The 72,089-nt window shown below is 37.4% G+C and overlaps 1 pseudogene; it reads right to left on the reverse strand.

Moving 5' to 3' along the window:
- Positions 1–12,373: 12,373 nt before the first annotated feature.
- LOC114229144 (40S ribosomal protein S3a-like) lies at positions 12,374–16,768 on the reverse strand (annotated as a pseudogene).
- Positions 16,769–72,089: the final 55,321 nt, after the last annotated feature.

The following is a 72,089-nucleotide window of genomic DNA, read 5'->3' on the forward strand; positions in this document are numbered from 1 at the left end:
TTCCCCCTTTTCCCTGCATTGAATCAGTTTCAAAGCTCCCCCGGTGCCCCCCACCCCCCACCCCCTTTTTTCCCTTATCTTGTGACATTCTTCTGTCCTCTGTATGTAGGGTAAACATTATGGGAGCTTGGAGCTCTCTCTGTCCCTCATGTAAGCATTCCTCTCCCATGGGCCCTTCCCTAACTGCCTTTTCCTGTCTCTAAATCCTTTCGGTTTGAGCTTTAATGATGGTTTTTCCATTGCATGGAGCCTTATTCTGTTCTTTACGTTTGGAGATTGGAATGTAGAGAGTAGTCATTGAATTCTCCAATGAATTTCAGAAAAAACCCCAAGTTATGTTTGCACCAAGCTGCCTTCTCTTGTTCTGCCTTTCCTAACATCTTACTTATTGGTTTATCTTTCTGGTTATCATTTCTATTGTTTTCTTTCCCCCTTTTTTTTTTTTTCTTTCCCCTTTTACTGTCATCACAGTGTTCCCAGTAATTCCTCCTGCTATGGGTTTCATTCTGGCCTTCTTATGGAAGAACTTTACTATTTGTTATTCTTTACTAATACCCAACGCACACTTAGTTTAAAGCATAATGTTTAACACTTAATTGTTTTATATAAAGGCTAATATTGATCCATTTTTGTGTGGCATTTAGGTTTTATTCTCTTCATGGAAAACAGGTATTTTATGATCACAAATTTTATTTTCCCAAGATTTTATCTCATTATCTCTGTTCCCATTAATATAACAGTAATAATTAAAGAAGCCTTTTGACTTTAAGTAGAATGTATTCAGTTTCAGTGTTCCCTCACCTTAGAGGTGATGCTAGGTGGACCCTTTATACATGATATCTAAAGATGAGTTCCAGCTGGATACACCATCAGTGGGCCATTTAAAAACTATAAGCTCTGAAATATGTTAATTTCAGGATTTTTTAATCAATTATAGTGACATCTTTTAAATTTTTTATGTAACAATTTTATGTACATTTAATACATTTCTATAATGTATTTATGAACTTCTGTATTGATTGGCTCATTTTGGAGACTTACTAAATTTATCAGCTGCATTTCTTTTCATATTTCTTAACAATAACAGCCTATTGTTTGAGTCAAATTTGTAAAAATTCACCTTAATATGTAAATCCATTTTTTCATTACTGATGCAGAGCAAAGAAAGCCAACAGGATAAGAAACACTAACATTTTGCCTCTAAGTGCTCATGGACATAAAATAAATGAGGCATAGCTATTGATTGTCTTTGGCCTACATTGTCTGCACAGGAACTATTAAGGAGGCTTTTCCATCGTCCGTTCATGCCTCATTTTCTCATACTCTCTAATGAAGAGCTTCACTTAAACAATAATGTGCTACTCTCCCCAAAGTGCATTTTAATAGCACTGAAAAGCAATACTTGTGGATCAAGGACTGTTTTTATAGCTACATGTATTGACTTGCTGTATTGTATAAAATTATAAACGATTCAAGAACTAGGTAGCATTTTTAGTTCTTTTAATTAATTTCTCGCTTTAAAGTATATTTTGTCCATCTGAACATGCTGAATAACAGGTATAATTTGTGTGAGATAATCTTTTAAACCCTCTAAAATAAATATTTTATACCTTTAAGAAGGGTTTGTTTTGGGGCTTAAGTGGTAAATATGTATAAAATATATTTTCAAATTTCCACATACTGAGTTTAGTTAGGGACAGTCTCAGATTTTAGTGAATGAGTATTTGGATGAAAAACCTTAAATTTCATTAGCGAGATCTAGGTTGGAAGTAATAGTGTTTTAGTCTTCAGTTGTTGAAACTAGAGGAATGAATGAGGTCATTTGAAGATAATATAACGAGAGGGAAGGCAAATGTTGAATAAGGATTGTACTAGTATTAACATTTTTCTTTCTTCCTTCCTCCCTCCCTTCCTTCCTTTCTTCTTATTGCATCTCACTTTAATTATATTCTTACAGGGTTATATATTGTTGGCAATTTGCTTTTCTTCTATGAATTTTCATGCATTCAAAATCCATTACTTTCTATATCCATAGGGAAATGGACAAACAATATGGATTGTAAAACAGGATGTATACATGTGGAGTAAATAAATTATCAAGGGTTATCTAGTATGAGTACCAACTGTATGCATGATGTGTGTATGTGTGTTCCTTAGGTATGCCTCTTGCAAACAGAACATAGGTAGACAGTTAGATTTTATTTTTCTGCCTTTCCTTCCCAAAATTGATGTCTTTGGCCTTTAATAGGAAAACTTAACAAATTCACATTACCATGTTCATTGATATCTTTTGACTTATTTTGGTACCTTAGCTTAGATTATTTTTTTTTTTAGTTGTTATGCTCCTACTTAATTTCTCTTTCCTCTCCTTAGCATTGTTGGTTTAACAGAGTGTATGGAGTGTTCTTTGCTCTGTTTTTTGTTGTTGTTGTTTTTGTTTTGCAATTTATTCATCCTGTTTCTATTCTTTAATGGTGGCAATTCTTAGACTTTTCTAAACTTTGAAAAGTTTTGTTTTTCTACCAAAATCTAGAATTAATTAGTATTTGTACCCACCTTAAAACAAATCAAGAAACTCAGTCTGTTTTCTCTTTTCTCTCTAACCTGACCAGGTTAGCCAGAATATCTATTAAAATTCATTCTAAATTGACTAGACCATGAATTCAAAATTCTAGCATATAAGAGATTTTTGTTACATATTTGTTGGTTGAGTGATTTTTCAAATAAGTCACATGAAGACTATATTATTAAATTTATTTAATCTGAAATGGCTAGTGAAGTCTCAAGAAGGGGTTGAGAGGAGGTAATACATTTCCCATATACCTCCAAAAATTTATTATCAGACCTACATTAGATTGCTGGGGTATGCTCAGCTGAATGCCAAGCCAATATCCATTCTCACTTGTCATCTTTACTAGCAGATGTCCAATATTGATTTTGAATGCAAGTGTCAGCCGTAAATACTTCCTTCCCTGGGTCCCCTTGCAAAGAAAGATGACCATGTGTTATATTCTGGTGAAAAAAAAAATATATATATAGGTGGAAATACTAACAAACTCAAAATCACCTAAAGAGAAGCCCCTTGCCTTTTTCCTTTTGATAATTCTTGTTCTGGCTGCCTGGAAATGCAGATCATTGCTTGAAAAGATAGCAGGACAAGAACAACTTAGGAACTATGGATAAGGAGGACAGGGGCTGCTTATGTCCTTTAAAGACATCTATCTTGGAGCAATTTCAACCAGCCAAGGGGGTTGAGAAAAAGAAGTCCCTATCTGTCAGAGTTGCTTGGATTTTTCATTACTTGTAGTTAACCATTGCAGTGGGTTAACACTTATGTGAATTTATAAAACCAGGGAAGCCACAATGATTTTTAGGATGATTGCTCAATGTTGAGGTAGTTCGCTGCTTGTTTCGTTTAGGGGTTCTTTGCGGTTCAGCATTTCCTTTCTCTCCGTCCAGGAAAGGTGGAGGAGCTCTCCAGGCATTCTGTGTGGCCGCAGTGTTTACCAGGCCCCGAAGTGCTGATTGGGATTCAGATTCACTGATGGCTATGGGTCTTTCAGTGGAAGCCATCCACACATCTCCACCGGAGGGGATAAGGAACAGCTGTCGGTATTCCAGGAATTAGGAACATGTTGGAGAACGCCCACAGTGATTTTTAAAACAACAGAATTAGGCTTGGCAGGACTGTGAGGTATTTTATTATAACCCAAAGCTACATCATGCCGCTCCAGATCGCCAAAAGCATATTCTTTATCACAATGGTGACAGTATTTATATTATACCCCTAATTTACAGTAATTTTGGATTTTTTTTTTTAATGTGCCACAGGCCAGCACAAACCTTTTAAGTTCTCAGCATACAAGTCAATGCTCTGTGTTGCTATTATTGGTTTGGAATATGAGTTTTCCTCCCGAGACACTAGAACTGAGAGGCTGGGTAGTTCATGAAGATTGATCAGACATGGTCCCCTATCCCACCTATCCTCACTGGCACATGTGAGGCACCAGCACCTAATGGAATGCAGCTCTGTGCAGGAAATTTCTGCCTGGCCAGAACGGCTCAGTTGGTTGAGTTTCATCCCATGCACTGAAAGGTCGCCAGTTCAATTTCTGGCTGGGGCACACAGGGAAGGCAACTGATAGATGTTTCTCTCTCACATCGATGCCTCTCTCTCTCTCTCCTCTCTCTCTCTCTCTCTCTCTCTCTCTAGCCAATATCCATTCTCACTTGTCATCTTTACTAGCAGATGTCCAATATTGATTTTAAACGCAATGTGTCAGCCATAAATACTTCCTTCCCTAGGTCCCCTTGCAAAGAAAGATGACCATGTGTTACATTCTGGTGAAAAAAAAAACAAACAATGTAGGTGAAAATACCAACAATCATAAAACCTCATAGAGAGAAGACCCTTTTCTTTTACCTTTTGATACTTCTTGTTCTGGCTGTCTGGAAATGCAAATTATTGCTTGAAAATATAACAGGACAAGACCACAACGTAGGAACTATGGATCAGGAGGACAGGGGCTGCTTATCTTTAAAGACATCCATCTTTGAGCATTTCAACCAGCCAAGAAATTTGAGAAAAATAAGTCCCTATCTGTCAGAGTTGTTTGGGTTTTTCATTATTTGTAGCTAGACCAATGCAGTAGGTTAATCTCTCTCTCTCTCTCTCTCTCTCTCTCTCTCTCTCTCTCTCTCTCTCTCTCTCTCTCTCTCCTTTCCTCTAAGTATGTCCTTGGGTAAGGATTTTTAAAATAAATCTGTGTTTGTTTGTTTGTTTGTTTTATATGTAAGGCTTTTTTTCTTTTTTAAAACTTTTATTGGGGTGACATTACTCACCATGAACATATAGGTTTCATGTGTGGGTTACTAATTTACAAAATCTGTATATAGGACCATGTGCCCACCACCCAAAGTCAAATCTTCTCCTGTCACCTCACATTAGGACCCCCTTCTTCCCCCATCCCCCTCCCTCTGACAACCACCACACTGCTGTTTGTGTACATACGTTTCAATTTTATATCCCACATATAAGTGAAATCATATAGTTATTAGCTTTTTCTCTTTGACTTATTTTACTTCTCATAATGTTCTTTAGGTCCATCCATGTTGTTGTGAATTATGCTATTTCATCCTTTCTTATGGCCATATAGTACTCCATTGTGTATACAGTATATACCACATCGTCTTTATCCAGTCCTCTATGGTAGGGCCCTTGGGCTGTTTCCAACTCTTGGCCACTGTGAATAATGCTGCAATGAACATAGGGGTGCATGTATCTTTGTGTATAAATGATTTCGAGTTTTTTGGGTATATACCCAGGAGTGGAGTTATTAAGTTGCATGGTAGCTCTATTTTTAATTTTTTGAGGAATCGCCAGACTGTTTTCCATAGTGGTTGTGCCAGCCTACATTCCCACCAGCAGTGAATGAGGGTTCCCTTTTCTCTACAACCTCTCCAACACTTGTTGTTGCTTGTCTTGTTGATGATGGCCACAATAACAGGGGTAAGGTGGCATCTCATTGTAGTTTTAATTTGCATTTCCCTGATTGCCAGTGAGGTTGAACAACTTTTCATATATCTATTGGCTGTATGTCTTCTTGGAAGAGGTGTATTTTCAGGTCCTCTGCCCACTTTTTGATTGGATTGTTTATTTGTTTGGTGTTGAGTTTTACGAGTTCTTTATATATTCTGGAAATTAAATCTCTGTCAGAGCTACTGTTTACAAATATCATCTTCCATCTGGTTGGCTGCTGTTTGTTTTGTTTACCATTTATTTTACTGTGCAGAAGCTCTTCAGTTAGATTTAGTCCCATTCATTAATTTTTGGCTTTACTTCCCTTGACTTTGGGGTAAGTTCATAAAATGTTCTCTACCACCCAGCCCATAAGTTTGGTACCTATAAACTAGACATTTTTTAATATACATGAGAGGCATATCTATAGAATGATTTTCTTGAAGTAGAATTATTAGACTGTAGATTATGAGCAATAACCTGGTAGCTTTGGTAGATCCTAGAATATTGTCCTTCAAGAAAGTTGAACTAATTTATACAAACCAAGGTCGTTTGATAATTCAATTTCTCTCCACCCTTGTGAAAATCATCAAGGCGTGAATCTTTAAGATACAGATTTTATATTGGCCATTGATCAGAATTCTTAGTCTAAAGATATTTCTTTATGTGTATGGTATTATTTGTTAAGTTTTAAAAGCACAAAAACCTCAAGAGTTCTTACTGATATTTCAGCATCTATAGTTCTCACCCTCATGTCTCATATAGCTTTACACTACTCAAAAACTACCTTCCCCTAGGCAAAGGTAGAAGGAAGTTTTACCTGAACAAAAGGATGTTGTTTGACTTGGTGAAGAGAATGTATAGGTATGCAAAAGAGATGTTGCGGAGCCATGCTTAAAGAGCATAAATTTCAGACCATGTGTTTGAGTATACTTTGGAAATTTAGGAGTAAAAGCCAATTTTTCTTTGTTTTGTTTATTTTTAAAATATATTTTTTATTGATTTTAAAGAGAGAGGAAAGAAGATGGGGAGAGAGAGAAACGTCAATCAGTTGCCTCCTGTACACTCCCTGACCAAGGACCCAGCGACTTTTCAGTTCACTTGACCACACTCAATCAACTGAGCCACGCTAGCCAGGACTCTTTTGTTTAGTTTTTTCGTTTTTACACTTTGGGTTATTTTAACAGCTGAGAAACCACATCAAATAGCTAACCTGTATTGACTGAGAACATCTCGGTAAATTAAGCAGAAAAAAATTGTACATCATTTCTCTCCCTAATTAATGAGTTTGAGTTAATGGCTGCAGCAGCAGTATTTAACATGTATGCCACATCAGCAATACTAGTAAATCTGAGCACAGCTAACTAACTGCATCCCCAGACCTGAGTTTTCACAGTACAGAAAAGATTAAGATTTATGCTGCTGCTTATATTTATCTTTCTTGTAGGTATCCTATCTAATAAAGAGGGAATAAGCAAATTGACCATCATGCTGTAACAAGATGGCTGTGCCCACAGTGGAGGCTGAGTTCCTGTAAGGAGCCTTAACGAGCAAACAGCAGGGACCTGAGGCTGCATGGCACTGGGCCAGGGCAGGGGACCTGAGGCTGAGCCCCTCCCTGCCGCCTGGTGGGGCTTGGCAGGGGACTTCAAGGCCACACCCCACGCCCCAGCGCTGGGCCTGGGACCTCAGGCCACACCCCCTGCCCTGCAGGGCTTAATGGGGGACCTCAGGCCATGCCCCTCACCCAGCAGGGCTTTATGGGGGAAATCAGGGCACACCCCCAACCTGGCGGGGCTTGACGGGGGACCTCAGGCCGCGACCCCTGCCCCAGCACCAGGGGACCTGAGGCTGCGTCCCCCGCCCAGTGCAGCATGATGGAGACCTCAAGGCATGCCCTCTGCCCCAGCCCAGGCCAGGGGACCTCAGGCTGTGCACCCCGCCCTGGCACTGGGCCAGGGGACCTGAGGCTGTGCCCCCCCACCCGGCGGGGCTTGACGGAGGTGGGACAGGCCGGGTCTGGGTCTCACACGATTTTGAGGTGCACGTGAGTGAGCAGGGACTTGACTCTGGTTCCCGTGGCGCACCGCAGACTCTGACAGGAGGAAGATTTTCATATACATTTTACTAATGTTCTTTCATCTCTGACACTTCTATTATAAAGGGCAAATAGCAATATTAAAATATTTCCTCTGATTTAGTCCCTTTTAATGTGCATGAATTTCGTGCACCGGGTCACTAGTATCATGGATATTTGTATACACTTTACTTGAACTTTTGCTGGGCAATTTGATATTTTCTGCAAATTTTAAGGGAGTTGAGAAGGAGCAGGGGTGCTTCATGGGAGAATTGATTATATTGAATTAGCTCTCATAAGTTTGTTTTTCAAATATTTTAGACAAATTTCCTTAAAATTTTCTGTATAATAATTATCATACATATGACCCAAACTTTAATCAGTGGCTTCTAAAATAATAATATCAGCCATCTTCAAATAGGACTGACTTATGCCAAACCACGTTACCTATATTCCAGGAATACCTGATGGTAATTAGTTGGTGCCAATAATTCTATACTGCATTCCCTAAATGCATAGCTGTGGTGGGAGAAGCAGAACAAAAGAACATTTATCAAAAGATTCCAGTGTTCTGTGTGCTCTTAGAAGACAGCCTGCTAGTTGGAAAGGCAGGGAGGAGGAAACAAAGCTCATTCCCAAGGCAGAACTCCACTTTCTGTAGCTCCCCGAACATTCTGCTGACATGTCCACCCTGTACCTTCTTATTACGTGGACTGATGCCACCCTCCTCTGGAACTGCTCCTGCCACTGCTTGGCCCTGAGCATGTGTGGAATGGATTCCCTCTTTGTCTCAGCTCAGTTGGTACCCTTCATGCAGGGAATACTAGCACCTCACAAGATGGAGTCTGGCTCTATGCTCCAACTCCTCGTGGAATAACGATAGGCACAGTCTCCTGCCCACAGATTATTTTTTTTTTTTACATTATTCTTTAAAAAAATTATATTTAGCATTTTATTCCTTGGAACTTGGGGTTTTGTTAAACAAGTTAAAGGAGAATCAGCCAAAGTTGCTTTTGTGACATTATAAATATATTAGAGGCTTGGCGCGCATGAAATCGTGCAGGAATAACTCCCTTCCGCTAGCCTCAGCTGGCCGCCCGCCCATCGCCGCCCATAGCTTGAGCCCCGCCCTCCGCTGCTCATAGCTCTCCTCCAGGAGCAATTCGCCCCCTGCCCCGCCTGCCAGGAGAGTCGCTGCTGGTTTGATGGTGACGCCATAACGGCGTCACAACCACAGGCCTTTTATGATATGGATTTGTTTGCAGACCTGATATGGCCAGCGAAGAGTTGAGAATAAAGGAAGAAAAATTTCCCTTTGCATGAGGGAATACTAAGGAATGGTGTTAGTCTCTCTCTCTCTGACACACACGCACACACACACACACACACACACACACACTCACACACGAGCAGACATACACATCATACACATGCCTATGTATGTATATGTGTTTTCTTTTGGGCGATAAGGGCTTAGAGGAAATTTCCAGGGATAATTTCTTGATTGTAATATATATAGCTCTTCTCCAAAGGATACAAAACAAACAATTCTACCTTTGTATCAAAGTCAACTACTCAATAAATATTTACTGAGCACCTATTACTTTGCATCAGCCATTCATGACGCACAAATTTCCAGACTCTCTTTCTCATAACAGGTCTATAGTTACATCACTTGAGTGTAAGAAATTGGTTCACGGAATATTTTATTTGTCACCACTGTGCCTGTTTTCTTAAAAAGATTGTTTGGCTGAAAAACGACTAGAGCTGCCCTCAAGCAGATAGTTGGAAATGGTTCAATTGGGCTGGATTCCTAATCAGCATCAGAAGCATATCCTCAGCTCTCCTCATCCATATTAACTTCATGTCTTTCCAGACCAACTAGAATTGATTGATTCTGAAGGCTCCTGACTTTGCTCCTGTCACAAAAAGTAGTCAAAAAAGAATATTGTCACTTGGCCCCATAATTACTGTCATGAAACCTCTGTCATACCACTTGGTGAGAACAATGATTTGGCAACAAACTTATTTTAAATCCTGACTATGTATTTTATACCACAAAAGTAGATATCAGGGTTTCTCCTATTCTCAAATCTCCTGACATTCATACTTACAATGTTGGACAGGACCCATAGAGGTGGTAAATATATCCTGTTAACTAAACAGGGTGGGATGTGTGTACAAGGGGTTGCTGAAATCCTGTTTATGTTTTGATGCTTATCCACGGATTATATGCTTCAGAGTTGTATATGCAGTAGCTGCATTGTTTCTAGAACAATAGAGGGCTCTTTATCTAAAAGTTGATCACTTTGGTAAGTATACAAATACTCCCTCATCCCAGATATCAAAACCCTACCTCATCCACTGCCCTATCTCCTTCCATCTCCTTCATGAAGTATTTCCCATCTCCCTAGGCCAGTGATGGGCAACCTTTTGAGCTTGGTGTGTCAAACTTCGCCAAAAAACTGAGCATAACTCGGGTAGTGTGTCACTTTGAGGAAAAAAACATTATTTCGAAAATGTTTCATCCTCAAGAGCAGCAAATGTTTTATCCTCGGCATGTGGCCGCCTCAGCGGCCGCGTGTCATCAGAAATGGCTACGCGTGTCAGTGCTGACACGCATGTCATAGGTTCTCCATCACTGCCCTAGGCTATGATGATCTTTCACTTTCCTGAATTCCATTACCATTTGTAATTGACATGTGACCCTCATATTTTACTGCTTTGAAATGTAGTATCTTATTTACCTAACTAGACTGTAAGTTCTCCAAGGGAAAGATCTATAATTATATCCCTTTGTTTCACTCACATCACCAAACACTATGCCATGCTCATATTTTGCACAAAGCTAAGTCGCTGGGTAAACCAAGTGAATGCAAAGACTTGGGAATTGGCATAGCATATTCTCAGATTTTATTGAAGGTAAAACTATTTAAATCTGAGCTAAAGTATAATAAAAGATGGAAGTCCTGACAAGCATCTAGTTTTAAAATATTAAAATCTCTTACATGGGCAAATGATAGTTCACATGAGCACATGATCTACTCAAGTCTGCATGTAAAATCACCATCGCAATAAGGAGAAAACTGAAAGCAGCCACAGGTATTAGTGACTTGTTTAAGGTTACTCAGCTGGCTGAGGGGAGAGTCATGACCCAGGTTTCTTCTCTGACAGATGTTCTTTTCATCCCTCTTAGAGTGTCCAATGTTTTTTAGCTTTAACAGACAATGCAGCCAGCTGATTTAAGTGTTGTCTCTGTGTTGCAGACAACACACTCTAGACAACACACTCTAGATGCTTTCTCAGATACCACTTTGTAATGCCACTAAATTTAGAGTTGAATTTTTAATCCATTAATATTCTAATGGTTAGTTCTTCCTTTGTCCAATTTTTAGAAGTGGACTTATTATTATTTTTTTTTACATTTAAGTCTCATCACTTTTCACAAACAAGAAAAATGTATGCTTATTATCAGGGTTTTCCATTTATTCTAGAAGCTGTAGCAATATTATTAGATAGTCAATATATTTTTAAAGGAGATATTGACAAATTAAAGTGTATCCAAAATAAGATGACCAGAATAGTGAAAGGTTTGGAAACATGCCATGAGAGGAAAGCATCTGTCATTTTATGTTCAAGAAAGTAGGATGTTGAGTCTGAAAGATGTCCCACATCCCTGGAGGGGGTTGATAGCTCCCTCTGATTGTTTGAAGACCTGCCATGTGAAAGTAGGATCCCATATTTTCTGAGTAGTTCCAGAGGGCAAACTTGGACAGATGTGTGACAAGTACAGGAATTGGTTTCCACTGTATATAAACAAACTTCTCCAGCAGCTGGAGTTGTTGTGTCAGCTCTCTTGTTGATGCCAAGGGAGCTGTAGTGTTAGCCCCTGGTCAACAAAAGCCACCATATTGAGTGAGAGATAGCTTGAATGGCCTGAGTCACCTGTGACTTAAAAATTTGCATGATTATCTGTCACTGAGCCCTACCCAAATGGACGACAACCAAATCTCGTTCAGCAATTCTTTCACCTCGCTCAGGTAAAGAGCATTTTAGGAAAGAACGTGCTATTAGAAGTCACCGCTAACACTGGATCCCTGGATTAATCGCCACCCTGTGGATGGAGCGTAGCCCATCATCATGAGGTGGCCCTCTTCCTTTCTGCCTAAGTCAACAGATCAGAAGCTTTCCTTGAAGCAGTGAAACAATATAGTTCTTTAGGATGCTGTCTGCATTGGTCTACATGAGGGGAGTGGAATATATTTAAAATAAAGCCTTGTCTCCCAATCTTTTTAGGTTAACAGTAGATATTCAAGTTGGCTTATATGAAACAAGTGTAATTCAATGCACTACAGCTTTGAAAGTGTTAGAAAATAAATCAAACCATAAAATGTGCCAGAGGTTTTAGAATAAAGCCATGTTTCAAAGTATTGAATATAATGTTCACAGCAGGGCAACGTATATAATATGAATATTCTTTCAATCCTCACCTTGATTAGAATAGAAAGTACATATTTAACAGTTATTTTGAGGTCTCCATGTGAGTCAAACTACCATTCTAGTTATAGTTTGTCTTCCTTTTTTTTTATTTCACGAAAGCAGATGTCAAAGCTCATATTGATGTTTAATGCAGATTTCATTGAATACACAAGTTCCATGATGGAACTCATTTTATTAGACCTGTCAATACGAAACAGCAATTGCAGAGGGTCATGCTGCATCCTTCTAGCTGTCACACCAATATCTTGCTAAGTGCCACCTGCAGTGTCTCAGCTTCTTTATTTATCCTGGAACTCATTTAGTTTGATCCAAGAGCTATTTCCAGAATTCCCATAGCACATTAAAAAGCACTTTATCAAGATAGTCGTTGCTTTGGAGAAAGAAATATCAGCAAGTTCTCTGTGGTAATGGAGATCTAGACAAATGCAGGTAAAAGGTTTAAGGAGAAATAGTCTTATTTCTAAGAAAAGTTGTTTTTTATTAAACGAATCTATCTGTCCTAAACTTATATCACTAACATAAGATTTGGATGCTTTGCAGCTCTGTAGTTTTGAATCACAAAGTCAATATTTGAAGCTCTCTAATTCTTCTTACATAATATATCTATAAGGTAGCTACCACCAGATGATAGAATTATCTTGACATGAGCAAATCTTTCTCAAACTATGATGAACTGATCTTCAAAACCTCTACTGGGCCTGATACTCTCAGTCCAACACTTTACTACCTTTTCTTTTCTTTTTTTATCCTTATCCAAGGACAAGTTTATCGATTTTGTTTTATTTTATTGATTTTTAGATAGAGAGGAAGGGAGAGAGAGATAGAAACATCAATGATGAGAGAGAAACATCAATTACTTGCCTCCAGTACCCACCCCCAACAGGGGATTAAATCTGCAACCCAGGTATGTGCCTGGCCAGAATGAAACGAGCCACCCTTTGATATATGGCTTGATGCTCCAAACAACTGAGTCACCTGGCCAGGCTTGTGTCTTTCACCAGAAATTTCCTGAACATTTCCCCATATGCTTTTGAAAAGAATAAACTTTTCTGAATAATTGATTTGGAAATATATTCAGGGTTAATATACCTTATTCTGTGGAGTCACTTAAGTTTTTCTTTTCAAAAAAAAAAAAAAAAGTGGTCAAACATGAATTTGAAATTCCAGCAAAGAAAACGATAGGTTGGCTCTCAGAAATAATGAAATAAGAAAGAACACTGCCCCGTTTTTGTTAAACTTGTTTTGATATGAATCTATGGAAAGAGACTAAAACTTGTCTGTGTTCTTAAAAGTTCTTGATTTCTTACTGAATCAATTGAAACCATTATTAATCTACAATGATTATAGTTTCAACTCTTTGGAAATTTAAGTGAACCTCATATGAAATCATAACAGTACATAATCTATCAAACTAGACAAAAGTAATTTAGTTGGGGCAGTTTGTTTTGGAAGTGCCTCTGCTAAGAATTTCCCAAAGTGTATTAGAGTCATAATTTCAAAAAGATTCCCTTATGTGTGTGCGTGTGTCTGATATTTTCAGTAGTTAAGACATGCTACAGTAATGATACTCATTATGGGAGAAATGGCAATATTATTTATGACCAATAGGTGACCATGCCATTAGTGTAATTAGTAGAGAAGTTAATGTAATATATTGCTATTTGGAAATTTGGCTGAAAATGTCAGAAATAAACATATCCTTGTTAAAGGGTACATCATTTTAAAAACTATATTTCTTTCAATATCTAGTCATATTTTCTCTATCCTTCTAAAGGTGATAAAACTTATGCTTACAGATTTCCATCAGTAGTAAATCCAAGAGACATTTAGCAATGAAATAACTCATTGCTGAATTTTGGAAACAAGGACTAGAATCGGTATACTATACAATTTACATTTTTCCTATGCTTTTGAAAATAATACTTTTGTAATTATAGTAATTTAGTAATTTTGTAATAATCTATATTTTGATGTAGATATTTTCCTTTAAAAATATATAACATAGATGTTGTCTTATGTTATCTTTTGTAATATCACCGACTGCCTAAACTGTCTTCCATCAGGGAAGATATTTACTTGAATCATAAAAAAATATTAATTTTTCTTGATTACAAAAATAATAGCATAACTGAATTTAAATCTCAGTTTTGCCATGTTTAACATAGTAATGCAGTTCCTGGACATTAGTAAGTGCCACAAAATTATTACTATAATTATTAACATTAATGTTATTAATTTATTAATTTAATGAGATAATATACCATTTATTAAATTATATAAACACACATCCCTAGGATGGTGTGAATTTAATAAATGGTAGTTAAAATTTGTAAAGTAAAAGATATTGGAAATAGAGGGAGAAAGTGAAGAAGCATTTACCTCAAATCTTATTAATCATTGACAAAAAGCCAATATTTCATTTATTTTGTTATGTGTTATTAAATTAAAAGGAGACTGTACTGGGTGACATCAAGATTCACACTTATTTTCAAAGCAAGTAAAATATTTATTTATTCTGAATTATTGATAATTTATACAATAAATAAAAGCAGAAGTGTGTAAGATTTGCTAAACTGCTTATTTAGTATTGTTGATCTCAAAGTAATGGCACCTTTATGAAAAAGAAAACTGTAAGTTTAAAAACCCTTTATTAGTAATAGTTAAAAAAATTTGCAAATGGAAAATGCACATAAACACACATACCATAAATTATTCAAATGTAATTTTTAAATCACTTGGAACTGCTATCTATCATCTTAATTCTTGTTACCCAAGTGTGGTCAGTGGATCAGCACCATCATCATAACCTAAGCTTGTGATAAGTACACTCTTGAGCCTCATCCTAGACCCACTGAGTCAAACATCCACAGTTCGATTAATGTGCACATAAATATCACCTAACTCATACACACTTAATCTTTTTTCAGCGTGCCTTTGTATTTTGTCATTGTTGTTCTAGTATTTTTTCTTCACTATTTATCCCCTCTATAACTTCTATCCCCTCCGCAATCACCAAGTTGTTGTCTGTGTCAATGTTTTAAATCATATCAAACTAAATGGGAAAACAAAAAAACAAAACAGAAACAAAGCTGAGTAGGATTGCTCATATTGTAGCAGAATGATTCCAGTAAGAAAAACAACATGCTGTTATATGTCTGTTAGAGTCTTTATATGTTGTTCTTTTGTGTGAACAAAACCAAAGTGTATGCCCTGAATATAATACTAGTGCCTCAATTATTCAAGCTACTTCAGTGCTGTTTACCTTTTGGTCTATTCGTCAGAGCTACAGATAGGACACTTGTGATTTAAAAACCTCTAAATATTTGAGTCTGGCCTATGCAAACTCACAAAAATTCATGGACAAGTCCAAAATTAATTGTATATGTTTAGCATCGATTTACCACCGAATGCCATACTGAGAATGTTACAGCTAGGACACCTTCAAAATTTTTATTGCCCTAGCCAGTTAGGCTCAGTGAATAGAGCATTGCCCTGTGTACCAAAGGGTCCCAGGTTCCATTCTGGTCATGGTCACATGCCTGGGATGTGGGTTCGGTCCAATGTTCAGGAGGCAGCCAATCAATGATTCCCTCTCATCATTGAAGTTTCTGTCTCCCTCCTCCTCTCCCTTCCTCTCTGAAATAAATAAAAATATATTTTTTAAAAAATTATTGATTGATTTAAGAGAGAGAGAGACATCTATTTATTGTTCCACTTATTTATGCACTTATTGGTTGCTTTCTGATCAAGGATCAAACCCACAACCTTAACATATCAGGAGGATGCTCCAACCAACTGAGCTATTTGGCCAGAACCTATAGTTGTGACACTTTCAAAATATAATGTAAATGAATACATACAGTTAGGGTCTTTTTTTTCTCTTTAACAAATAAGATTTTTTATTTGTTAGAAGTATGAATTTTAAACAAATTATTGGACTGGGGCTCCTATCAGCACATTCAACTTTAGCACTTGTCTCATCCTCAGTAGCTTTTCCACAACTGTGACCTTCACCATGCAGTTCCATGAGTTTTCCCAATTCAAAAGTGGGCTTCTTCAGCATTTTGACTTACTTAACAAGGACATTATGGAGTGAGTAAATAGATTGGAAAGCCTTTTCTATGTCTTTTCCAGTGCTATCTGGAGTCAATTTATTGACTACATCTTTCAAGTCATTTGTCTGTATCTCTCAGGTTACGATTTCCATCATCTTCCAGATTCGGTGGGCATGTTGATGCTGAGCACAAGAGGTCTTCTGAAAATGATTGTTGTATTTTTTAGTAAAACCAACACATAATAGATGAAACAAATAAGCATCGGTAGCCTTGACATCAACATAAGCTGCAATCATGGTTGCCATTTCTTGACCATGGACATTAGGCAGTTTTGCTCTAAATATCCTAAGGAGTTAGCTTGAATTTTCTAAATGTAGTTTCCTCAGTCTGCAGACCAGCTAGGCTCACTTAAAAATCATGACCTTTGATTTTTAAGACCATCAGATGCAATTTTGTTACCTTGAGTTCTGGTGACTAGTGTTTTTCCAATATCCCTTATATTGAACATAGCTAGTGCCTTCATATCACACTAATATTCCCTAAACTCTGGGTCAACCACTTTCTTTTGGCTCCCTTTTTGTCATTTTTCATAAGATGCTTATTCTTGTGGACTTCCATGGTGCTCCTCAGAGAGCCAAAAGGGTACCGTTACAGTCTTTACTGTACTTCTTAAGAAAAAATATAAATAAAGAAAATATTTATTTTCCTAATGAAAATTATTGTAATATCTCAAAAGAGCTGGTTGGTATTCTAATTGCTGATTCTTTAAATCCAAGATTCTCTTGTCTTTCTTTTGGGAATGAATATAAACAAAGAAGAATAATTAGTTAGTATATACTTTAATATATATTAATTTATTCATATATTCATAAAACAGAAAACCTTAAGTGCTACTTATTAGTAGCTTGGTCCCTATCCATGGATCCCACATTCCAGGAAGAGAGATAATTGACAAATACGTTTTAAGTATTTTAGGGGACACCTTGAGGATTAGGGAAAAACCTCTTTGAAAAAGTGACGTTTGAACTGAGACCTAAGGCATGAAAAGGATGCAATGCAGAGCATTCCAGGTTTTGATTTTCTAAAAAACAAAGTCCTTAGATGCTGAAGACCATGGTTTATTAGAGAAAGAATATGTAGAAGTCAATAAAAATGAGAGAAAACTGTGTAAGATAGCATTTCATAGGTAGGTTGTAGCCAGCTCATGTCATAGTGTATAGGGCTTGGTAAGAAAATTAGATAGTTCTAAGTGCAATAGAAAGCCATTGTAAAATGTTAATTAGGAGAGTAAAATGATCTATGCTATAAAAAGTCTACCCTGGCTAGAATGTGAGCAATGGATTGTAGAAGAGGTCCTGAGTGGGACCAGTGAGAATAGGCAGAACAAGGCTTTTGCTGTATTCTCCAAGGCAGATGATGAACTGGTGAAAGGAGAGAGCTGCATGGATTCTAGCTAATTGGCCACATAATTATGGAAAAGGAAGAGCCTCGCATTTCTGGCTTTGAGTACAAAGCCAATGGATCAATTCCCTAGGAAGTGAAAGACCTAGAAAGGTATATGGGGACAATCAAGAGTTCCAGTTTGGATTAAGTTTGAAAGGTAGTAGATACCTTGGAGATGAACAGAATGGGTTCAGGGAAAGTTTCAGATCTTATTCTTTTGACTAGTTAGTAGCACTGAATCTTGAATCATTTACTTAAATTGTTTTCTCATCTTTAAAAATAGAGAGGTTAGTAATACCTACCTTACAGGGATTGATATAAATATTAATTTAGGTAATGTCTATAAGATGATAAGAACAGTTTCTGATACTGTTGGCAACAAAATAATAATTATTAGTATTATCATTGGTCACAGAAATAGCAATGTCAGGGAGGTAATCTGGTATATAAATTTGAGGTTCGAAGGAATGTGGTTGACATTATCGTTATTTGAAGAATGCATTAGTGTCAAATTAACATGTTGTGCATCTTAAATTTGCACAATGTTAAAATATATATCTCAATAAAAAAAGAAAAACAAGAAAGTATTTCACTGTATTACACTTATTCTGAGTTAATGAAAACAATCCTAGAATAGCTTTTACTGTTTTTGTGTTAACTTATTTTTCTCTCTCTTTTATCCTTCTCTTCTTTGGGGGCATTGCAGTGGATGGCTGGGGTTGAGTTGGGAATTAACATTAGAAGGAAAAGGATCCTCATGACAATGGAAAAGTCATATTGTAATTCTAAAAAGAATGTTTCATTTCCAATTTTCAACATTAAAATTACTTCAACAGTAATTCAAGCTTTTAATTGATTGTATTTAAATTTTCCTGTATAGATAGACCATAACTATTTTTGATAAACACATTTTCAGATTCATGTAATTATGAAATACTGAGACTACAAGGACTAATCTGTGGCCTGTCTGTTGACATCATTGTGGAATTTTAACCTTTGAAAAGGCAGGTTTAGACAGAGCAAAAATATTTCCTCTTTCCAGCCTGTTTTCTCCTTCTCTGCAAACAATATTATAATGTTAACATAAAAAAATGTGACACCTTAATCAATAAAGAAATTTAAAAAAAAGAAAAAGAAAAAGAAAAATATCCTCGGGTGAGGATTAACAAAAATAATAATAATGGAATAAATGTTACAAAATGAAAAAAATAATAATAATAATTTTTGTGACTTTATTTGAGCCAAACTGTAGACAATTGCCAGGAAGCAGAATCTCAACATATTGGGATAATGCTCCGGAGTCTTTCACCCTCTTTTTATACATTACAATCAAACGAGGAGAAGTAAGTGGGTTACATAAAATCTGTTGGTGATAGATTAGGGAGGCAGAGAAAGCAAAGGTGGGGGGAACCTCTGGGATTGGATAAAAAGTAAAATGATAGACACACACTTCTTTTGCCCAGGTGGGTATAGGATAGTTAACAGTCAACAATTAACATGATAACAATAACAATGAAGGGATTTAAGGTCTCTGTACTGGTGCCCAGGCACATTTGGTTTTGCCGTAAGGGGTCCAGAAAAAGAGAAGTTACAAGTTACTCTGACATTTCACAGGCAAGTTATCTTAGATGCAAAAAGACTATAGGGAAGATGCTGGCCTAGGACATGACTACCCACTATAAACAGCTTTTCATTAAAGTTTCAATTTCAGACCATCCTTTGTGGTTGCTTTAGGTCTTTGAGTTTGCTAGTCAGGTTAGCATGTGGCCTTTTTTTCCTCCACAATAAATAATAAAAAAAAAAAATACCATTTTGCCTTCTGGATTCGAGGGTTGAACACTTTTAAATATATGGATATATTTGAACATGAGTTCATTCATTCACTTATTTAATGAAAAAGAATGTAATTTAGTAAATGCTTGGGTGATAGTTACCTTGTCATGTTCTAAGAATTTTAAGATAAACATGACAATGTACTTCCTTTCAAGATGCAAAAACCCAAATATGTGAAGTTGTTTAATCCAGATTGGTTTTTCAAAGAGCTTTATAAAGCTGGTGCTATGTAAATTTGAATTATTATTGTTGTGGTCATTAATATAGAGATCCTTCTGAAACGTGGGGTTTGGGGTGCAGGCATTTCTTCTTGTGGGTTTTTGTCCTCATGAAATTTGAGGAATAGATTCATGGACTAACAGATTTCTTTAATAAAAATGTAGAAGTTTATTGGAAGCATATACAAACTACATCTGGGCATGTGTGTCCCAAAAAGGGACCCTCTGAGAGGGGCCCCCCAATGGGAAAAGCCTGCTTTCTCTTACTCTAATGGGGGAAAAAAAAAACTAAATCCAAAAAAATCTAAAATCTAAAAATCTGTGTTGTGTCCCTTTGTCTCAGGTTTATATAAGCTGTAGCTCTTTGTCTCTTCATGCTCCCTTCTAATTGGACCCCTTTCCCATTCGATGACCCTGTGCTCTCCTAATTGGTCACACTTTTGTAGAATATCAGTTTCAAATTCCAAAACTCATGGGACACCCCCTTCTTTTTTCTCCCTCTTATCTTGGAACATTCCTCTATCTCTGGTGAAAATATGTTTTCCTCTTTCCGGCATCTATCATTAGTTCTCTATCCTCTGTGAAAGTGTGTTTCCTTCTTCCCGGTTCTCTGTGACTTTTCTTTATCCTCTTTGACTGTATGCCTTCTGGTGCGACCAAGCCTCACCTATGTATTCTTCCCCTATTTAGTCCCTAAACTGGCCTATTTTGTCCCTAGAATTCCTTTTCCTTCTAGAAGCAAGCATCATTTTTCTTTTTTTATATATTTTTGCAGCTTCGAAACAGGGTGATGCGAAGAGGCCCAGAGTGAAACACTGAAAGTGGCCACCATCAGCATGAGGACCCCAACAAGTCAAACTGGTAAGTGGAAAAAGCAATGCATCGGTATCTTTTTCTATGACATTAAATCTGTTGTTATCTTTTTCCATGTGACAATTCTCAGAATTTACAAACAAAAATGGGAGTGCTTCTCAAAGGACAGTGCCTATGAAATTCATGGTCATTACTTGGAAGACCTTGGGGAGTTGGTACTCTTTGGGAAAAGCCACCAATCTGTTCTAGACAGTCATGGGTTTAAAGTAGCTATTTGACCTTGTGAAAGTTGCTTAATTCTTTGAGTCTTACTTTATTTTAAAATGGAGGTTATAATAATTATCTTGTTAGGTTTTCCTAAGAACTAAAATATTGCATATAAAGAATCGAGTAGTTTCCTTGGCATAGAAAAAGAGTTAAAATACATTTTTCTACTGTTCACTGAATACTTTCTAAAAGCCAAGTATTAAATGCTAAACTCTTTAATGCATTATTTTATGGAATACAACCCTTAGAGGTAGAAGCTATTTTTACTCTCATTTTACAGATGAAAAAACTGCTATTGACAGATTATTGGACTTGCTTTAAATCACACACTGCTCCCTGAGACAGGTGTGTCTGGTGGCAGAGTTTCTGTTCTTATATTTATTCATAAAGTCAGCAAACATTTATTGGATATCTGAAAATGACAAACTTTTTTTCTTTTTAGCTGAGATGCCATGCTATTTTCCAAATGATTGCTACTTAGAGTATAATTATATTTTATATGAGGTGTTATAGTTTGCAAATAAGTTATGAATAATTGCTTTTATTTAGGATTCACATATTTGTTGTGGAAAACAAAGTAGGGAACATTACTTCTATTTTACAGATGGAGAAATTAAGGTCCCAGAGGTTAATTAGATCACTGAATGTCTTCGAGCTCAGTGCTTCTCAGACTGTGGTTAAGTGTCAGTGTATTTTTAATCCATTGCAGACAATGTTTTTGTAGAATGACTAAAAATTACTTACTAGAGAAATAAAATTATTAAAAAGCAGACACAATGGCACAATTCTACATTTTTATTATTTTTTATTATTCTACAGGTATAGAATTACTCTATGAAATGGGTCTGAAAGTTTCTAATGCTTTCTCTGAGTTCCTATACCCCTCCCAGTTAGCATCTGCACAGTGACACCAGCCTATAGACTAGACCAGTGGTTGGCAAACTCATTAGTCAACAGAGCCTAATATCAACAGTACAATGATTGAAATTTATTTTTTTTTAATCACTTTATTGATTAAGGTATCACATATTTGTCATCAACCTCCCCCCCCCATTCCCATCCCAAACCCCCACACACGCATGCTCCCATCCCCCTGGTGACTGTGACCACTGGTTAGGCTCATATGCAAGAACACAAGTCCTTTGGTTGATCTATCTCCCTTGTCCCCCCCCTCCCCTACCTTCCCTCTGAGGTCTGACAGTCTGATCAATGCTGTTCTTGTTCTTCAGTCTATGTTGTTCATCGTTTCCCCTAGATGAGTGAGCTCATGTGATACTAGGAATACACTTATAGGTACCGAAAATGAGACAAGCAATAATGGTTATGCTGAGAGGCAAATGAATCAGTCTATAGTGAGTTTCTTTCTGGGCCAACAGTTCTTTTGAGTCCCGATTTCTATGTCCAACAGTTGTTTATGTGTACATAACAGCAATGATATTTCAGTTCTAGATGGTGGACAAATGGTGGTAATGCAGGTCCGACCCTCTCTGGTTTGGTCCTGGGAAATCTGCAGTGACGCACATCTGCTGACTGCTAGTATGGCAAGGCATGGTCAACGTCTTCCATCTCTGGACTGTTTCTCTTCTGACTTCATGGCTGGAGCACTCCTGTCAATTCCTCTCTGTTGCAGGAATCCACATGGTCTTGGAGTTGTCTTCTGAAAGTATACAAACATATTCTCTTGAGAGCCAAATTTTTTAAACTTAAACTTCTTCAAAATAGACTCGCCCAGGCCGTGGTATTTTGTGGAAGAGCCACACTCAAGGGGCCAAAGAGCTGCATGTGGCTCACAAGCCGTGGTTTGCCAAATACTTGACTAGATAGTAAACTGCATAGCATTGATAGAGCTAATACAGGGTGAGATAAAATTAGGTTTACAATTATTCATATGGAAAATAGTACAATCCTATCTAATAAAAGAGTAATATGCAAATTGACCATACCTCTGGCACATCCACAAGCCACGCCCACCAGCCAATCAGGAGCGAGTATGCAAATTAACCCAACCAAGATGGCTGCGGCCATGGACCAAGCAGGAGGCTTGGGTTTCCCCAGTGATGGAGGAAGCCAAGCTTCCTGGCCTGCCCTGGCCTTCCTCAGGCTACAAAGTTTCAATTATAGAAGATAAATAAATCCCAGATACCAGGGCCTCTGCTTAGGCCTCCAGGGGTGTGTGGCCAGCCTGAAAACCACCACAGGCCTCTCGCCCAGGCCACCCCATGCCCCAAGGCAACCCCTACCCTGATCCGGGACACCCTTCAAGGCAAACCAGCCAGCCCCCACCCGTGCACCAGGCCTCTATCCAATCCAATAAAAGAGTAATATGCAAATTGACTATCACTCCAACACACAAGATGGCTCACCCCATGTAGACACAAGATGGCTGCCACAAGATGGCCAGTAGGGGAGGGACCAAGTCCGCAAGGGAAGGTAATTGTGGGTGATCAGGCCAGCAGGGGAGGGCAGTTGGGAGGGACCAGGCCTGCAAGGGAGGGCAGTTGGGGGTGACCAAGCCTGCAGGGGAAGGCAGTTAGTGGCACACAGGCTGGCAGGGGAACAGTTAGGCCTCAATCAGGCTGGCAGGGGAGTGGTTAGGGGGTGATCAGGCTGGCAGGCAGAAGCGGTTAGGGGCAATCAGGAAGGAAGGCAGGTGAGCAGTTGGGAGCCAGAAGTCCTGGATTGTGAGAGGGATGTCCGACTGCCCGTTTAGGCCCAATCCGGGCCTAAATGGGCAGTCGGACATCCCTCGAGGAGTCCCAAATTGGAGAGGGTGCAGGCTGGGCTGAGGGACACACACCCCCATGCACGAATTTTGTGCACCGAGCCTCTAGTAGTAAATAAATAAAAATACACTAATAAACTCTCTATTTCCCCTACTCATAACTGTAAACCTACTTTTGCATACCCTGTATGACGCAGATCCAGCACGTAAGCCCAGACCTTTGATCTCTAGTCCAGATGGTTTCAATTTACTCCATACCACCTCAACATACAGCCAGAAATCTGGTTTATGGTCCAAGGGACAGGAAGATCGAATTCCAAATTGTTCACATGGAACAAGTGCAAGAAAATTGGCAATGGCCAGACATTTTCAAAGAGTTATATGAAACCAATGGCATGAAAAAAGTGAAAAAACAGTGGGAAGCTTTTGGAAATGATTTCTTTTAAAGTTATGTGTAAGAAATCAATAATTAAGTTCTGTGATATGTGATGTAGTATTGAAAGACTTTCTCAAGATATGTTTTTCTTCTTTCCTCTTTTTATTTTGTTTATTTTTTAAAAAGAGTAGTTAGGTTATATTTTGGAGTCTGAGCCTTGTCAGTTCCCCAGAACAGAATATGGGCCTCACATTATTCTAAGCAATAAAATTGGATTTTGGCCAGTTATGAAATGAAAATGAACTCATCGAACCACCTCACTGAAGGGACCTGAAAATAATGTAACTTATTCATTTCAAAAACTACCAAAGAAAATTGCAGTGCTTTTGGTGCAAAGTAAAATGCACATTTAGTCAGCAATGAAAATTTACACTGTGAGATAGTTTTGTGGGTTTCTAAGATCTACTGATGAAATGGATCCAAATATTTACAAGTGCTATTTTATTAATAGCTTCTTTACCATCTCTTTCAAAGTAATATTGCACCAATGTTCAGGAATAATTTTTGGTTGTGAGTAAATATTATTGGAAGGTTCATTTTTTCTACAAATGATGCTTATAGGATTTTTAAAAATTAGAGTATAATATGTCAGGAATTGTTCTTGTTGTTTTAAAGTTCTACTCTCTTAGTGCTTGAAGCAGCTTAAAGTGGCTGTAAGGGCACAGAGAAAGATGAAAATTTATGACAACATTCAAAACTGAGTCTTTCAGCCAATCTATTATTAGCTTCTGTGAAGACTCCACATTGCTAAATTGAAATTCACAGTCTGAAGTAGGGCAAATCCATGGCCTTAAATAATATAGAGAATTTCTGTGTTCCTCACTTACTTTCTGCCCCTTGACTCACAGATCCAAGATTTGTAGGACTCAGAAAGTTAGGAAGTCATATATGGGCAACCCTCTTTAGTCAGTACCTTCATATTTCTCTTCCCACTGAAAAGAGCAGAGAGGAAGGAAGAACTTAGGGAAATGCATTGCACTAAGGAGAGAGAAAGTCCCAATAATCATTGTTGGGAAGGGGATAATAGGAACTGGGAATTATTCTCTCTCTCTCTCTCTCTCTCTCTCTCTCTCTCTCTCTCTCTCTCTCTGTAACAATACTCTATCACAGCTATTTTCAGGTTGTGTTATGCAAGAATTTTTAAAACATGCAAAACCTACCTGTTTAGTCAGGGTCACAGACCTCTTTTCCTTTATATTGTCAAATTAAAAAATTACAACAAGCTACACAACAATAGCCATCTGGTGTGACTAAATAAAAAAATGTCAGATCGATAGAAAATATATTTTTAGTGTGCCACAAAATTTTAGTAATTAAATTGTGTTGCCATGAGATGAAAAAGGTTGACAATTGCTGCTCTGTCAGATCAGGGTCAGAAGACCAGAAATGGGGAAAAAAGATGGTCTATCGACATTATAGCAGACATGCTTTATTTGAATGCCTGTTACTCATTGGAATTAGTGCCCAAGGTTTACACAACCCACTCTTTAACTGTGAAGCTTAGATGATCTTTGCTAACAACCAAGTTATCAGTATGACCAAGGGCTAAGGGTCAGTCTCCTGACATGTCTTTTTTATCTTTACCCTCTCCCCCCGATTGCTCTCCTCTACCAGGTTCCCCCTTCCCCCAGGCCTTCACCATCCTATTGTCTATGTTCATGGTCAGTGCATATCTACATACTAGAGGCATGATGCACGAAAATTCGTGCAAGAGTAGGCCTTCCTTCCCCCAGCTGCCGGCACCAGCTTCCCCCTGGCATCTGGGACCTGGGCTTTGTTCCAGCCACCAGCAGGCACCCAGGACCTGGGCGGCTTCCCTCCAGCCATTGGCAAGCGCCTGGGTCCCGCGCTCCAGCCATTGTGGCTTCGTCTGTAATGACGTCTGGAAGGACTTTCAGTCTAATTAGCATATTACCCTTTTATTATTATAGATATAAAAGGCTAATATGCAAAGTGTCCCCTTGGGAGTTCTACCGGGAGACTGGGAATTCGATTGCTCGCTATGATGTGTGCTGACCACTAGGGGGTGACAAGGAATGAAGGAAGGCCCTGGCCAGCAGCTGGCAGCTGGGGTAGGGAGGCCCCAGCCAGCAGCCAGAAGGCCTCAATCGGCCCTGATTGCTCGCCAGGCCTAGGGACCCTACCCGTGCATGAACTTCATGCACCGGGACTCTAGTTTGCATATAAGTTCTTTCGTTAATCTCTTCCTGCCTCCTCTTCTTCTCCCTCCTTTTCTCTGAGATTCATCAGAATGTTCCATGTTTCCATGTCTCTGATTCTATTTTATTCATCAGTTTATTTTGTTAATTAGATTCCACATATAAGTGAGATCATGTGCACATGATCCCACTTCTAGGAATATATCCTAAGAATCCTGAAACCCCAACCAGAAAGAATACATGCCCCCCCCTTCCCCTTGTTCATAGCAGCAGCATTTAAAATAGCTAAGATCTGGAAACAGCCTAATTGCCCATCAGTAGATGAGTGGAAAAAATGCTGTGGTACATTTACACAATGGAATACTATGCGGCTGACTTATCTTTTGAAATACACTACCCTTCAATAGATTTTATCATGTTTTCAGATCAGTAAACAAACAATAGCAACCACACCATCAAAGCCAAACATGATTTGGATAATGATTACTTGACATGGGAAATTAAAGCCTCAAAGGTAAAATGTATATAGAACAATGAGTTAATACAGAAACCAGAAAAAAATATCTTTAAAAAAATTTGTTATCTTTACATATACATTGTTTGACTTAGAAATAAAAGCCCTAGAGGTTGAAAAAATTTAAATGTAAAAGACTGAAAGGAAACAGAAAAAGTAACAGAAGAATAAAACTGCCTTTGAAGGTAACAGATAATGCAATCAGATTGGTAGAAAACAAACTGAAGACACTCCTAGAATGGAGAGGTCACCGACAATCAGTGAAAATGATGAGTGGGAGAAAATGACCAATGGAAAACAAGAATCAAACATGTGGATAATTGTTCATGAAAATAAAAGGATAAATAAAAGACAAGCACTAATTAAAGAATCATGAAGGGGAGGGGATCTTGCTCAAAAAGGAAATGAAAAGGGCTTTATGACTCTAGAATTTATTTTCTAAAATCTGAGATTTTTTATATTGCTTGGAAATTTCCTATTCATTAATTCGTTAAAAGTTAGGAAAGTCTAATGGTAAACTGAGACAAAATATTATTATTTTCTGATATTTTTTTATTATAATGCTTCATGTTTCTAGACTATAGAAAGTTGGTCTATTCTGTTTTTTTTTTTTGTTTGTTTTTCTTTCCTTAAATGATTTTGGTAATTTGTGTTAACCTAGAAAAACTGTCAATGCTGAGTGATTGTCCATGTTTAGATATACACAGAAAAAAAATAATTGAAAGTAATGCACTAGTACAATAATTGAGATTTTATTTTTTCAATTTTAATCTCATTTATGTGTTCTGACATATAAAATAATGACATATTATTGGTTAATTAAAGACTGTTATTGAAATATAATTAAGAACAGTACACACACAAAAATAAAACCACACAAATGAACAACTCAATGAATTTTCACAAGTCAACAAAACATGGCCACCTATGTTTAGAAAATAAACATAACCAACAAAATTGAAAATGCTTTTTTACCTTTTGAAGTTCTAAATCCCAATCTTTTTACCTATGCTAAACAATTTTCTAAAGTCTTATACTATGCATTGTTTCACTTTTTTTTGTTTTATTTGAGTGGAGTAATAGAGAATGTACTTGTTTTGTTATGTGGCCTATTCTCAATATTATTTATGTGATATTTCTATGTATAGCAGTAATTTAATTTTCATTGCTTTATACTATTCCATCATGGCCAGTTTGTCACTCATACATTATCATACATATCTTTTGGGGCAGGTATGTCCATATTTCTGTGGGATATACAATTACTTATATGTGACATTTATGTTCATTTTTAGTAGGTACTGCTGATTTCCCAAACTAGTGTAATAATTGATATTCCCACTGGCAGAGTATATGGGTTTTAGTTATTCCACATCTTCAGCAGCACTTGGTGATGATCAGAGATTTATTTTAGTCATTCTGATGGGTGTGTTGTGGTATCCCATTGTGGTTTTAATCAACATTTCCATAATGACTAATAAAGGTGGTATTACTGCCTCTGATCAACAGTTTCCTAGGAAACCCCAAAGTAAAAGTGAAGGGAAATTCAGAGAATGTATTCTAAAAAGCTGGTAGCTTTATTTACCTCCACTGAATGAACATTCAGTCAAAAGAGACCTAAATTTCCCCTTTACATAGGAACATTTTTAAAAGCATATACCAACATATGTAATTAAATGTGTGCAAGCCTGGCCATCTCACTCAACTTAAATTCAACTTATCAATTTTGCTCAACTTTCACTCTCCAGTTAGCTAATTAATGTATCGCAATCTATCACTTTTGTCTTGTTTCATTGGGTGTAAACCAATCTTCTGACAGCAGACTCACAGTTGAATGGTGGTGATGAGAGTTTATTGCAGGAGAGTGATTGTGCACTCCATTTCTGTGTTGGAAAAACTAATTATTTGTCCAGCCATTGGGAACCAGGGATGGCCCATGGGCTATAGGCATGAAAAGGATCCGGAGAGCAGCATGATGTTGACAGAGGCAAGTGTGACAGCTCCATTACTTCCCCAGGCATTTCTTCTTGTGGGCTGTGTAGTGGTTCACTGGCTTCCAGTACTATTAGTTTCTAAATAGTGTGAGAGTGTGGCTGATATGTTATTGAGACAATGTTGATGTGAATACTTTAATACTGTATTGTCAAGTGGCACTTTTTAAAATGAAACCATGTTATCAGAAATTAGCTAGATCCGATTTGTGGTTGACAGAGGCAGAGAGTGGGGGTGGAGAATATAACAAAAGTGGTCAGAAGGCACACATTTCCAGTTGTAACATAAATAAACTGAGGAGATAATGTACAACATGATGACTATAGTTAGCACTGCTGTATGATATATTTGAAAGTTAAGAGGGTTCTCATGAGAAGGAAAAATGTATTTTTGTATCTATATGTGATGATGGATATTAATTAAACTGATTAGAGTAATCATTTCACAGTATATGTAAGTTGAGTCATTATACTGTCCACCTGAAGCTCATTCAAGGCTGTTTGTCAGTTATATTTCAATAAAACTGGAAAAAATAGCCAAATTCAAATGCATTTTATTGAAATATAATATACATAATATACAATTTATCATTGTAACCATTTCTGAGTGTACAGTTCTATGGTAATAAACACATTCACATCATTGTGCCAATGCTACCACCATCCAGCTGTATAACTTTTTAATATAGCAACTTCAATCACATGCAAGCATTCCTCTCCTAACAGCTTCCTCCTCCCTTTATATCTAGGGTTTACCCATTAGCATAGATGTATACCTATTTTTATAAATGTGCCTTTTAAATTTTGTAGAAAATAAAAAGTGAAATTTCAAATCAAAATTACAATAATGCTGTTATTTATACTTTTATATTTACTTTTACCAGGTAACTTTATATTTTCATATGATTTTGAATTACTGTCTAGCATCTTATCATATCAATACAAAAAAAAACTCCCTTGAACATTGCTTGTAGGGAAGATCTAGTGGTAAAGAACTCTCACAGCTTTTGTTTGTCTGAGAATATCTTAATTTTTCCTCATTTCTAAATAAAGTTTTGCCAAACATAGAACTTAGATTGATAGTTTTTTTTTCTTTTATTTAGGACTTTAAATACCTCATCCTACTGCCTTCTGCCACACAAGGCTACTGTTGAGAAATACTGTGTACTGATCTAATGGACTCCCTTGTATGCGATGAGTTATTTTTCTCTTGCTTTTAAGAATCTCTGTTTTTGTCTTTCAGCAATTTGATTATAATGTTTCTCAGTGTGGGTTTCTTTCGATTAACTGTCTTGGGATTTGTTGAGCTTGTTGCATTTGTAGATTTGTGTTATTTCCTCAAAATTGGGAAGTTTTCTGCCATTATTTCTTAATACAACCTCTTCCTCTTTTGAGACTTCCATAAAGTACATATTGGTCTAAGCACATACATCTGTGTCCCCAAGTACCTTATGCTCTGTACTCTTTTCTTCAGTATTTTTTTTTCTTCCTCAGACTCAATACTTTCAAATAACCTGCCCTCCATTTAACTGATTCTGTTTACTTCCTATTTGAGGCTGCTGTTGAACCCCAAAAGTGAATATTTCAACTTATATTTTTTAAATTTTCTACTTGGTTCTTTTTAAAAATGCTCTATCACTTTTTTGTTTCCATTCTGTTCAGATATATCTAGGGTTTTTTATGATTTTCTTGAATGCTTTATCCATGCTTTTTTTTTTTTTTAACTCCTATAGCGTATTTAAGATACTTGTTTTTAACATCTGGAACTATGATATATGTATGTCTTCAGGGACCATTTTTGGATTTATTTTGTTTCTTTTAATGGGCCACATTTATGTTTCTTTAAATGGCTTATCTTTTGTTTAAAATTGGGTATTTAAAAAATGAGTCACTTTTCCCACTCTTTATAGACTGGCTTTGTCAGGGGAAGACCTTAATTAATAAGCCCAGCTTCGGGCTCTTCTGGGTGTGTGTCCTGTCTGGGCATTTGAGTCCACATCCTTCCTCTATCCCAGAAACACTGTAGATCTTTGATTTGTTTTCAGAGCTCCCACAAGGCTCTTTGTCAATCTATAGTTGTTCACTTAATATTTCTGTGGGGTACGAGAGCCTGGAGCTTCCTAGTCCAACTTAATGCTGATGTCACTCATCGCTGCTTTAAAGTCTTAATTTCCCAAAGACCCAACTTCTTCTTGGTGCCTCGGATGTTCTATTGTATTCTTTTGCCCATTATATCTTACCCCCAGGTGTCCACAGAGCTGCACTGCCCCTGCAGTTCCTACACGCCTGCCACTGCTTTACATGGCTTCCCTTGTAAGCTAAGCTGTGCTGCTCTTTCCCGGTAAGATTTTCCTTGTAAGTCAGCACATAGACAGGGCATTGCAACTATGTTCTACTTGGTTCTTTCTGGCCTGAGAGAGGGAACTACAAATCAGGCCACTTCCTCCCTACTGTACAACACTGCACAGGGGAAGGATGGTGTAGGTGTGAGTAAACTACCACAAGATTTTCTGCCATTTTGAACATGCCTTTCCTTGATTGTGCATCGGCTTGTTTTTTGTAAGCCATTGACTAGTTTCCCGAACTCCTACAAAGTTATTTTAATCAATGTATAGTTCCCTACCTCCCCTGTGGGAAAATAATTGCTTAGAGCTTCCTAGTCCACAATTTAAAAAAAAATTATTGACTTTATTGAGGTAATATTGGTTAATAAAATTATATAGGTTTCAGGGGCACAATCCTATACTATATCATCTATATATTATATCATGTGTTCACCACCCAAAGGCAAGTCTTACTTAACCATTTATCCCCCACTTACCCTCTTTTGATTATATTTTTCTAAAGTTTTTATTTAAATACTTTGTAAATGTAATACTATGTTGTCATTTCAAAGGGGAAGACTAATTTGGTATATATTTCATTTGTATTATATGATGCCAGTAAGTACTTTATTGAATTAATCTTTTTCTTTTTCAAAAAGTTCTAGCGGAGTAAAAATATAAAGTAACAATATTATTTATCTAAATTCTATTCTAGTTTTAATCAGTTCTTTGTTCAAATATGAAACAGTCTTATATGATCTCACTTTTGAAGGGGAGAGTGCACATTATGATGTTTAAGGAATTACGGTTTATTTCGGGCATGATTTCAGCTTTGACATAGAATAACTCCAGTGACTCTAAAGATGTTATAAAACTGTCATCATAGGAAAGGTTAGAATCATGAAGGCCTTCATGTCAATGTTGTTCCTACTATATTGCTTGCTACTCTAATATATGATTGAAGTGGGAAAGAGCTGAGGTTAAGGGTCAACTAAGTTAGAGTTATTTTTGTTGGTATATCAAATTCACCATTTTGTCCCTGTGTTTTAGCATCATAGTTAGTTTGAAATTAATTCTGTATAACCAATAATTTAACTAATTTTAAATCAATGTGTAGCACCATTCCCATAGTTAAGCAATATGTGTGTGATATATAGGTGTTTCGGTAATTTTATGTCCTCAGTTAGATTTAATAAAAGAAAGAAAACCTGGAATTTAAGTAATCATGATAGTAGAATCAATGCTCTACTGTAAATCCTAAGGCTGGGAGCTAAAATTAATTTTGTATCACCACATCCTTCACTTTAAAAAGCCAATGATGGCCTTTTCAAAAGGAGTTTGTTTATTTAACAAAAGAGTACACATAATTGAGAGATAACATGGAGATTATGATCCATTCATTGAGGCATGTTTATTTTTTCCAAGATTATGCTCCCAATGTCATTTACAGATTTCTCCCACAAACATGGCTTTCACAATAGGAACATTTGTAATTAGCTACCCATGAAGTGAGCTGTATATTACCATGTGCTTCAGCAACAAATATCACCGGGCACAATTGTCATGTAAAGCAAATGGAAGTCTTCCTTAATGGGAGTTATTAAAGCAGAATTTGCATTCATTCAAACAACTATAACATAAAACTTACATTTATTTTATATTAATGCATGTTTATTCTTCAAGAAATCTGAACGTGGAAAGCCCTTCTGGTTTTATTTGTGAGAGTAGTTATATCACAGCATTGGAATTGAATTTATGCCAATCACTCTAAAGCTTGGATTCTGTGGTACATAGAAATGGCTTTGTATATTTAATTACAAAGAGCAATATCTAAACATTGTGCTAAGAAATAAGAGTTCATGGCATAAACTATTAGGATGGTAAGGTGAAATAAGCTTCTCTGGATAAAATTACACATTTTTCTGAACCTTAAGTGTTAGGGAAATTTTTGGTCTTGATGAATTCCGTAGAAACCTGAATAAGATACTACTCTGGAAAATTCATAGCAACATTCTTGATACCATATCACTGATGGATTCTTTCCTTCTAGAAGCATAATGTGAAATACATAAAGATAAAAATGAAATCATTTCCTAAAACTTAAAATAAAAATAATAATCTTTATTATGATAGGAAGGAATGAATATAAGGTGTTTAAATTTGTAAGTTCTATTGAGTTGTTTTCCTGTCAAGTGTATTCAATTAAAACAGCTAACAGAGGCTTAACCCAGTTTCTTTAAATATCTATGTATTTTATTTGTTTCATTTTTATCGCTGAATAATAAAACTCCCTGGAAACTACTCTTGGCTTCCTCCCCTTCACTGAAGCTGTATCGAGTGAGTGTGTGTTTTATTCACACAACTACACAGACCCAGGTACATACACACGCATAGATTTGTCTGTGTATTTGAAAGTAAAAGGGCATGATTTTTCATTTATGGCAGCTCAGATGACCATTCTCTCCTAACTTTCAAGGCTAAATCTATTTTATTTAATTCCTCTAACTTGGTCTTTTTCTCCATAGAAACAAAAGGTACAAATATACCTATAATCTTGACTGTTCATAGGCAAAATTGGAAGATAGGTAAATGTTTTCCTTGTTTTCACTTTCTATTCCTTTTTCAATGGATTTCTTTGTTTGTTTTGTCTTATGACCCAATGTCATTGTGCTCTGCCATCTAACTCCTTTAATAAATTAACTCGAGGTCCGATGCATGAAAATTCATGCAAGAGTAGGCCTTCCTTCCCCCAGCTGCTGGCATCAGCTTCCCTCCAGCCCCCAGGACCCGGGCTTCCCTCCTCTGGCAGGCAGGCACCCGGGACCCGGGCTGGCTTTCTTCTGGCCTGGCTTTGTCAGGAAGGACATCCTGAATAACGTCCGGAAGATGTGTGGTCTAATTAGCATATTACCCTTTTTTTATTATTGATTATATTTTAGGTGTCAGATAAAAAGAATTTGATACATTATTTCACATTAAATTGGAAGTAACAGTTAATCTCTACTTTATAATGGCATTTACTTTTAATAAGAAATATTGCATATCTATGCAAGTAATTATAGGCTCTCTTGACATAGATTAGAGGTGATATTTTCTTATTCTAAAATTTGTGTGATCATAACATTTGTTGTCTAAATTAAGAAATCCTCAATAATGAAAAAGGCACAAGTTATGAAAACTTGCTTGCTTCCAATAAATAACACCACAAACTAAAGAATTCATTTATGCACAATTGATGTGAATTCTTAGATTCCCCCTAATAATAGTTGAATAGGAAGGTGACATAAATCTCCAATTCTATTATTTCCCTTATTTATTGTCTTTGTTCATGCACCAACTGTGCTTGATCTCTGTTAAAAGCAAGATGCCATTGAAACTTTGAGTTTAGTAGTACCCCTTATCCACAAGGGGTATGTTCCAAGACCCCCAGGGAATGCCTGAAATCACATGTAGTACTGAACATTGTGGATACTACATTTTTCCTGCATATACATACATTGTATGGTTTCTCTTTGGGGTATCTGCATTGCCAACATCACTACTCATGTGCTTTGGGCCTTTATTAGGTAAAGTATGTGTTACTTGAACACAAGCACTGTGATGCCCTGACAGGCCATCTGATAACCCAGATAGTTACTAAGTAACTAATGGGTGGGGTATGTATACAGCACGGATATGCTCCTCCTGGGTGGAATAGCGGAGAACACGTGAAATTTCATTATACTACTCAGTATGGCACACAATTGAAAACTTATGAATTATTTATTTATGGAATTAAAAAAAAATATTTGTGGACCATGGTTGACTGTGGGTAATGGAAACCACTGAAAGCTAGTTCATGGATAAGAGGGGGAAAAAGGCAGGGAAGGGTGGAAAGGTGGGAGGAGATCAACCAATGAACTCATATGCATATATGCATAACCCATAGACACAGACAACAGGGTGGTGAAGGCTTGCGGGGGGGGGGGGGCGGGGGGGCAGGGAGAGGGCAATGGGTGGGGGGAAGGGGACATAGGTAATACTTTCAAAAATAAAGATTTATAAAAAATGGAGGGGGGAACTGTATAAGATTTTTTATTAGTGCATGATGAATGTTAGTGGAGCATGAGGCCACTTTTATTTATCATGAAATGAAAATAAGGGCACTATTTTTTGATTTATTCATCCCTAAAATGTTATTTAAAACATGTTATCTGTAATAATTCTGCATTATTTACCCTGAAAGTAGACCCTGCAAACCCTGAAATGTTTTTTGATAATAATGGTAGCTCTATAATTGTCCTCTCTGTGGATAACGTTAGGTTTGTTAGGTTCGCTGGGAACTCCATTTAGTTTCTCTGATTCTATGATATAAAGGTAAGATGTGTTAGGACTAAGGTTAAGCAATGATAAATATAAAATTAGTATTAAGGTTACGATAACTGTGGAAGATAATCAATATACGTTTGAGAAGTAGACAGATCACATTTCTAATTGTGGCTCTACTGGTATTGGCTTTGTAAACTCACACCGAGTTTTTTATTCTCTTGAAACCTTAGCTCCCTCACTTATAAAATGGACTATTGACATCTAACCTACAGAATACTTGAGAAAATGAAATAAGATAAATGAGTAGAACTGTCGCAGTCCTTGTAACTTCACAGATCTTGTATCATTTACTTTTCCTTGCCTGAGAATTTTGAACAAATACATTTGAGAACTATTACTTCAACCACTTGTCTTTGGATCCTGGTGTCTTTCCTAATCTTTGTCTAAATTAGACTCTCATAAACCATCCCCATGCCCTCTCCCCACCCACCACCACTCCAAATGAAACTATTAATGACACCGATTCACATGCTATTCTGATGTCAGACCAACTGGTAGACAGCTGGTGAGAGCTCACACGTAGTTCAGGGCACCAACGCCAAACTTGTTATTCTCATAGGGCAATTTGCATCCTTTAAGAATCCAACATTCCTTTTTAGTATTTTTAAGTTTTTATTCTTTTTTAATCCAGACAAAAGGGTATGTGCTTAGCCTAAGTCATGATACCCTTAATTGACAGAAAATGTGTTGCTATCTTTGAAAAAATAAATTAAAAATGTAAGATGCCCTGCAAGGTTGGAACACATCATTCTCCAGGAACCCCCCAAGTTACTGACAGTGAGGTAAGGGGAGAACTTCGGGTCTGTGAAAAGAGTGCTTGTGTAACACTTTAGGCTTCTTACTAAGGCAGATCAAGAATTGTATTATTGTCTCAATATTGTGTAATATGTGTCCAAATGCCCATCTGGAACATTATTTTGATTTGTATTCCTTTAGAATCAACTTCAATTTACAGTACTATCTTCTATCATTTTATGTTGTTATAAAAGTGAATCATATATTTTTGGCAAACTGTAGATTTATCTTGGTATTAGAGGAAGAAAAGGGAAGAAAAAGAACATGACGATGACGAAGAAGGAGAAGCAGGAATGGATCTGAGCCCAGGTGTTCAGAATTGTGTTATAGTTGCAATGCTATCTAGGCACATTTAGCCTTTGGCAATTAATTTTTTAATTCATTACTTTTTAAAATTAATAAAATTGAAGTTAAAAGGAAAAGAGACAGGCGTCTCAACATTTAAAAACTGTCTGTAGTATGAAGTTGAGTTCTTTCTCACTTTTCTTTTTTTTAAAATATATTTTATTGATTTTTTTTACAGAGAAGAAGGGAGAGGGCTAGAGAGTTAGAAACATCAATGAGAGAGAAGCATTGATCAGTTGCCTCCTGCACACCCACTACTGGGAATGTGCCTGCAACCAAGGTACATGCCCTTGACCAGAATAGAACCCGGGACCCTTCAGTCCGCAGGCCAACGCTCTATCCACTGAGCAAAACCTGTTAGGGCCTTTCTCACTTTTCTTTTCATAACTTCACTTAACTTATTCTCAGAAAATATATTATGGGAGAAATATATTATGGAAAATATATTATTGTCTAATACTATCCATCTTAAAACTCCTTCTTAAATGCCTGTACACTAAAATAATTAATTCCAAAGAGAAAAGTAAAATTAAATTTCCTGTCATAAATTAACCATATATATTTAACATAGTATCTTTTCATTGTAAAAACACTTTTCTTATTATTGGGCATCAGGGTTTTCAGTTTCCCCTTTTTCCTCCTACTACACTCTATTCTTATGCATAACCTTAATAACCATCCTTCACTTCTAGCAAGCAGTCTATAATCCAGACTAAAAAGCCTTGCTATACTGCAAGGCTGAGGTTTCTGTATTGGGGAATATGTTTAAGTTAGCATAAGACTATATTTTTCTAATAGTTTTGCAAACACACCAATCTTTCTCTTATCCATAGGTTGTTTATTTTTCAATCTTAACCACCAAGAAAATGACTAAGATCTTAAAAGGATTCTGAGATTTGAGAACAGATATCACACCTCATGTGGGTTTTTGCACATAATATCCTTGCTCTTATAGTAAGCATGATTGCAGCTGGCTCTATTATCTGCTTTTCCAGACTACTGAGAATTAGAAAGAGATAGAGAGTGAGTTTAAGTCAGACGCACTGGCAATGTCAAAAAGGGACCACTGTCATAATAGCAGTAGATCAAATTATTGTGATATTGCAGTAAATCCCTTAGACATCAAAAAATAAATCTATATCTAGTTTATTATGTTTAAGAAAAACATGAGTGTATATCCCTTTTAAAAATAAAATTTTGCAAGTCAGATGCTGGATTCTTTTGGACATATTGCAACACATTTTTACAGAGATAGCGATATGTTGATTTTTATTTATTTTTTAAATTGAATGTATTGGGGTGACATTGGTTAATAAGATTATATGGGGTTCAAGTATATAATTCTATGATACATCATTTTATATTACATTGTGTGCCCACCACCCAAAGTCAAATCATCTTCCATCACCATGTATTTGACCGTCTTTACTCTTTATTATCCCTCAATCCCCCTTCACTCTGGCAACCACCATACTGTTGTCTGTGTATATGAGTTTTTTGTTTGTTTGTTTTTCTTGTTTGTTCATTTGCTGCTTTCAGTTTTATTTCTCCACATATTAGTGAAATCATATGGTTCTTAACTTTTTCTATCTGACTTATTTTGCTTAGCATGGTATTCTCAAAAGTCTATCCATGTTATTGCAAATGGCAATATTTCACCTTTGCTTATGGTTGAGTAGTATGTCATTGTATATATGAATATCTCCACAGAGGATCAGATGAAAGAGCCAGAACATCATGATGGATTATATTGTTTGTTTTTAAAGTTTAGTTATGTCATTATTCTCAGAATTTAACCATCATTTACTTTTTTGCAAATTAATGAAAAATAATTTTGTGCTGTAGTGATGGGTGTGTTGTACTAGAACATATATACAGTGATTCCAGGTTTTAATTTTATGGATGATTATTAAATAGATCATGCTATTGCATTGGAATTCTATAATGCAGACCTACAATTCATATTGGGGCTCCATGTCTAGTTAACAGTTTGCCCCTGTGTTCAAAATCCCCTAAGGATAGGCCTGTACCACTTTAGACTCTTTGTGGCTTCTTTTGGCTTTTTCTCTTTTCCAGTTTTTAGAGTAATTATTTGTGGGCAGAGTTCAAGATGAGGTATGTATATGTAGTCAGGGCAGACCTTCAAGAGTGAGTGAGCAGTTGGTCTGAGAACGTTCGGCAATAGGATGGAGGAGAATCTGAGGGTTTATCTCTGAAGAGCTGGGTGATCCTGGCAGTGGCCATCCAATAGGCACCAGGAGCAAAGGGTCAGGGAGCAAGTAATAAGGACCCAGCAACTGGAAAATGGATGTTGGAGAGGGAACTTCAGTTCCTAAGAGGGTCAGTGGCAGTAAGATTTTGAATTCTTGGTATTATTTCTATATATAAAAAAGACAGATAGCCCAGCTGGTGTGACTCAGTGGTTGAGCATTGACCTATGAACCAGGAGGTCATCATTCAATTCCCGGCTGGGGCTCATGCCCAGGTTTCAGACTTTACCCCCAGTAGGGGGCATGCAGGAGGCATCTGATCACTGATTCTCATCACTGATGTTTCTATTTCTCTCTCCCTCTCCCTCTCCCTTCCCTTCCTCTCTGAAAACACCAAATATATATATTTTATTTTTTTTATTTTTTTATTTTTTTAATATATTTTATTGATTTTTTACAGAGAGGAAGAGAGAGGGATAGAGAGCTAGAAACATCGATGAGAGAGAAACATCGATCAGCTGCCTCCTGCACACCCCCCACTGGGGACGCGCCCGCAACCAAGGCACATGCCCTTGACCGGAATCGAACCCGGGACCCTTGAGTCCGCAGGCCGACGCTCTATCCACTGAGCCAAACCAGTTTCGGCCAAATATATATATTTTAAAAAATATATATATTAACAGTGATTTGGTTACTATAACTGAAATGCAGGGCATTTGTCCTGATAATTAAGAACATGTGCTTGTTTGGGTAAATAGAGGTGAAAATTGTCATGGGACAAATAACAAGGATGAATTAAAACAATAAAAAAAAATCTAATTAATCAGCAAATGGTTTTGAGCCCTGAACATGTGTCTCACACTGTATCATGCACAGGGTGGTGTAAAATGTAGTAGAACATAGAGTCTTAAGAAGCTTATAATACAGTTGTAGAAATATGATTTTTATTATTGCTAAATAAAATAGTTATTTGAAAATATTCAGAGAATTATTTGTGACAAAATATGTGTTTGCTCTGGAGATATATGACATCTGTTACATTATGTGAACTAAGGCTAACGAGCAATCTGTTGTTCATCTCTTAAAAGTCATAGTGCCTATTTAAAATTTACATCAAGTTAATTTCCCCAGTAGCTTTTCCCCACATACTATAAACTTGAACAGCATTGAGGGAAATTAATAATTACAGTCTCCTTTGTAATTTGTCTTGTAAAAATATTCTTATTAAGATTCACTCCATGGTACCCTGTCTGGATTGCTAATTCTTTTCAGTGAGAATGCTTTGTCTGAGTTGTATTATTATTCAAAATTTATGCCTCCCCACACGTTTTCCTCAAGAAGCAAAGAATGTAGTGATGACACAAGAGAAAAGGAAACCATTAATATGAAATCCATGTACAATGTTGCCTTTTTGCTCTTTCTTTTCCCCCTTGGTGGGAAAGGTAGTTTTATATCCCTGGAACTAGTATTTACATTAAAACTTTGTGACCTCGTGACAATATTAAGCCCTTAAATTGTGGTGTATAATTTAGTTTAATTTAGACTAATTTAACATACCTGAAGGCTTTACTCTGTACTTACAAACATTGTAGTCCTCTTTGAAAACCATTCTTTTCTTTTACTACGAAAGGCCCAGTGCATGAATTTGTGCTTGGGTGGGGTCCCTAGGCCTGGCCGGCGATCAGGGCCGATCAGGGCTGTGGGAGGTTGGCCAGGGGGCGAGACCGCAGGAGGTTGGCTGTGGGAGCACACTGACCACCAGGGGACAGCTCCTGCATTGAGCATCTGCCCCCTGATGGTCAGTGCATGTCATAGCGACAGGTCAACCGGTTGTTCGGTCATTCAGGCTTTTATATATATAGACTTGATGAGACATGTAACTGCTCCTGTGCAAGATAGAAGGTTCTGTCCTTCTGCGAGAGGATCATATTTAGATATCATGGGCACATTTTTAACCATGTGACAGGTCAGTTTTCTCCCTTATCTCCTTTCTGTATCCATCTCCACAATTCTCTACTTGTGTATTTTGCTTCAGGAATTAGCTCTGTGATAGATATGTTCTCCCACAATTTAAATAGCTACGTAACAGTATTTCAACAGCTTTAGAGAAGGACTTCCCCTCCCATAGATTGTAGAAAATGGTTCTTATTTCCATATTCTGGAATCCCCCAAACTAAGGTTGTGATGAGGAAAAGAAAACATTTAGTGGAGAAAGAGTAAAACATTGAATGCCCATGAGGAATGAATACAAGATGATTCATAACATAACATGCGTATGTGACCAGTGAACCTTCTCCAAAAGTAATCATTGATCCAAATTATTTCTTATATTTTTACAGGCATTCTTTGAATCAGAAGCTTTAGATTAACAAATATTTCATATGTTTATATGTCCAGTTTGCATCATACATATCAGGAAAAAAAAAAGAATCTTCCTGGGTCTCCATGATGATAGCTTGGGGTAACAGATAAAATGGCCCTGATTCCAATGTATGTATCACTGGGCAGTTCTCACAAAACTTCTGAAACACTCACGTGTCTGTATTCTAGGAGTGAACAGTCAGAATGGGGCAAACCTCTGACACAGGATACTCTAGAAAGCCTAAATTTCTCTCTGAGCGTTCTTTCCAAATTTTTATTTATTCCTCTTCCTCCTTGTAAATGTCTTTGTGCATTGGGAAGAAATGTAATATCATGCCTCTGGGGTAGAAGATACGTAGAGACAAGAGACTTGCCGTAAAGTCTGGTGAGGCTATAAGTGAGGCAGCCCCAGGAGAAGTAAATGAATAGGCTGAGGAGTTGGGCCAGCCTCTCAATCACATTTCTGTTGCTCCTTGGTCATAGCACTTAACCAGAATGTGACTTCAACAAGTTACTTTAGTTTTCTCATTGGTACAATGGCCATAATAATGGTATTTGCCTTAATAAAGTTGGTGTGGTGATGGAATATCATAAAGCTTGTAAAGCACTTAATGCAGTACATACCATAAAATTAATAATCCCTGGCCATTATTACATGAATGAAATGTACTAAAAATGTTAGCTATTGTTTGAAAAACAAAACAAAAACAATGATTAAAAAGAAAGGGAAGGAAACACATAGTGAATATAGTACTAGTATGCTGAGTTGAGCTTTTAAAGATGAATGTGTCCATCTGGCAGCTAAGGATACAGGGTCTCCCAAATGCAGGGGTCAGCATGAGCAGGGAGAATAGCTCACTGGTAAGGAAGTCCATGGTGTGCATAGGGAACTACAAAATGCTTAGTACTGCAGGAGTATAATGTGCACACATGTGAGGTGGGAGCTGTGACTTCAGAAACAGGTAAAAACAGTCTCAAGAAGATAGTAATATTTTATATTAGTAGTTTGCACCTGTCCCTATGGACAGTAAACTGACATTGATGGGTTGAAATCTAGAGAGTAATATGGCTATTCTCTCTGACTGTTATGAGAACAAAGATTTATGTACTAAATATATCACTCTTGGTATGGTCCCATCTTAAAAATATTTTGTTGTGAAATTCTTATCTTTTTTTCATTTTGATTTCTGTTTGGATATTTGGGAATACTCATGAAATAAGCTAGTCATGAGTATTGTTTGTGAGCTATTTTATTTAAATCCACATTGGTATTTACTCCCATGTTTTTCCCTCTTTGATTCCTGACTTTAATTGCATCCTACACCCATGCCTTGGTTTTGATTATCTGTCTTGGTTGTTTGTCATTTAACAACAAACCCATTTTGGTTGCTTATTAAATGAGAATAACTTTCCTGTAAGCTTATTAGAGGAAGGATAGATTTGTCCTTATTGTCATCACAGGGGCATTTAGATAAGAAATCATGCTAATATTCAGATTGTAAATCAAGTTTTTCTTATAAAATATATTGGATTTTCCCTAGCTAGTTTGGCTCAGTGGATAGAGCATTGGACTGCTGACTGGAAGGTCCCAGGTTTGATTCTGGCCAAGAGCACATGTTCAGTTGCAGGCTCAATCCCCAGTAGGGGGTGTGCAGGAGGCAGCCGATTAATGATACTCTCTCATCATTGCTATTTCTATCTCTCTCTCCCTCTCCCTTCCTCTCTGAAATCAATAAAAATATATTAAAAAAATAAAATATATTGGATTTATATTTAAAATGTATTCACTTTTAACCTAGTAGGTAAAAAATAGAACTACTTTAATAATCCAATATACATCAGCAGAAATGCAATAGTTATATTCTGAAAAAAATTGTGAACTCAGAACAACTTCAGATGTTAATGTCTTTTGTTCCTAAATCAATGCCTCCCACTATGATTCTTCTCTAACTCATATTCTCTCTATGTGGCAAGCATGATGATTTTCTATATACCAAACAAAAGGGACCTTTAATTTTAAACTTCAGGAAATGGAAAAGAATTAGAGAAAGTTAGGAAGGGATCTGACAGTATACTAGAAACATCAAGGATAAGAACAAAATAATTTTGGGAAATCCTTGGTTCTTGTTCTTAATACCATTAGTCGCAGTCTGAAATTCAGGAAAGGAAGCTAAGAGGTGTCAAATATGTTTCACATTTTGTTCTAGCAGGTGTTTAAGTACTGTTTTTTTCATTAACTCATTCATCTGAAGCTCTTTCATCTGTATTAAAATTGTCCCAAAGGAAAAAAGACATTTCAGAAATGCTTGTGATACTTTATTTTGGAAGGAAATCCATTTTCTGTGATTCTGTCATGTGCAAAAACCTATTTAAAGGAATTAGATGTGATAATTCAGGGCTTTGAATTGATTCCTTTTGTAGCATTGCTTTAAACTATTGAATTTCATTTCATTCAAATCAAGTGTCTTTATCTTGAAGTTTCATGATAAAAAGTTTATACATAATACGTATATAAATGTATACATAATATATATTTATATATAAATTTACACATAATATATATATGTATATATACATATACACCCCAAATCACCAGAGAACCTATTTGTGTTATAGATGTCCTCATCTTGATTCTGCTCTCTAATGTACATCTTCTTTATGCTCATTGATGTTTCAAATACATTATTCTGCAGAGATTATAACAACCTTTGTCAAAATTTTGTTTTAGTTCACTGTTTGAAGATGGTGTGTGTGAGTTCTTTTTTTCAGGGAGGGGTAATAGACACTGATTCAAACTAAGTAAATTCTGGCAGGTGTGATGTTTGAACTCATACTAATCCCCTTTACCCCATCTCATTGTGGTTTTAACTTGCATTTCTCTGCTGATTAGTGATATTGGACAATTTTTCATATGTCTATTGGCCCTCTGTATGTCCATATTGGAGAAATGTCTATTCAGGTCCTTGCCCATTTTTTAATTGGATTGTGTGTCTTCCTGATGTTGAGTTGGATAGTTTATATTTTAACTAAGAAAACATTCCAATTTACTATTACAAAAAATAATAAAGTCCCTAGGAATAAATTTTAAAAAGGAGATAAAAGACCTGCACTAAGAAAACTATAGGGCACTGAAGAACTTAGTTGAGGAAGATACAAATCAATGAAAGTATATATCATGTTCATGAATTGGAAGAATTAATATCATTAAAATGTCCATACTACCCAAAGCAATCTATAGACTCAATGTATTCCTATTAAAATACCAATGACATATGTCACAATACTAGAAAAAAATATTCCAAAAATTTATATGGAACCGAAAAAAAAAAAAAAAAAAAAAAAAGACCAGGAACAGCCTCAGCAATCTTGAGAAAGAAGAAGAAAGTTGTAGGTAGCACAATGCCTGATATAAAAATATACTAAAAGGCCATTATAATCAAAACAGCCTGGTACTGGTTATAAGAACAGGCATATAGATCAATGGAATAGAACACATAGCCCAGAAATCAACCCACATCTTCATGGTCAGTTAATATTGGCCATAAGGGGCAAGAAAACGCAACAGGGAAAAGACATCTCATCAATAAATGGTGTTGGGAAAATGGGATAGGTACATCAAAATAAGTAAAACTAGACCACCAACTTACACCATACACAAGAATAAACTCAAACTGTATAAAAGACTTAAATGTAAGTCATAAAATCATAAAAATCCTGAAAGAAAACATAGGCAGTAAAATTTCAGGCATATCTCATAGCAATATTTTTACTGATATATTTCCTGGGGCAAGGGAAACTCAGGAAAAATAAACAAATGGGATTATATCAAACTAAAAAGCTTCTGCACAGCAAAAGCAACCATTGTTAAAATGCAAAGGTAACCCACTGTATGGGAGAACATATTCGCCAATGTTACATCTGATAAGGGGTTAATTTCCAAAATATATAAAGAATCATGCAACCCAACGAAAGGAAGTTGGCCAATCCAATTAAAAAAATGAGCAAATACACTTCTCCAAAAAGGACATACAGATGACCATTAGGCATAGGGAAAAACACTCAATATAACTAACCATTAGAGTGATGTAAATTAAAACTAGACCTCACACATGCTGGTGTGGAGAAAAGGGAACCCTAGTTTACTGTTGATGGGAGTGCAGACTGGTGCAGCCACTGTGGAAAACAGTGTGGAGTTTCCTCAAAAAATTAAAAATGAAACTGCCTTTTGACCCAGCATATTCCAGTCCCACTTCTAGGAATATGTCCTAAGGATTTCAAAACACCAATCAGAAAGAATATATGTACTCCTATGTTCATAGCTGCATTACTTACAATAGCTAAGATCTGGAAACAGTCCAAGTGCCCATCAGTAGAGGAGTGGCTAAAAAAGCTGTGGTACATTTAGAGCCATAAAAAAGAAGGAACCCTTCCCTTTGTGACACCATGGAGGGTCCTGGAGAGTATTATGCTAAGTGAAATAAGCCAGTTAGAGAAAAACAAATAGCATATGATCTCACTAATGTGTGGATTCTAACAAACAAAATAAACTGATAAACAAAATAGAATCAGAGGCATGGATACATGGAACAGACTGGCAGCTATCATAGGGGAGGAGGTTTGGGGTCACTGGATGAAAGAAGATGACGGGATTATTCATAGAATATATAGATGTAACCCCACAACACAAACAACAGTATGATGATGGTCATAGGAAAGGGGCTGGGTAGAGGTGGTCAAAGTGGGTAAAAATGGGGACATATGTAATAGTGTTGGCAAAACAATTAAATAAATGAATAAGTAAATAAATAAATAAATAAATTCATATCAAAGGGATGAGTATATACTTAAAAGGAGGGAAGTGATTCATTAAAGATGCATTTAGCTGTATCTGAGTTTGTGGCTAGTATGAATTAATCAAATATAAGTATTTTTTTAGCCATCTCTAAAAATTGGCAAACCAGCTACAATAGGAGTTGCTATTTAAATATCTTGTACATTAAAATATTGTAGGGATAGTAGAGTCATTAATAAACATTAACTGTAACCTAAAAATATCTTGAACAACAGGAACTTAATGAAATAAAGGACTTATGATTCTATGGAATATGAATTGGATCACTTTACCCCTTTAAAAAAATAAAAAATTTTCTATAATCAATGCAGTTACTTTAAACTTTTAAAAAGTAAACATATCTAAAAACAAAGAAGAAACAAACATGGAATTTATTTTTCTTTTCTTTTTTTTTTTTTTTCTAAAATATATTTTATTGATTTTTTACAGAGAGGAAGGAGAGGGATAGAGAGTTAGAAACATCGATGAGAGAGAAACATCGATCAGCTGCCTCTTGCACACCCCCTACTGGGGATGTGCCCGCAACCAAGGTACATGCCCTTGACCGGAATCGAACCCGGGACCCTTGAGTCCGCAGGCCGACGCTCTATCCACTGAGCCAAACCGGTTTCGGCGGAATTTATTTTTCTTGAAATAAAAAATGACTAAATGTTTCATTCATTTTATAATTTGAAGGATTGTACTCAAATTTTTACTATCCAGCAAAATACATAAACAAAATAATTGCATCTAATTATCCACTATATTTTAATAGCACACTGATATTACCTTGCCAACATCCATCCATTCATCCATTTCACACATAGAAAAAATATTAATTGAATACATATTATACAGAACAGAGTATTAAATAATGAAATTATATTACCTTACTCTATTTTATCTCTTTATATGAATATATCTCCAAATAAGTTTAATTTCTGGAGAGCAAGGATTTTTTAAAAATTCACTCTCATATCTCCAATGGTCTACCATAGTATTTAAAACATGGAAGATACTGAGCAAATATTGAATAAATAAAAACATTTATTAGCAGCCATTTACAAAATTTATGGTACCTTATATATTATCCTTTGAGCTCTTATCATTCTTCTCAAATGTATTATGTGTATTTTTAAAGTAGCCATAGATCTTAAATGTAAACCTAAAACTCATTGCAATTTTACATATATGTTATATATTTTGGCTTTTCAAGCTTTGTACAATAAAGTTCAAAGGTCCATGTCTTAAGCGAGATACAAAAGGCCTATGATTGTCTTCTGTGTTTTATTTCAATTGAACTCATACTAATCCGCATTACCCCATTATATTCCATTTTTGGTTCACACCTCTGGGCATTCACACATGCCCTTTTATTTTGCCTAGACTTTCCTTCTCTCTCAATTCCTACTCCTTCTTCAAGACACACCTTAGGCCTGTCCATGTTTATGAGTGCTTCCTTGACCCAGATGTGACCACTTCACCTTATATGCAGTCACTCTGCTTAATTCATGCTTCTGTTGAGCTACTTACTTCCCAAACCATGCTCCAAGGATACTCCTGGTTCTGCAGGACACTAACAAGTGTTGCAAGTGGAAAAGAGAGTAGGGAATATACTGTGGTAAAAAAAACAACAACATGACAAATTGTGTATTAAATAAAATCAAATAGGCTTCTTTTGTTTTCCTCCAGGAATAGTGAGAGCCTTTTCAATTCTCATGTTCACTGTGAATCTTCTAGAGTAGACTATGTAATATACTGTGTTTCCCATATATATTTCTCTCTGGAACCCATTTTTTCACACAAAACTGAACATTCCATGGGATTCAAGTATTATACTTCCTGCAGTTTGTGAAAATTATTTTCTATCATCTTACTTACTCTGGGCTTCTTGAGGTCAGGGCTTCTGTACTCTGTATCATTTGTTTCTCTTCAGGTAAAAAAAAAAAAAGAACTTTATTTTAATCCCTTTAATCCTATTGAATTTATGTTCTGATGAGAGGTGGAATTTCCAGCAACTCACTAGAGAAATCCTAAGCAACTAATTGGAGAGCAAATCTGAAGGTTGCTTATGAAAAGTGCTACAGAGAAATTCAGAGGTGTAGGAGGTGATGTAACAGACCATCCTGATCCAGACTGCAGGGTCAGGGAAGGTTTCTGAGTCCTGAAGAATCAGAGTGACACAGCCCAGGGGAAGCAGTGGGTTGGGAGGGGGAGAGCAGGTTACTCAAGGCAAAGAGAGGAACCTTTGCCACTGTCCCTAAGATGGGAAAGGAGTCTGGCTCCTTTTAAAAAATAAAAGGCAGCTCGTGTGATTTCGGTGCAGGGAGTGAGAGGGAGCATGGGAAAGGAGACTTTGAATCCCACACAGCTTTCCTGCGGGCTACCTATTAATTTTAGATTTTCGCCTAAAGGGAACAGGAACACAGAAGGCACATTGGCTTGTTTGTAGTGTGTCTGGTTTAATTCAGAATGAACTATAATCAGATTTGTACTGTATAAAGATTACTCCTGCTGCTCTTTACAGAATGGACTTGAAAACAGGAATGCCCATGGGGAGGCTTTAGCAGGGGTGAAGGAGAAAGCTCACAGGGCCTTGGAGCAGATCATGACAAAAAGGACAGGGACAAGGGAATGGAGTGGAGAGAAGTTTAGGAAATAGAATTGGCAAGACTTCATAAATTGAATGAGGTGATGAGAAAAAAAGAAAAACAGAGACTTATCCAACTGGGTGGATGTTAATTAAATAGTCGCCCAAGGACAAATAATGTGTTAGGGATTTGGACCTTTGTCAAAATATGTGCTTTTAATATCCGGCTCCTCTGTAACCCAGCCTGAACTAGTCAGTGTTCCAGTATTTGAAATTCTACAATATAAAATTTACAACATAACTCCTGCAGTATAGGTGCTTGGAGGTGTGTGACACCTACTGCGTAGACATGTGCAGTGCGAAATGGACCATGGAACAGATTCTGCTTCCATCATTTCGAATTTGCGGTGGTGACTCTTCGGAGTAGCCTGAGAGTACGTTTGTCATTCTATAACCTAATAGTAGCAAAAAATAATCATAATGATGTTATTCAAGGTAAAATGAAAATTAAATATTCCCCAGGAAACGTGGATGAAAGAAAAATTTTATCCCCAATTATAAAATTATATATGTTATGTACAATTTTCTATCTTATTGAATAATACTAAAATTTGGATGTTTCCTCTCCAATACTATGGAACAATTTCCCCAGATCGGGGGAATTAATTACATCTGAGATCAGGTAGAAAGTCTCCTTTTTCTTTTTCTTTTTTTTTTTTTTTTTTATACAAATGTCGTTAGTAATGTGAAGTAGTAAATCATAACCTATAATCATGGCCTTTCCCCTTCTTGGTTAAAAGATAATAACTAAGAGAATATTAGCCACAGAATTGCATCTTCAAAATGTTGCCACCGAGAGGTAACTGTCACCAAGCAGCATGGAGTGCACCTTTCTCCTGTACATCCTTACGTTTTTATTTAAGGCTAGAGGCCCGGTGCACCGAATTCATGCACAGGTAGGGCCCCTAGGTCTGGCCAATGATCAGAGCCGATCTGTGGTGCAACCAGCAGAGTGATTGGAGGGCCCCCACTGGCACCCACCTTGGCTGGCCTGGTTCCGGACCCACTCCCCCGCCGCTGACAGTCACCTCCCTCTGCTGGGAAACCGGTGGGGTGATCAGGGCTGGGGAGACCCTCTGGCACCTGCCTGGGACCTGCAGGCTGGGGGCAGCTCCTGCATTCAGCATCTGTCCCCTAGTGGTCAGTACATGTCATAGCAACCGGTCGTTCTGCCGTTCAGTCGATTTGCATATTAGGCTTTTATTATATAGGATTTGCTTCCAAAGTGTACATTTTCTTTTCCTCCACAGCAATGAATACTATTTCATATGCACTGTATCATATTTTTAGATGTACTTGCACATGGACACTACACATTTTATTGAGATGAAACAAAGGGGTGATAAAATATGTGTAATTATTTTAAATGTTTATAGAGCACCACAGATGGTGACATGGTTTTATCTCCTTCAAAAGCCTACTACTGTGTTCGTAGTTATCTTTCCAGTTTATTCCCTTTCCAACAGAGGCAAATCAAAACTATGCCAGATTATGCTGGTGCTGTGGCTTTAATTGCAGTCTTCAGTGTGGTCAGGATGGGATCATGACTCCCTATTGCTGAACAACATTGGCAGGAATATGGCAAATATTAAGGTAGAAGTAATAAGTCATTTTACAGAACAGAAATTTTATCGTCTCTGTAGACAAGGGGCTCAGAATTGAATGAATAAAGAACTAATAATAGGTTTTGCAAGTAAAGACGAAAAAGCAGCATTTTAAGAAATACATAATTATTGATAATATTTTCATGGTGGGTTGGTTAAGAGCACAAGCTCTAGACCCTGGCTTCCAGCACCATCACTTACTACCTGTGTGACCTTGGCCAACTTACTTAACTCAAAAGAGGTAAAGATAGGGGTTTTTTGTGTGTTTGTTTGTTTTTGAGGCTTAAATAGCATGACCCATCAGCTCTCAGTACAATGACTGGTACATGGTTAGCACTGAAGAAATGTTAGCTGTTATTATTATTATTGCTACTCCAGTGCACTTACCCAGCCAGACCCTTAATGAGCACAGTCCCGGGCTCCTAGTAGAAGAAGAAGGGTACCGGGTACAGGAGCATACCTTTTAATACTGTTTTACCATTTTATCTCTTCTCTTCCATATATATATTCATATGTGTATTGGATTTATTAGCATACCATTCATTCCTCTTCTGTTTTCCACATACTATGCTCTACATATTATTATAACTGATGGAGTCCTTACTTTAAAGCTTATCAGTACATGCATGTTGAGGTACCATCTTCAGAAATCCTCAATTTGCAAAAAGACCAAACGAACATAACAACATTCAAGATAATAATTTTTTTTAATATATATTTTTTATTTCAGAGAGGAAGGGAGAGGGAGAGATAGAAACATCAACGATGAGAAAGAATCATTGATCGTCTGCCTCCTGCATGCCCCACACTGGGTATTGAGCCCCTAACCCAGACATGGGCCCTGGCTGGGAATCAAAACTTGACCTCCTGATTCATAGGTCGATACTCAACTGAGCCATGCCAGCCTGGCCAAGCTAATAATTTTAATATCAAGTATATTTAAAGTAATTAAGTTCCTCCAAAAGAAACAAATTCTCTACCACAAGATTTATATATTTTTCATATTCACAGGATTATGATCTCAACTAAGAAAGATCTTAAATTATAATTAGGATATATATTATTGACACAAGAATGCACATAAGCATAGTGTTTAAGACTAAAAAATATGGATGAGTCTAATTATTCATCAGAGACTCTAGCTCCTGTGAACATAATCTTTTGGTTGCCTTTGAAAGGAGAATCTGTAGGAGTCGAGAGTATAGAGTAAAGACGGTCTTTTCAATAAATGGTGTTGGGAAAACTGGACAGATACACGCAAAAAAATGAAACTACATCACCAACTTACACCATAAATTCAAACTGGATGAAAGACTTAAATGGAAGTCATGAAACTATAAATGTCCTAGAAAGAAACGTAGGCAATGAAATTTCAGATATCTCTTTTAGCTTGATCCCCAGTAGAGGTGTGCAGGAGACAGCCAATCAATGATTCTCTCTCATCATTGATGTTTCTATCTCTCTCTCCCTCTCCCTTCCTCTCTGAAATCAATAAAAATACATTTAAAAAATAGATGTAGAGCACTGATCATTTATTATTTTAATTACATTATACTTAACATAAAAATTCTAAAAGTATGTAAACCAAAATTTTAATATTGGTTATATCTTAATGGGGTGGTCATTCATTTATTTATTTTTTGCTAACTTCCAATTATTCTACAATGTATTTCTTATTCAAAGTAAGATGGCAAGTGGCAATTAGTTGGTTACATTTATTATGTTCAGAAAATGTCTCAGAGAAACAAGGAAGAGGGAGAGAGGCTAGAGAATTCATACAAGTCAAATAGGATAACATGCACTTCCAAAGGCATTGCAAGTGGCAGGAAATTTTTAATTTAACAATAAAACTAATAAAGTCATCTAATCAATGGACAATTTGAAGTGTATCCTCAATAGATGATGAAATGGGGTGTTTGAATTCAAGGAAGTCAGAGACAATTAACACAATCTTAAACACAGTAAGTCTTAACAGTCTAATTTTGCAAGACAATTCTAGAGTGTTCTTGCTCACAATAAATCACAAATAAATAATAAGTGACTTGAATAATAAATGATTTACTTGTTTAATTAATATTGAATAGTTTACACTTCATCAAGGGGAACAAGTCAATAGGAAAATACGTTCTTTTGCCCTTTGTTGTCAGAGAAGATATTTAGGGAAAACCTGGTAGCTGTAATTGGATGAAAATGGAGAAGATTGATGTCCAATACCTTCATGAGGTCCCTGTCTCAGGCAGTGTTTCTCAATGGATAGTGACTAGACCACTCTCATCAGAAACTACCTGGGAAATTTGACCTCTGACCAACAAACCAAGCTCTCTGAAGTCACAGATGAATCTGCATTTTCAATAAGTAACCAAGGTAAATGTGATGTTCACTGAAGTTTGAAAACATCTAATGTGAACTGTGTCTAAAATTCCTCAAAGACTAGCAAGGTGATAGATACCATATTTCTGTTTAAGTAAAGAGTTTCGTTGTTGAACTAAAAATTAGTTTAATGTGTAAATTTCCTAAAGAGAAAGATGGGCTAATAATATACCACAAAAAGGGCAATGATAATGTTGTACTTGTATTCAGACTTTCTATGAAATGCCTCTAGGTCATTTTTATTCAAATGGTTTAACATATTCTGAATTAATATGTGAACTGGGAAAACCTTAAAATACCTTGTTCTCATTTGCATAACTGATAGAAATAAAACATTCTTGTTAATCACTGAGGCATATGTAGTATGTTTCAGTTGATTAACTTTTTTTTAATGCGATCCCTATTTTTTTTTTCTCTACTACTCCATAGAGAGTCATGGCTGAAACAGAAAAGCATTCTCTGAAATATTTGTGCCCTTTAGTTATTATACCCAAAGGTAAATTACTTTTGTTTTTAGAGTTTTTGTTTTCTTGTTTTTCTCCTGTGGTATTTCTAAAAGTCATAACTTCAACTTAAAATGCTCTTGAAGGTTTAAGAAGCCAAAAAAAAAGAAAAAGAAAGAACTCATGTGATCAATAGTATGGGAACATCAGAAGGAATCTTCCAGACTCATAATTAGGGATTTGCTTTTCCAGAGTAGGAATATTTCCAAATTTCTCAGAGAAGCTATAAGACTTTTTTCTAGAACACACTTTTAGAAGTGTCCTTGTGTGTTCCATTAAAAGTATGTTTTTTATTTTATAAAATCACACTGTTCATACATTTTTATCTTTGACTTATGAAATATAACCACTAGGGTGCATATTTAATGTGTCAGAAATTTCTTGAGCTCTCTATATCCCAGATGCAGCAGTTCACAAAATGCACATGCTCCTTAGTATATGTTTTTCTCTTTAAAATAAAAATAGTAAAAATCAGCGTTATGAGGAAAATATAGTATCATTGTGTCCAGATCAGATATTAGTGGTGCAAATTAACTCCTTGAGGATTATATCAGTGTGTATGGGCTCTGTTATGCTATGATAACAAATAACACCAAATATTAGAGTCTGAAAACAACTGAGATTTATTGCTTGCTGATGGCATATATACATTGTTAAACACAGTTCAGCATCCTGGGTGTCAGAGAAGCCAATATCTAGACCATTGCTTGGCCCCATGGCAGGGAGAAAGAGATAGCAATATGAATCATACACTGAACCTTAAAGTTTCCTACCAGAAGTGATTCATATAATTGCTCAAGGCAAGTCACATCATACCTAACCACAATGGGCAGGGAGGTAAAATGGTAATGTATACCAAGGTGAACCACAAATATTTGATAAATAGAACTATGATCACCACAAGGATCCTAGTTTACTGGGCATTTGTATGATATTTTCCTTTCTTCTTACCTTTCCAGAACTAAGAATTATCTTCCATACTTCGCTTTCTGAAATGTAAGGCAAAGGTATTAGGCTTTGATAACTTTCAATGGCATTAATAGAGATTTATAAGCTTAAATCATCATCATGATTTGCCTATACTAGTTTGGGAGAGAAAAAGACTAGCTTGATGATATCATTTTGCCATAGCTGTAGAAATCAATATGATGAGGAGTGGATCATCATGAAACCCTAGGCCTTCGTTAAAATGATGAAAGGAATGCATGATGCCAGATGGGTACTGGAAATGTTGGGGGTAACACTTTATAAAGTATATGATTGTATAACCACTATACTGTACACCTGAAACTGATACAAAGTAATATTGAATGTAAACTGTAATTGAAAAATGAAGTTAGCCCAGCCAGTATGGCTCAGTGTTTGAGTGTCGAACCATAAACCAAGAGGTCACTGGTTGGATTCCCAGGTTGTGGGCTTGATCCCCAGTAGGGAGTGTGCACGAGGCAGCAGGTCAGTGATTCTCTTTCTTCAGTGATGTTTCTATCTCTCTCTCCCTCTCCCTTCCTTTTTCTCTAAAAATCAATAAAAATGTATTAAAAAAAGAAAATGTAAAAAAAAGAGAAAACTGGAACCAAAGCCAGTGTTTCCAACTTTATAGTCCTACTAGAGGCCCGGTGCAGAAATTCATGCGGGGGGGGGGGGAGTCCCTCAGGCCAGCCTGCAACCTCTCCAATCTGGGATCCCTCTCACAATCCAGAACTGCCGGCTCCCAATTGCTCACCTGCCTTCTTTCCTGATTGCCCCTAACCGTTTCTGCCTGCCAGCCTGATCTAACCACTCCCCTGCCAGCCTCATTGATGCCTAACTGCTCCCATGCCAGCGTGTTTGCCCCTAACTGCCCTCCCCTTTAGGCCTGGTCACCCCTAACTGCCCTCCCCTGCAGGCCTGGGTCCCACCCAACTGCCCTTCCCTGCAGGCCTGGTCACCCCCAACTTCCATCCTCTGCTGGCCTGGTCACCCCTAACTGCCCTCCCCTGCAGGCTTGATTGCCCCCAACTGCCCTCCCTTGCAGGCTTGGTCCCTCCCAACTGCCCTCCCCTGCTGGCCATCTTGTGCCAGCCATCTTGTGTCCACATGGGGGCAGGATCTTTGACCACATGGGGGCAGCCACTTGTGTGTTGGAGTGATGGTCAAACTGCATATTACTCTTATATTAGATAGGATAGAGGCCTGGTGCACGGGTGGGGGCCAGCTGATTTGCCCTGAAGGGTATCCTGGATCAGGGTGGGGGTTCCCTTGGGGTGTGGGGAGGCCTGGGTGAAGGGCCTATGGTGGTTTGCAGGCTGGCCATGCCCCCTGGCGACCCAAGCAGAGACCCTGGTATCTGGAATTTATTTACCTTCTACAATTGAAACTTTGTAGCCTGGAGCGGAGCCAAGCCTCCTGCTTGCTCTGTGGCAGGCAGCCATTTCTCTTGGGATTGATGTATCTTCCATAATTGAAACTTTATAGCCTGGAGCAGAGGCCTAGGCCAGCCAGGGCTGCAGTAGCTTTGCTTCCTCCATTGCCGGGGGAAACCCAAGCCTCCCGCTCTTTCCAACTCAGTGGCTGCCGCCAGTTCTGTTTGGATTTGTTTACCTTCTATAATTGAAACTTGTAGCCTTGAGTGGAGGCTTAGGCCAGCAACGGCATGCGGAAAGCTTGGCTTCCTTTGTTACCAGAGAAACCCAAGCCTCCCTCCTACTCTCTGTGGCTGTAGCCATCTTGGTTGGGTTTATTTGCATATTTGCTCCTGATTGGCTGATGGGCGTGGCTGGTGGGCATGGCTGGTGGGCGTGGTTTGTGGGTGTAGTGGAGTTAGGGTCAATTTTCATATTACTCTTTTATTAGGTAGGATATCACTTATAATTTTTGCAATAAAAATAAAACATTTTTATTGTATTAAATATATTTGGGAAGGGGAGGTAGCTAGCTCTACAGTATAAACAATGAAATTTAAATCCATACACAAATGAATTAATATTGGCTTGCACAATTTATTATGCTGCTTTAGCACCTGATGAAAGGGTATTATTCTCTACCAAATATGTGGTTTCTCCCTCAGAAGTCCCCATCTTCCTTTCTTACCTTTCTGTAGAACCTGGAAGGCTAAAATGCATGGCCCCTTGCCCTTTGGCTTTCTGAGTTTTGACAATGGAGGCACCATAAAGCAATGAGAAAGGGGAAGAGAGAGGTTGGGATATTTAATCCCCAGTTCACGCCCTGCCAGGTCTCCACTGGGTGGCTTCATTTCTTTATGGAAGGCTACAGTTCCTATCATGTGGCCCTATTCATAGAGCAAACCTTGAAGGACCCAATAACATTCCTTCACCTTTCTCTTTTAGACCTTGTGGTGGTAGGTCTTCCTGCTTTTGCTCGCCCTGGAGTACTGCAACATCCTGTGTTTATTTCTCACACCTTGCCATATCTTTATAAATATTTTTCTTATTCATCTCTCACAAACAGACTGCCCTGTCTGTTTCCTACCAGAGACCTGACTGATTCAGTCACTACCTCCAGGGGCTATGACATATGTTTTGGTCCAGTACCAGTAATCAAAACTATTAGGCTCATTTTTGAATGATAGCCTTACTCCATGGAGTAGTCTTGCATGCAGCAGACTAAGGATTTTCAGAGAGAAGGGACAGGGCATGGCGGGGTGGGGGAAGGGAAGAGATCAACCAAAGAACTTATATGCATATATGCATAACCCAAGGACACAGATAATAGTGGGATGAAGGCCTGGGAAGGCATTGGAGTGGGGAGGAGGGGGTCAATGGGGATAAAAAAAGGTGGACATCTGTAATACTTTCAACAATAAAGATATGTTAAAAAAACAACTATTAGGCTACAAAGGTCTTTGCAGAAACGAATCTTCATTATGATTTCATATTCCTGGGGTTCTAAAGCATTTACTATTATGTAAAGAATGGATTTAAATTCTAACTTTATCAGAAGATAAAACAACATATTTATAATCCTTGCAATTGCATGTTGTTGCTATAGATAACTTGTTCAAAAGCTTCTGAGATACTGTAGAATGGGCTATTTATTATATTAAGAACAGAAAGAGGGACTAATGAAGTATTAATAAAATTTCAAGTTGAGAACATTGGCAACTGCTCTCTATTATGGATCTTTGCTGGCAGACACAGAAGTCGTAGGAATGAAATAAGTTGTAAGATTGTTAACCAACTTGTCAATCAATCAGTAAGTATTTACTTCTCTAAAACCTCACATGCTCCCAGTTCACTATTTTGATTGATTTATCCAAGGATTTTCCAAGTTTTGTTCATTCTATCTTTTATATTGATTTTTATTACTCTATAGACCCCATTGCACATAATATCTGCAATATTACTTGGTCTTTTGTTGTAATGCTTCCCTCCTTAGTCTGATACCCCATTCTGCAAGGAGAGAGCTATTTTGTGCACAAAAGGGGAAGGTATATTCTCATTATAACTCTAAATTGGGAGTGAATATCAAGGCACAGATATATACACTTGCATTCTAGCAGCCAGTCTATATTTTTTGTCTTCCATTACATTCTCGTTAAGATTATTAGTCCTTTGCAGAAATCTTGAAGTGAAATGGAATGACAGCTAGGCATCAGATTTCACTGTTGAGCTCATTAGAACTTTCCTGGGCAACTGTTTTAGTCATTATCGCAATTAACATTTCTTTAGACTTGGAATATGAGGAATTGCAGCTTTTGCTAATTTATGACTTTTCTTGGCAGCAAAGCACAAAATCCTTCTTCTTAGGCATAATATCCTTACCATAGATGTGATTCTTACTTTACACAGTTCTAAAACTTCTAGATAAAATATAAAGTGACTTATAAGTAAAAATTGAGTTACTTTACAAAAAAATTTAAAATGTTTGCCCTTTAAGTCATAGCATTTAGTGTGTATGCCCTGTAGGATTTGGTCTCTAGCACCTATTGATTTAGCAATTTTGTTTTAATATTTATATGTTGAATGCTCACTCTATGTTCTTTACTATTTTAAAAAATCTACATGTGGTATGTTCCCCTTTTCCCAAAAACTAATCTGCCCAAAAGTGAGCATTTTATAAATATTTAAAAGTAAATGAAAATATTTAAAAGTAAATGAGAAAAGGAAAATGTAAAAATTATATTAGATCAAGAGAGAGCATGAAGTGGGATAACCTATTCATAAAATGGTAAAATATATTCTCTGTAAATTAGATCAATGTTTTCCCCCCTTCGTTTCCTTTTCTACAAATATTTTATTCTTGATAGAACATTTGCATAGAAAAAAAAAAGGCCAACAATCATTTCAAAAATGATAGGAAAGAATGGCTATCTATTCAAGCTATGAATAGGATTAGAGAATTTAAGAAAAGATGGGTTCAAATGATGGATTTGAAGAGGAAGAAAGAGAAACATTCATATATGATTGTTTCAGCCTTCTCCTTTGAAGAAATGGTGATGACAATTTTGGACCAGAGAACAGGAGAGAATAGGCATTTATGGAGAATGTTGAAACGGAAGGCCTCCACCTTGTTATAAGCTAAATGCAGGAAGGAAAAATGGCATTGCTGAAGTCTCTAATCAAGATTTCTCGGTTCACCTTTAAAAATAGGGCTTAAATGGATTTCCTCCTTTTCATCAGTGCAATCTTAGGCTTAATGAGGTCTGTCTCCACTTGCTGGATCATAAAAGCTTACATTTAAAAAGCCATTTTTTATTCATCTGCTTTTCTGGCTCAGCACAATATCTGACATATAGAAGATCTGCAAATGATATCTGTAGAATGAGTTAAAAAAAAAAAGAACCTTTGAGATCCATCTCTATCCAGGGGCTAGAACTTCCCTCATAAACAGGTATGGAAGATGGGAGCTGGAAGGTGAGGAGAGGCATGTCTAGCTTGAATTTTTAAGTTTAAGAAGTCTGTCTGCATGATCATGGAGTGTATGCTTTCCCAAGCTGTAAACTGTATGCAATGCATGTGTGCTTTCCCCCAAAACCACACCTCCCCTTATCTATTCTGCCTCTTTGTAACCCACTGCTTTTTCAAACAAAGGATAACCATTTTGAATGCTGAAAAGTTATGTCTAAGAATGCTAAATAATGTCTAGACTTTCTGACACCAGATTTTTTTCAAGAGAACCCCAGATAGAGATAAAAAAAATTTGTATTCTTATTGGGTAATATAGTGTCATTTCCCACCTGTTCCATTATCTCTAGAACTTAAAAAAAAAAGATTTTATACAACATTCATTTTCTATGAATGTAATTAATCTTTCATATATATGGCTGATAATAAATAGAAAATATGGTTAAGATGAAGTTAACATTTCTCTTATCTGCAGTGTTATATTATGAATCAGGATTAAATATAAACATCAACATGCTTTGTCTTAAAAGTGCAGTTAATATAGTCCAAGTATCTTAGGAAACATTTTCCTTTTCTAATTTCATGATTAATGTCACCACAAATGTAAAGATAATGGAGACAGAATTCAGGTCTGAAAGCATTCAAACTGTCCTTTATTGGTTCTGAAGCTGCAGCCACATTAACTCATGTGGATAAATTTATTGTTTGTACATTTAAATTGCCACAAAATCAATCACAGTTAAACCGAACTGGAAACTATTATACTTGCCTCTCTGAGCAGTGACAGGGACCCTTCCATCATCAGTTCCCTTTTCCTTTTCCTGACATTGCCGTTGCAATGCTCCTATTTCACGCCTAATAGTAAATCTTTTGCTGTATTACAGATGGAATTGATGTTGATAAGGACAGAATAATTTATTAAAATTCAATACAACTTCAACTCAAATATTGTCATTGAATGACAGAGTGGGTATTTAGTAAAATTCAATAAATATGTTTCAAGAAGTTTGACTCATACTAAATTATCTTCCTCCCAGTACTTGTTTCTTTTTAAAAAGATGGCAAATCATTGTATACCTTCTTTATCATCATTAAAGATCTGTATCATCTCTTATCTGTGTTACCTTCTGATATGTCCCAGGCAGAGCTAATCACCCTTTTCCTGTGACCCTTTAGTATTTTATATATTACATTCACATTGTTGCACATTCCCATTATAGCATAGTTATTTCACATTACAGTACATTCACATTATATGATGGTTATTTGGTCGCATACCTGCCTGGATGTTTATACACTGGATTCTGAGAGCAGATCTTAATCATTGTTTTTTTTTTTTTTCCATCACCTACATATTTAAGAAGAGAGGTAGTGCATGAGAGAGTAAGAGCTATATTTCAAAGCGGCGGGGGGTGTCATATCAAGTGTTTTGAAGAAGACACTGGACACTTTTTTATTTTTCATTTGAGGAGAAATCAGACTAATTTAATTTAAAAATAAATTCATAAGTGAGGAAAAAACTAGAATTCACTTTGGATAAAACATTTAAGAGAGCCCATTTAAGATAATTGAACTTCTGTTTATTACATTAAACTGCATCCATAAATGTCAGTGTTTCAGCCACAGGGCCTTTTGGAAGAGTCACAAAATATACTGCAAGGACCCTCCAGGAACTGGGAGAAAGAACATAATTGGTCTTTTTTTTCTAACTCCAGAAATTAGTTTCCAGACCTATATAACAGCTGTTAAACTACAAATATGTTTTGTTGTTATTGAATGTCATAATCAAGAATAACATTTCTAGAAAGCCTATGTAATTTCAATCTTGGCTAAGATATTGAAATTGTGTTTATTTTTTCCAAATAATAGTTTCAAATCTTGGTCTTTTCCAATTATTTAAGGGATTTAATTTATAATCTGGCCTTACCGGCTCTTACCTACTCTTTCTTCCTCCCTTTCTTCTTCCTTTCTTCAATATTTACTGTGTTGGTCACTCGGAAGATGATGGGGAAATACAAAGAAGCTAAGTTAAGAGAAAGATATTATATGTGCTAGTGTCCTGGTGCACGGATACGTGCACATTGAAAGGAAACTAATTAGAATAAATATTTTAATATCTCTATTTGCCCTTTCTCTATACTAGAAGTGTCAACCAAATTCACAATAGAAAATGACAAATTGAAACACACATGGGTGATTGGCGCCAGCGAGAGCTTTATATGTATCACTATATATATACACTAGAGGCCTGGTGCATGAAATTCATGCACTGTGGGGCAGCCTGGATGAGGGTCCTGTTTGCAGGCCGGCCATGCCCCCTGGTGACCCAAGTGGCGGCCCTGGTATCTGGGATTTATTTATCTTCTATAATTGAAACTTTGTAGCCTTGAGTGGAGACCAAGGCAGGCCAGGGCTGCGGGAGCTTGGCTTCCTCCATCACTGGGGGCAACCCTAGCCTCCTGCTCTCTCCAGCTCCGTGGCTACCACCATTTTTGTTGGGATTTATTTATCTTCTATAATTGAAACTTTGTAGCCTTAAGTGGAGGCCTGGGCCACCCAGGGTGTGCGGAAAGCTTGGCTTCCTCCATTGCCGGGGAAACCCAAGCCTCCTGCTCTCTCTGTGGCCGCAGCCATCTTGGTTGGGTTAATTTACATACTCACTCCTGATTGGCTGGTGGGCGTGGCTTGTGGGTGTAGCGGAGTGATGGTTCATTTGCACATTACTCTTTTATTAGATAGGATAAGCTGACTCTGAGATGACTTGCAATGATTCCGTACTCTGAGTACTTATGTCCCTGTGTAATCTCTTCCTCATAAATGTGAGCTAACTTATGGACTTGTTTCTATGTCTTGTGATGACTGTGATGGGCTGTCAATTCTTTTGTTTTTAATTTCTTTATTGATTAAGGCATTACATATGTGTTCGTATTCCCCCATTGCCCCCCCCCACCCCTCCACTCAGGCCCTCACGCCCTTGTTGTCTGTGTCCACTGGTTAGGCTTATATGCATGCATACAAGTCCTTTGGTTGATCTCTTCCCCTTACCCCCACCCTCCCCTACCTTCCCTCTGAGGATTGACAGTCTGAGCAATGCTTCTCTGTCTCTGGATCTGTTTTTGTTCTTCTAAGATTAGGTTATTACAAAACCTGGCTTCTTCCTTAGGAGTTCTCTCTTTTTCTTACCCCACTTGTACTGGGGGAAGCAAGTTGCCATTTCATAAGAAGCCCAACAGAGAAGCCCACTGGTTCAGTTGACACGTTGACCATAACCTAAATAGCGACCTTGAGCCAGAACCATCAACTGAGTCAGTCCTGAGTTCCTAACATAAAGAAACTTTAAGAAACTGACATTAGTTGTTTCAAGCTATTATGTTTTGGGGTAATTTGCTGCCCAGAAATAGCTCACTAATATGGTACTGAAGGTGAACAAACCCATTTATTATAATAGTATGCTAAAATCCTCTGTAGAATAATATGGGGAAACAAAAGAAGTCAGATCTATTTAGGATATAGTGGCATCTAAAGTCCTTTTAGATTATACTTAAACATAAGGAGATTTTTTTCTAGGAAAATGATGCTGAGATGAGAGGTAAATTATTCCAGGAAAAGGAAGCTGTGTGAATAGAGTTCTAAGATGTGAAACAATATGGCATATAAAAAAAACCCATAAGTATTTGGTCATCCTTGTGCTCTGTGCTAGCTTGAATTTTGTCCTAAGGGTCTTGGATGATAAATTGAAAACCTAGTTGTTGCCTTTCACCAACCCCATTCACATGGCTGACACTCTGACCAGGGCCCTCTCTCTCTCTCTCTCTCTCTCTCTCTCTCTCTCTCTCTCTCACACACACACACACACACACACACACACACACACACACACACACACGTAAAGCATCCTCCTTCCTCTCTCACCGTGGGAATTACTTACTCAGGGTCCTTCTTGGTAGTGTTTGGGAATCAGACATGCATATCTAACTCAATGAGGGCAATTTGAGGATATACTTAACTTATCTTTGCAGGTACTTCAGAGGGTTGCAAAAGGAGTGATTCAATACATATTTGTTGAATTGAACAGCAAATCTTGTCACACCCTATCTAAGCTGTCCTAAATTTCTTGCTTCTCTCTACTGCACAAACACATGAATTCCAATATAATTGAATGGCAGCAGCTTTGATAAGGTTAAGGAGTCACAAAGAACAGACAGAAACAAAAAAGCGGAAGCATTTCAGTAATGGTAGGAAGAGTATTTAACTAGTTTTGTGTAAGAAACTTAGAGATTATTTTTAACACCAATTTCTACTCTAAAGCTAGATAAGACTGTTTTATCACAAATTTCTGCCATTTCAGGGTCCTCAATTGGAAAAGTTGAAGGACCTTGACCTACTGAACATCCCCAAATATGTCATCAGTCATGCAGAGCTCCATATTATTAGTTTGCCACTGCATATTAAAGAATGGTTAAAGGGAGATGGACTCATCCACCAAAGGACAGTGTTTCTTGATGCAAGTGTTTCATCTGATTCATCACCTGAGGGAATATCCATGGAACTTACACATTGCCCTTTGCCTATAGTGGAAAGAAGGAAGGACACTATCATTACTCTCACATTTTTGCTTTAACATTTAAATCTCCTGTGAAGTTTTGGGAAGAAAAAAGTCCAAGTTGTACAATGTATTCTCAATGCCCAGTACCTCTGCAGTGTGTTCTGCAAGCTTGCAGGGGCAGGATAATAGCAGAGTACTCTTTATTTCTATCTCATCTTTCTTTAAACAGATAAAAGTGCTAAGCCAACATTAAAATCTCACTGAGCTGTTAAGATAAATTATTTAGAATAGTACTGTTTCCATTTTCCACTGCTGTGACACAATTGTCTAAAAATTATATAAGGAAACAGTGTGCTTTATGTCAACCGAAGTTTTTTAGCAAGTTAGACAGTTAAGGCAAGGTAAAGAATCACATTTCTTCCAGATACATACATATTCATATTGCCAGTAGTGCCTTTTGATTGCAGAACTAGGATATACTAATAGTTTATACTTAATACTATTTTACATTCTACCTATAAGCAGTAGATAGTAATTTCATTAGTATACAGGTGAGAGAGAACATTCCTGAAAAATTCAAGTAAGTTGTCAAAAGTCATTTATAAGCGACGTAAGTGGTTTCAAATCCACATCTGATTCCAAAGCGTGTGCCCCTTCTACTATAACCAATGACAATTACATTTGAGTCCACCATGACCCTGAGGAAAAGCAGAGTCAAGCTTTATAATAGCCTCTCTGCTCTGATTAGAGTTGAATAAATCACCCATTTTTTAGTCAATTGAGGTCAACGACTGAAACCCCACCGCACTGGCAAGGGTTGATAAGGTCCAGTTGCGTTGATCAGATGACTTTCTCAACAATTAACCATTCTGATGAACCATAGAATTGATTGCACACGAAAATAACCCAATTTTTGAAAAATGAAAACAGCCTAAAAGAACCCTGTCATTTTGTTCCTTTATGGAGAAGTAGCTGTTCTGCTTTATCAACCAGAGGGTGAACGTAGACAATATCCCCATGTTTCCCTTGCCTATTATTCACACTGTGATTTTCTTAAACACTTTTCTCAAAGATTGCCCTTAGAATCCGCTCAAATATCAGACACCCTGTTCCTGATCCTGAGATGAAATATAAAAACCAACTAGATGGCTGTTTTGTTTATTGTTCTGTGAAATTACATTATTAGGAGAGGCATCATTTTAAATCAGGAAATGATGCATGGCTTTAACTGGTTTCAACCCGTTACCTTTTTATGATGAAGGAATATTTTGCCCTGTTAAAAAATCCTGGGGAATCGATTGTAATATATTTTCTGCTGCGCCTCTCCTGGGTGTACTTAACTGTATTATGCACACAGAGTCAATGCAAAGAAAACACAGATGTGCTAGTGTTTGGGGAAATCTAGAATGAGGTCTAGAATGTAATATTGTGAAATTTATCATGGATTGCTTTTATATTCACTTAAAACTCTATGGAATAGGTTCATGATATGTGTCTCAAGAATGCAATTTTTGGATAGAAATTCAAAATTCAGGCTTGAAGAATGAGACAAACCTTTTAAGAATCTGTCTCTATCACGTGTTAGTTGCATGAATTTAAGCAAATGGCAATAAATACACAGCCTCTGTTTTTTCATATGTAAAAGTAAAGACTATTACCTCATAGGGTTATGGTGAGGTTTAAGGAGAGAATATACATCAATTTCAAAGCACATAGTGGATGTTCTGTATTTGAGTGGTAATGTGTTCTTATTCATTTGCACCTGGTCTATACATCCCTTAACCAGGAACATGTATGACAGCATAACTTGCAAGGAACCATTCAGGTTTTCTGCCCTCCACTCATAGCAGAGCCCTGGAAAGAAAGGAGCTCTTAATCAGTTTCTCCTCTAGACTACATCTTTTTGTTTTTAATATCTTTGTATCCCTTGAGTATCTAGCATAATGATTGCATATGGGAAGGATTAATGTGCAGTTTTTAAATGAAAAAAGGAATAAATAGGAAAGGATAACATGATCCTGTAAAATCCAAAACATCTGAGAGATAAGGAACCAGAGAGTGGGTTTACTAAAATGCCTCTCAAGTGTTAAGTGCCAGTCTTCCTGTACTTATGGTATGTGACAGCTAAAAAGACTGCTGATGGACAAGGCTATTCTTGACCCCATTTCCCTCAAGACAGGGCATACTTTGACATAGCACCAAAAGCCTTTGCTAGTTAACATTGTTGTGCTTAATGATCACAAGAGACAAACTCCCTTGCTGATGTCCTTTGTCCCCCAGTTCTAGGACCAAATGCACTGATGCTTCATTTTGTAGATGGGTCAGCCATGCAGCCTTGTTCTCAGAGCTTTACCCCGTCTTGACTCAGCATTGACTGAGGTCCTACTGCAAACACACTCTGTGTTAAAGCCATGGACATTCACTGTACACTTCAACCATGGTGAATTTCATTTCTATTTCCTGATTATGCTCTATCTCACCACCATGCCTTTACAAGATGCCTTTTCCCCTTCCATTCATCCTACAAACCTCACCTTAAATGCCCTTTTTTCCAAAAAACCTTTCTTGCTCCCTCTAATTCTATAGTAAGGTTCTCCTTTTATGATCTCATAGAACTTTACTCTTCATAGCACCTATGAGGTAAGACAGTAATCATATATATTCTGGTCAGTGTTTCCAACTAGGAACAATGGCTCTGATGGTGGAAACTGTGCTTTTGCTTATTTTTGTATTATCAACCACTGGTGTAGTATCTGACGAATAGTAGGTGCTCAACAAATATTTGTTGAATAAATGGATGATTCAATGAGATGAAAATGTAATGCCCTTGCCCTCTGAAAGGATACTAATATTGCAGACAGAGCTAGAGTGATGGGGAGATAAAGAGAGAGGTGAAACCTTTAAAAAAAAGTATAACAACATATAATAAAAGTTCCAATAAAAATCTTCACCTCGTGCTATGAGGTCATCGGCGACAGAACGGAAGAAGTTCCCTCTGAGTTGCAGCTGGATTGCTAACGAGTTTGGCAGGGAGGTAATCGTCTCTGTTCCTTTTTGCTAAGAAAAACAGAAATGCTTCAGGCATGAAAGCAGAAAGAAGATGCCTGGTGCAGTTTGCCTTCATTCAAACACTCTCAGACTACATCGACAGCTTCATCATCCTCTTAGATGCACCTTAAATCTCCATTTCGGCCCCCACACCTCTCCGGAGCAGCCTCTCCCTAGCCTCATCTTTTACATACCTGGGAAATGATATAAAAATATCATAACATACTATAGATTTAAAAACTTTTATTGGCAGTGCTTCCTTCAAACTAACAAACAACAAAATAAAACAAAGCCTTCTTATGAACTGTTTTCCAGCAAGGGTGGTAGAGTCCTACTATTCCATGCAGAGTTCTCCCATCTTTTCCACCTTTCAAATTAATATGGCTGTAAATGTAACTTTTGATTGACTGGAGTTACAGTTTTATTTAGAAACATTAATAAGAAAGTTATTTATTTTCCAGATATATGAGATCAGTCCTGTTATTACAAGTCCCAGGAATGTATATTTCAAATAACAGTGTTTTGTTTTGTTTTTAATCCTCACCTGAGGATATGTTTTTATTGATTTTAGAGAGAAAAGAACGGGGAGAGAGAAAAGGAGAAATATCGATGTGAGAGTTTCAGAAACATCAATGGTTGCCTCTCCGATGTACCTACCCCTTTTGTCCACCCTGACTGGGATCAGACTGAAACCTAGGTATGTGCCCTGATGGGGAATCAAACCCAAAACCTTTTGGTGTATGAGACGATGCTCCAACCAACTGAGCCACCCGGCCAGGTCTCAAATGAAAATGGTTTTTTGTTGTTGTTTTTTGTTTTGCTTTTTTAAATAAACTGGACAGTAACTTATACTCCAGAAATATAGAGTAGATTTTATTCTTATATTTCAAAACTGCGACTTATCTGATTTTTATTACACTTTATATTCCATTGTGATCGGCCACCTGAACTCCATGTACAATTGTAGTCATTTTCCAAGATTCGCTTTTAAAAATTAGGAACATTTCCCTAACCGGTTTGGCTCAGTGGATAGAGCATCGGCTTGCGGACTGAAAGGTCCCAGGTTTGATTCCGGTCAGGGCATGTACCTTGGTTGCGGGCACATCCCCAGTAAGAGGTGTGCAGGAGGCAGCTGATCGATGTCTCTCATCAATGTTTCTAACTCTCTATCCCTCTCCCTTCCTCTCTGTAAAAAAAGCAATAAAATATATATATTCTTTTAAATTAGGAGCAGATGTATTTTCTATCTAGTTAGCTAGTTATCCATCCACCATTTTATGCAAATAAATATTCAAATGTATAACATATTTTAAGATAATGTGTTTCAAATATGGTCATATAAATATAGGCACTTTTATTTGGGAGGAAGTTTTTTAAGCTCTTCAAAATATTTTATTGATGGGACTGATTATTATTATTGTATGATAGCATTTGCATATTAATTTTTTATTTGACCTTCATACTGGCAAAAGGATAATTTCATTTTAAGTAGATGATTTTAGTTGATATGGTTCAAAGTTTCTTAAATGTATTTAAGTTCAAAACAGATGACTGTCTCCCCTAAAGAGAATTAGTTATAGATTAATTTAATCTTGAAATGAAAATATGATTAAAGTGGATCTCAAAAAGAAGCAGGCTGAATAGTAATTTCAAAAAGAAAGTAATTTATCTGTATTTAACAATAACAAGCAATGATAGTCAGACACTAAAGAAATTGTTCTTTAAAGGAGTTTCCGTTTTGACTTCTCTAGGCAGCCCTCATTGTTGCAACAATATACACAGGTTGTGGGCCACTGGTGCACTGAGCATTAAGACATTACTCCTTGTCCAATCGGAGTGGCTCAGTGGTTGAGCATCATCCCATGAACCAAGAGGTCACCAGTTTGATTCCTGGTCAGGGCCCAGGCCAAGGTTGCAGGCTCTATCCCAAATAGGGGGTATACAGGAGGCAGCCAGTTGATGATGTTTCTATCTCTCTATCCCTCTCCCTTCCTATCTTTCTAAAAATCAATAAAAACATGTTTTGAAAAAAGGCCTTACTCTTTGAAGAAGATGTCTTAGTAGATATGATCACTGATTTTATTGTTCTAAATCATTAAAAAATCCTTTATATCCTGACTAGAAAAAATGACTAATCCTTATTCCAAACAATAAGAAAATAAAAAGGCTAGAATGTTGGAGAGCTCCAATATTAATGTGATCACATGACAGAAATGTTCCAGATCACAGATCACGATAAAAAGGAAAGGATGGGCAGCATGGAATAATAGCACTGAGAGCACATTCAATAGCTTCTTCCACATAGAAAACTCTACATGTTTTTTATTTTACTAGGGGCCCAGTGCACGAATTCGTGCACCCTGAAAGGAACTGTGGGGCGTGAGGCTGTGGTGGGCAAAGGAGCGGGTCTTGGCCCATCCTCCATGCCCCTGCCTGGCCCCTCCTGCCACAGCCCCCGGTCCCCTGTCTGATGGCAGCTCCACTCCTGCTGCCTTTGCGCCCACGTGCTGATGGCGATGGCCCCACTCACACCTGCTGACAGCACAGAGCAATTGGGGCTGGCGCCAGCAATGGGTGCGAGTGGCAGCTGCTGCCCCAATTGTCCCTCAGGAGCAGGGGGAGGTGGAGAAGCCCTCAGGGGCGATCAGGGCCAGCAGCTGCCGCTTGCACCTGCTGACAACACCGAGTGATCAGGAGGCTCTGGCGCCGGCAGCGGGTGCAAGCACCAGGTGGGACTGCGGCGCATGGGAGCAAAGTATTTTCAGTAACCACCAGAGGCTCACCCCGATGACAGTGAGCGGCGCCCCACCTTCATCTAGCACCCCTGCTCACCTGCTCCACCATCCCACCGCAGCCGACACACACCGTGTTCTGCACTCTGCCACCTGCTGCCAATGCCTCCCATGTTCTGTGCGCACCTCCTGGTGGTCAGCACACATCATAGTGACCGGTTTTTCGGTTGTCCAGTTGTTCCGCCCTTCAGCCTATTTGCATATTAGCCTTTTATTATATAGGATTATGAAGTTACAGAATACAAAGGCATTAAAAAAAGAAGCTGTAAAGGTTAAAGGAGTTGAAATAATATAGTAATTATATATTAATTAAAAACTTCAGGACCACTGCAGTGTGCTAGAAAATTTAAAAACGAAAATCCATTGAATACCTACCTCACATGAAACATTAAGCATGCTATATTATTTTCTCCTCACTACAGGTCTATAAAGTTGGTATTATTTACCTTATTTTATAAAGGAAAAAATGGAGAAATTCATTCATCTAATATCAAGGAAGAACTCCTATGTGATAGGAAAGGTTCAAAAGAAGGTCTGTGAAGTGCTAGGACCTGACCACTTAGCAGGTGCATGTACTGCCTCTTGTGTAATCCCAGTCCTTACAAATGGAACTGGCATGAGTACAGGTAAATGGGGTACCTGGCTTTACAGTGTGTGACAATTAGTGGGTTAAGTGGGGAGTGACTGGCCCCAGAGGTGTCACCTTCATATCTGACAAGTTGCTGGCTGTTGGCTGAGGAGTTTTGGTTCTCTTACACTTGGTTTCATCTCCAGGAGGCTAGCTGGGGCTTATTCACAGCTGGCAGCAATCTAAGAAAGGGCTCCAGCTCAAAGGTCAGGATTTGCACAATTTCACTTCCTTCCCCTTCTTTTAAACAAAGTAACTTAAAGTCCAGCCCAGTTTTAAGGGTGGGGCAAGACATTCCTCTTCTTGATGTGAGGAACTGGAAAGGGTTGTCGCCCTTTTGGCAATCTACCAGGGCTTATATGGGATTGATACAACCAAGTGGCTTAGTTTCCTTACAAGTTAGCCTGGCCGACAATAGAAAAGAGGAAAGCAGTCGATGAAAATCCGTGGAATGGGTCCATGAGCACTTCTGCCAGAGCTAAGGGAAAGAGAGCCAGTTCCCCTCTGGCCCAGGCACTTAATAATGTTTCCATTAAAATGTAACCCGAGAAATAGGACAGTCCATCTGTTTTCTTTAGAAGTTAATGCTTGAAAGAGAGGAGGAAAAAAATACCTAAAGCTATTTCTGGGAACTACATCCTGAAAAGGAGAAAATCACTAAATATTTTATATCTTCCTTTCCCAACCCAAGAAGAACTACTGTTAAGCATATACATTGTGGTCAAGTGAAGTTAGTCCTCTAAAACAGATATCCCATGTTTGTAAAACAAAACAAAAAAAAAGTAGGAGAAAATGAAGTGTTGCCTAATTCAGCTTTCTTCACATGTGACTGTTTTATAAATATGTACATTTCTCATAAGGTTTATCCCCTCACAGAATTATCTATGGTAATTTTAAACCATTTTAGTAGTCATCCTGGATATTTTATTTTAAACACTATACCATCTAATTTAATTATAGGTAGTACCATTAATTGATTTAATTGTCAAAGATTCTTATGCAAGTCTTTACACAAAGCTGAAAAACCAGGAAGGACATTCATTGAGATTTCAGTTTGAAGATTCAATTTCTGTTTTAAAAATGTTAGGCCTTTGATAATTAACTTGGATATTCTATTTCTTTTCTAGTGCCGTAGCATAATTTGGAAAACCTGGAGTCTGTTGTGACAAGCAGAGTCCTAGGATATTGTCTATACTGCAGGGTACACTCCATTTCAAGCTTTAGTCAGAAGGGGAAATTTTTACAAAGATTTTCATAGTTTGCTAGATCATCTCCAATTTTTTTTCTGAATTCTTTATTTTTCTATAACTATATAATTTTTTTTTCATAATGATCAGGAAAATTGGAGCACAAGAAAAGGCATTTGATGTTTGCCATTAAAAATATCCTATATAATAAAGAGGTAATATGCAAATTGACTGTCACTCCAATACACAAGATGGCCACCCCATGTGGTCAAAGATGGCTGCCCCCATGTGGACACAAGATGGCCACCACAAGATGGCCAGCAGGGGAGAGCAGTTGGGGGGAGGACCAGGCCTACAGGGAGGGCAGTTGGGGGGACCCAGGCATGCAGGGGAGGGTAGTGTGGGTGATCAAACCAGCAGGGGAGGACAGTTGGTGGGGGGACCAGGCCTGCAGGGGAGGGCAGTTGGGGGTGACCAGCCTGGCAGAAGAGGACAGTTAGGGGCAACCAGGCTGGCAAGGGAGAGCAGTTAGGGGCGACCAGGCCAGCAGGGGAGGGCAGTTAGGGGTGACCAGGCTGGCAGGGGAGGGCAGTTAGGGATGGCCAGGCCAGCAGGGGAGGGCAATTAGAGGCAATTGGGCCAGCAGGGGAGCAGTTAGGCATCGATCAGCCTGGCAGGCAGAAGCAGTTAGGGGCAATCAGGCAGGCAGGCAGGTAAGCAGTTGGGAGCCAGCAGTCTTGGATTGTGAGAGGGATGTCCGACTGCCCATTTAGGCCCGAGTGGGATCGGGCCTAAATGGGCTGTTGAACATCCCTCAAGGGGTCCCAGATTGGAGAGGGTGCAGGCTTGGCTGAGGGACAACCCCCCCCCATGCACAAATTTATAGTTAAAGTATACATTTTCTTCAACCATTCTAGAATCTCTGAAAAACACTTAGTCTTCTAGCATTAATAGCTCAAGATCTTAATGCACAAAGAGTTTATTTACTAGATGGGAAAATCTATTTCTTCTCAATATGGCCATAGAATAAGGATGAATATAGGGGAAAAATGTGAAATCAGTTATCCCTGATAAATGTTACAGTATAGGACCATTTCACTTTGTGCAAACCTATGGATCTGAACACAAAGGAGAGGAA

This window comes from Eptesicus fuscus, chromosome 15 (assembly GCF_027574615.1).
Source record: "Eptesicus fuscus isolate TK198812 chromosome 15, DD_ASM_mEF_20220401, whole genome shotgun sequence".
Classification (NCBI taxonomy): domain Eukaryota; kingdom Metazoa; phylum Chordata; class Mammalia; order Chiroptera; family Vespertilionidae; genus Eptesicus; species Eptesicus fuscus.